This window comes from Monodon monoceros, unplaced genomic scaffold (genome assembly GCF_005190385.1).
Source record: "Monodon monoceros isolate NGI ecotype Baffin Bay Population unplaced genomic scaffold, NGI_Narwhal_1 Super_Scaffold_15, whole genome shotgun sequence".
Classification (NCBI taxonomy): domain Eukaryota; kingdom Metazoa; phylum Chordata; class Mammalia; order Artiodactyla; family Monodontidae; genus Monodon; species Monodon monoceros.
Genome location: NW_021703771.1, coordinates 86107 through 158195, shown reverse-complemented (window position 1 = coordinate 158195; position 72089 = coordinate 86107). Strand labels below are relative to the sequence as shown.

General features: G+C 36.9%; 1 protein-coding gene and 1 pseudogene across 1 annotated transcript; both read left to right on the top strand.

Moving 5' to 3' along the window:
- The first annotated feature begins 22145 nt into the window (after positions 1-22145).
- LOC114896201 lies at positions 22146-23556 on the top strand (annotated as a pseudogene).
- Positions 23557-35014: 11458 nt separating this feature from the next.
- Positions 35015-64192, top strand: LGSN (lengsin, lens protein with glutamine synthetase domain). Its single transcript, XM_029223307.1, has 5 exons — positions 35015-35071; positions 48806-48935; positions 51404-51601; positions 60467-60633; positions 62768-64192. Exons 1-5 carry the CDS (start codon positions 35042-35044, stop codon positions 63965-63967), a joined length of 1725 nt encoding a protein of 574 aa, XP_029079140.1. The 5' UTR covers positions 35015-35041; the 3' UTR covers positions 63968-64192.
- Positions 64193-72089: the final 7897 nt, after the last annotated feature.

The window sequence follows — 72089 nt, the reverse complement described above, 5'->3', positions numbered from 1 at the left end:
GCATTTATTGTTTGTAGATTTTTTTTATCATGGCCATTCTGACTGGTGTGAGGTGATATCTCATTTTGTTTTGATTTGCATTTCTCTAATGATTAGTGATGCTAAGCATCTTTTCATGTATTTGTTGGCAATCTATATTTCTGTTTTTGTGCCAGTACCATTTTATCTTGATTACTGTAGCTTTGTAGTAGAGTCTGAAGTCAGGGAACCTGATTCCTCCAGCTCCATTTTTCTTTCTCAAGATTGCTTTGGCTATTCGGGTGTTTTGTGTTTCCATAAAAATGGTGAAATTTTTCTTTCTAGTTCTGTGGAAGATGCTATTGGTAGGTTGATAAGGATTGCATTGAATCTGTAGATTGCTTTGGGTAGTATAGTCGTTTTCACAATGTTGATTCTTCCAATCTAAGAACATGGTATATCTCTCCATCTGTTTGTATCATCTTTAATTTCATTCATCACTGTCTTATAGTTTTCTGCATACAGGTTTGTTGTCTCCTTAGATAGGTTTATTCCTAGGTATTTTATTCTTTGTGTTGCAGTGGTAAATGGGAGTGTTTCCTTAATTTCTCTTTCAGATTGTTCATCATTAGTGTATAGGAATGCCAGAGATTTCTGTGCATTAATTTTGTATCCTGCTACTTTACCAAATTCATTTATTAGCTCTAGTAGTTTTCTGGTAGCATTTTTAGGATTCTCTATGTATAGTATCATGACATCTTCAAACAGTGGGAGTTTTATTTCTTCTTTTCTGATTTAGATTCCTTTTATTTCTTTTTCTTCTCTGATTGCTGTGATTAAAACTTCCAAAGCTATTTTGAATAATAGTGGTGAGAGTGGGCAACCTTGTCTTGTTGCTGATCTTAGTGGAAATGGTTTCATGTTTTCACCATTGAGAACAATGTTGGCTGTGGGTTTGTCATATATGGCCTTTATTATGTTAAGGTAAGTTCCCTCTATGCCTTCTTTCTGGAGGGTTTTTAGCATAAAAAGCTGTTGAATTTTGTTGAAAGCTTTTTCTGCATCTACTGAGATTATCATATGGTTTTTATCTTTCAATTTGTTAATATGGCATATCACCTTGATTGATTTGTGTATATTGAAGAATCCTTGCATTCCTGGGATAAACCCCACTTGATGATGGTGTATGACCCTTTTAATGTGCTGGTGGATTCTGTTTGCTAGTAGTTTGTTGGGAATTTTTGCATCTATGTACATCAGTGATATTGGCCTCTAGTTTTCTTTTTTTATGACATCTCTCTCAGGTTTTGTATCATGGTGATGGTGGCCTTGTAGAATTAGTTTGGGAGTGTTTCTTCCTCTACTATATTTTGGATGAGTTTGAGAAGGATAGGTGTTAGCTCTTCTCTAAATGTTTGATAGGATTTGACTGTGCAGCCATCTGGTACTTGGCTTTTGTTTGTTGTAAGATTTTTAATCACAGTTTCAATTTCAGTGCTTGTGATTGGTCTGTTTATATTTTCTATTTTTTTGTGGTTCAGTCTCAGAATGTTGTGCTTTTCTAAGAATTTGTCCATTTCTTCCAGGTTGTCCATTTTATTCGCATATAGTTGCTTCTAGTAATATCTAATGATTCTTTGTATTTCTGCAGGGTCAGTTGTTACTTCTCCTTTTTCATTTCTAATTCTGTTGATTTAAGTCTTTCCCCTTTTTTTCTTGATGAGTCTGGCTAATGGTTTAACAATTTTGTTTATCTTCTCAAAGAACCAGCTTTTAGTTTTGCTGAGCTTTACTATCATTGCCTTCATTTCTTTTCCTTTATTTCTGCTCTTATTTTTATGATTCTTTTCCTTCTGCAAACTTTGGGTTTTTGTTGTTGTTCTTCTTTCTCTAATTGCTTTAGGTGTAAGGTTAGGTTGTTTATTTGAGATGTTTCTTGTTTCTAGACGTAGGATTGTATTGCTATATACTTCCCTTTTAGAACTGCCTTTGCTGCTTTCCATAGGTTTTGAGCATCATGTTTTCATTGTCATTTGTTTCTTGGTATTTTTCAATTTCCTTTTTGATTTCTTCAATGGTCTCTTGGTTATTTATTAGTGTATTGTTTAGCCTCCATTTCTTTGTACATTTTACAGTTTTTTCCCTGTAATTGATATCTAGTCTCATAGTGTTGTGGTCAGAAATGATACTTGATACAATTTCAATTTTCTTAAATTTACCAAGGCTTCATTTGTGACCCAAGATATGATCTATCCTGGAGAGTGTTCCATGAGCACTTGAGAAGAAATTGTATTCTGTTGTTTTTGGATGGAATGTCCTATAAATATCAATTAAGTCCAGCTTGTTTAATGTATCATTTAAAACTTGTGTTTCCTTATCTATTTTCATTTTGGTTGATCTGTCCATTGGTGAAAGTCAGGTGTTAAAATCTTCTACTATTATTATGTTACTGTTGATTTCCCCTTTTATGGCTGTTAGCATTTGCATTATGTATTGAGGTTCTCCTATGTTGGGTGCATAAATATTTACATTTGCTATATCTTCTTTGATTCATCCCTTGATCATCATGTAGTGTCCCTCTTGGTTTCTTGTTTCTTATTTTAAAGTCTATTTTGTTTGATATGAGATTTGCTATTCCATCTTTTTTGATTTCCATTTGCATGGAATACATTTTTCTATTCCCTCACTTTTAGTCTTTATGTGTCTCTAGGTCTGAAGTCAGTCCATTGTAGACAGCATATATGTGTCTTGTTTGTGTATCCATTCAGCCAGTCTATGCCTTTTGGTTGGAACATTTAATCCATTTACATTTAAGGTAGTTATTGATATGTATGCTCCTATAATCATTCTTAATTGCTTTGGGTTTTTTATTGTAGGTTTTTTCTTTCTCTTCTTTTTCCCACCTATAGAAATTCCTTTAGCATTTGTTGGAAAGCTCGTTTTTTGCTGCTGAATTCTCTTAGGTTTTGCTTGTCTGTAAAGGTTTTAATTTCTCTGTCAAATCTGAATGAGATCCTTGCTGAGTAGAGTAATCTTGGTTGTAGGTTTTTCCCTTTCATCACTTTAAATATGTCCTGCCACTCCCTTCTGGCCTGCAGAGTTTCTGCTGAAAGATCATCTGTTAACCTTATGGGGATTCCCTTGTAGGTTATTTGTTGCTTTTCCTTGCCGCTTTTAATGTTTTGTTTTGTTTTGTTTTTGTATTTAATTTTTGGTGGTTTCCTTAACATGTTTCTTGGTATGTTTCTCCTTGGATTTATCATGTATGGGACTCTCTGTGCTTCTTGGACTTGACCAACTATTTCCTTTCCCATGCAAGGGAAGTTTTCAACTATAATGTCTTCAAATATTTTCTCAGTACCTTTCTTTTTCTCTTCTTCTTCTGGGACCCCTATAATGCTAATGTGGGTGTGTTTCATATCATCCCTGAGGTCTCTGAGACTGTCCTCAATTCTTTTCATTCTTTATTCTGCTCTGAGGTAGTTATTTCCACTATTTTATCTTCCAGGTCACTTGTCTGTTCTTCTGCCTCAGTTATTCTGCTACTGATTCCTTCTAGAGAATTTTAAATTTTATTTATTGTCTTGTTCATCATTGTGTGTTTGCTCTGTAGTTCTTCTAGGTCCTTGTTAATCATTTCTCGTATTTTCTCCATTCTGTTTCCAAGATTTTGGATCATCCTTACTATCATTACTTTGAATTCTTTTCCAGGTAGACTGCCTATTTCCTCTTCATTTGTTTGGTCTGATGAGCTTTTACCTTGCTCCTTCATCTGCTGCATATGTCTCTGTCTTCTCATTTTGTTTAACATACTGTGTTTGGGGTCTTCTTTTTGCAGGCTGCAGGTTCATAGTTCCCATTGTTTTTGTTGTCTGTCTCCAGTGAGTAAGTTTGGTTCAGTGGGTTGTGTAGGCTTCCTGGTTGGGGGGTTGGTGCCTGTGTTCTGGTGGATGAGTCTGGATCTGTCTATCTTGTGGGCAGGATCGCATCTAGTGGTGTGTTTTGGGGCGTCTGTGACCTTATGATTTTAGGCAGCCTCTCTGCTAATGGGTGGGGGTTTTTTTTCCTGTCTTGCTCATTGTTTGGCATGGGGTGTCCAGCACTGGAGCTTGCTGGTCATTGATTGGAGCTGGGTCTTAGCGTTGAGATGGAGATCTCTGGGAGAGCTCTCATCAATTGATATTACATGGTGCCAGGAAGTCTCTGGTGGTCAAATGTCCTGAACTCGGCTCTCCTACTTCAGAGGCTCATGCCTGACACTCGGCTGGAGGGCCAAGACGCTGTCAGCCAGGTATGTGGGGAGTTTCTTGCCTTTTGGGAAGTCTGAGGTCTTCTGCCAGTGTTCAGTAGGTGTTCTGTTGCAGTTGTTCTACATGTAGATATATTTTCGATATATTTGTGGGGAGGTAGGTGATTTCCATGTCTTACTCCTCTGCCAGCTTGAAGGTCCTCCTCTTTTCCTATTAATGTTATCAAAGAGTTTCACTTACCTGACATGCAGCAAACCTAATGTTGAGATGCTGGAGGTTTGCAGCAAAGAAAGAGTTTATTCACAAGGCAACTGAGCAGGGAGATGTGAGAACAAATCTCAAGTCTATCTCTGCCAAAGTGGGAAGTGGGGATATTTATGGTTGAAGAGCATAGGGTGGCCAGAGGTGTAAGGGAAGGTGACTGGAGGGAGGGAAATGTGCAACAATTGTCAGTCTGCACAGGACGGACAAGCTTCCTCATGGGACACACGTGCAAAGTCCAGGAGGGTTGGTATGAAACATGCAGGGGAATTTGGGTCCGTGATGTCCAAAGGTCACCTACTGGACAAGCACGTCCATTCTGAGCAGACTCCAATCAGCCATTTTGGTTCCATCCAGTCTCAGCCAGTTTTGTTACAAGCAGAGTGGTTTTTAACAAGCTCTTCCCTTATCTGCTGTTTTGTAAGATAATCTCAAGACTTTCTGTTATTTTCCGGTTTCTGTTAACCTTGTGGGGCATGGTTTCAGGATGTTTTTATTTTTAACTCTATGCGGCATGGTTTCATTAGGGCAGTGCACTTCTGGAATAATTCTGTAAACTCAATACACATGTTCCTTAACTTATGATGAGCTTATGTCCCAGTAAACCCATTGTAATTTGAAAAGTTAATACACCCCTTGTAAGATGAAAGGTAATGCACCTAACCTACTGAACGTCATAGCTTAGCCTCGCCTACCTTAAATGTGCTCAGAACACTTACATTAGCCTACAGTTGGCCATATCATGTAACACAAAGCCTGGTTTATAGTAAAGTGTTGAATATCTCAGGTAATTTATTGAATACTGTACTGAAAGTGAAAAACAGAATGGTTGTCTGGGTACAAAATTGTTGTAAGTTGTTACCCTCATGATTGTGTGGCTGACTGGGAGATGTGGCTCACTGCCATGGCCCAGCATCATGAGAGAGAGGATTGTACAGCATATCACTAGGCTGGGAAAAGATCAAAATTCAAAATTCCAAGCATGGTTTCTGCTGGTGTTGCTTTTGTACCATCATAAAATGGAAAAACCATAAACCAAACCACTGTGAGTCAGGGACCATCTGTGTACAGTTTCCTTGGTCATTTCTTAGAGGATATTTAATTCTTTTACTGCATTAGATCTTCACCTACCTCCACATTAGAATCACCTAGGAAGCTTAAGAAACTATTTGCCCCACTTTTTTTTTTTTTTTTTTTTTTGCCGTACGGGGGCCTCTCACTGTTGTGGCCTCTCCCGTTGTGGAGCACAGGCTCTGGACGCGCAGGCTCAGTGGCCATGGCTCACGGGCCCAGCCGCTCCGCGGCATGTGGGATCTTCCCGGACCGGGGCACAAACCCGTGTGCCCCCCGCATCGGCAGGCGGACTCTCAACCACTGCGCCACCTGGGAAGCGCCTGCCCCACCTTTCACTATTTAAAGCAGAATTCTGGAAGGGTGAGGACTAGGCAGCCATGCTTACAAGTCTTCCCAGGTGATTCTAATTTGAGTCTAGAAGCACTGCTCCACCTACAATTCTGAGTATCCTGACAGGGATTACGTTCTTGTACAATAGAAAAGTCTTGTACAAATGAAAAGTCTTTTCATTATCAGAGTAAATTTCAAGTCACCTAACATTGTTTCCATCTAATACTTAATATCTGCATATGAATGCAGCCAAGTTAATGCAGAATTATTTCTCCTGTATGTACTTATTAATCATAATGGACTTCTGCCTACATTTGAAAAGGCAGCACATATATGGGCAAGTCACATGACTTATTCCATCAAGATCATGCTGAGTGTTTGGTGCAATAACTGTAGGACTTCCTGGGCCAAGTTCTCCAGGTTTTATCTGTGTATGGGTTAGTTCATCATAAAATAGCACACATGAACTGGTCTTCCCTTCCTTAAGATAAAGATTTAAAGACATTCTCACTATTTATAAAGAGAAATATGAGGAACATCAATTTCAAGGAATGTCTCTAAATTTCCTACGACTTTCATTGAAGAGGCAGTGTCAATGTTCAGATGTGGCCCACCTGGGAAAAGTTGACGGCTTGCAGTCAACTCTCCTTTAGCACAAATAGAGGGGCTGCAGATTATGTTTAAATGATCATTCTTTAAACACATACTTATTTTGTGCCAGGCATGCTTCTCACTCCAGGGAACATAGCAGTAAAAAACAAAAGGATAAAAATATTTGTCTTCATGGAGTTTATGTTTCAATATGAGGAAACAGACAATGAACAAAATCTGTGAGTTAAAAAACTTGATGGTTATATATGTTTTGGAGAAAAATGTGCAGGGAAGGGGAATAAGGACAGTTGAAGTGGCAGAGGGTTAATTTTAAATGGGGAGACCAGGAAAGACTTACAGCGAGAAGGTGATATTTTAGGAAAGACTTGGAAGTGAAGCACCTAGCCAGGAAGGTATTATCTGGAGAGCAGCAACTGCAGAGCCTGGTGTTTTCCGATAAAAGCAGCAGGACTGTATTTCTGGAACAGAGGGAGCAAGGGTGAAAGAAGTTCCTGTGGATGGTGGGTTTGGGGGGATTGTGAACTTCTGTTGCTGATGGTGTTGCCAAACAAGTTAGTGCCATTTGAAGGAGAGTCTATAAAGTGTTCCCCATCCAATGAATACTTGGAACAGATAAAGTTTATGGGTCCTCATGAGATCTCATGATTCTTGATAGCTGCAAAGACACACTTTACTCTTACTGGGCAGGTGTCTTCAATTTCCAAACCAGTGGGGGAGAAACAGTGAAAAGTCAAATTCAGTTCCCCCTTATTGAAATATAAACTCCATGCAGGCAAAGAGTTTTACATTTTTTATTCCCTTTTTCCCCAGGAGCTAGAAGTGTACAAAAATGAATATTTGCTACAAAATGAATATTTGTTTAGAGAATCATCATTTAAGCTTACAATTAATCAGTATCCCCTCTATTCTTGTTAAGGATAAGTTAAAGGAAAATGAATCAATTTGTTTAGAGTTAAAAAGAATGATTTGGGGTTGTGATGTTAATACGCCTTTCTTTATAATCATGAAAATATTTTAAAGAGTGAAGACAATTGGTCGTATTACAATTTTGCCACTTAAAAGTCATGTATTTTCAGGAGCAGATATCTCTTCTCTCAGTTACCTGCATGCCCCAATTCCTCAGATTTTACTTTCTCTATTCAAATGTCATCTTCCTTGACCACCTTATCTCAGTGTTCCTTCCCTACCCTTGCCTGTTGCTCTCTATTTCCTTTACTCTGCTTCAGTTTTTCATAATATGGGATATGAGTTAAATTTTGTCCCCACCCCCTAAAATATATGTTGAAGCTCTAACCTTCAATACTTCAGACTGTGACCTTATTTGTAAATAGGTTCTTTGCAGATGTAGCTAAGTTAAGTTTATTGGGGTGGGTCCTAGTCCAGTATGACTGGTGTCCTTATAAAAAGGAGAAATTTGGACACAAACATAGACATATATAAAGGAGTCTGTGAAGAGACACAGGGACAATGCCATGTGAAGATGGAGGATTGGAGTGACACATCTATCAATACAAGCCAAGCATTCCTGGCAAACCCCCAGAAGCTAAGAAAAGGCAAGGGAGATTTCCTTTCAGGTTTCAGAGGAATCATGGCCCTGCAGATACCTCAAGTTTGGATTTCTAACCTCCACAACTATGACAATAAATTTCTGTTGTTTTATGTGACGCAGTTTGTGGCACTTTGTTGCGGCAGCTCTAGAAAACAAATACACCACTTGACGTATGATATACCATTTCTTTGTTGAGTTTCTGCCTGCTCCTACCAGGCTCTTTAAGTTCCATGAGGAAAAGGATGTAATGTATTTTGTTTGCCTTTGTACCCGAGTACTTAGAACAGTGCCTGACACTCAAAAATTTTTGCTGAAAGAATGTAGAGCTAAACTATTTTATTTTTCCCATTCTTTTTTTTTTGTTGTTGTTGGGGGATGGCTGTTATTTGTTCTTTCTAAAGATTGATCCACATCCAGGATTGGAGGGGTAGGAAAATTTTCAATAATTGTAAAAGCATATAGTGGAAATTTTCACTCTATATTTTATTATGGTTCCCTAAAAATATACTCTTTGGTAGGAACTAATTCTCTGTGTGGAGGGTCTTAAACATCTCTGAGCATGTCCAGGAAAGCACTGTGACCAGGATAGAGCCATTGCTTGCCCAGGAGATCCTATTGGGCACTTAGGATTAGGTTATCCTTCATGTGTGTCAGCCTCTTGCCTGCTGATTGTCAAAGGAAGTGGGAGCAGGTTCTGTCTGGATGGCTCCATCTCCTTCCCTTTTGCTCTTAGTGACCTCTGCTGTTGTAAAGCAACACTGCTGCTTGCCAGCAGAGCTGCTCTCTGATTTCTGACCAGGAAAACCATCAATAATAAATCTCATCATTCTGAAAAATAAAAATACCCCCAGGCATCAAAGTCCACAGTGACTTCCGTGGTTTTCTTAGGTTTGAAAGTGGTTTGTGAGAATGTCTTCAGACTTCAGCGTTGCTGACAGAGGCAGGTGGGGGCTGTATGACCTCAAAAGAGAAAAGGAAACTTGATAGATGCATCTTGCACCTTCCCTTGACCACCAGATGTGCCTCCTGCCACAGCTTGCTGCAACTCCAATTATTGAGGTCACGTCAGAGATTTATTTATTTGTTAGTTTTCATTAAAGAAGGTATCCGTGGTTCCATTAATCTTCATCCTTATCTAATTCAACCAAACCACCTCATCTGGCCGACTCATATGAGGAAAAACAATACTGTCCCTTTGTTTAGGTAGGCAATCTAATGTGACTCACAATAAAACATTTTTTAGGTTAATGATCTTAGTGAAGTCCTTCTAATAAGATAGAAGCACGATATTGTAAAATAGGAAGCATAAAAACAAAATGTGTATGTGCATAAATATCCTTTCTAATACATGAGTTTTGGAAAGTCCCAAATTTCATGAACCATTAGCCTGATTTATATTGATGTTATATAATCCTTTCAAAAACAAGATTGTGTAGATGTTGCCATCTACTGTTTGCCTAGATACATACTAGTACATATAATTCACTTTATATAACAATATTCTTCCCTCTAACTGCATTTCTTTTTCTGCAAAGATGATTTTAACCTCAATGCCTTCTTCTTTTGAAGTGATTTATTTACTTACTTACTTTTAAGTACTGTACCCAAAGGGTCATTACAAGAAATTCTTCCACTGACACATTGGAAAACTCCTGAGAAAGTGACCTAATATTCCTTAAATCTTCTCCAATATGTTGACATCATTTTGAAGTTGGAAAAGAGATGCAGTATCTATAATTGAAACTCCACTTTAATAATGCTTTAGTCTCTAATCTAATTCAAAGAGGTTAAGATTACTGGATTGCTGTTAGTTTTATTTTCAGATTCAAATTCAAGACATGTATAAAATAAATATCTGGTTGGTTTTTTTTTCCTGTAAATACATTTAGATGTCAGTGATTGTGTCAGATTCTTTTTATTAGGATAAAATACCAATTAGTTTACTTAACAATTGTTTTTTTGAATTGTTTACTTTGTAGTTTTTTGATGTGTATGTAACACTTTTTAAGTACGCTGTTGATTCAATCTGGAAATAAAGTTTAAAAATTCTGTGCACTTACAGTTCAGACTAATTTTAGTGCTCTGAGATAATACATGGTCTTCAAACATAACTATGACTAGACCCAGTAACAATCATAAGTAAAATCTGTGAACTGTTTTACAGTTTATAAATTTCTTCAAATATTTTAGTTAATTTGGTACTAGTAATAATACTGTGAAGTAATTAGTACAGTAATTGGTTTTTTATAGGTATATTCAGCTTTATGAAGAAAACATACTGAAATATTAGGGGAAAACAGAATTTTTTTTCTGACTCCACTAAATACTATAAAATCTGTTGATACTTTTACAGAAACTAATCCTTTTTTTCAGGAGAATATCCAAGGAAAAAAAAATTATCATTTTTTTCAATGACATAATGACTGGGAAAGAAAAGCCATGAACATATGTAAGCTAGTATTTAGATGTTGAATTTGCACGAGGACCCCAAGTGGGAATAGAAGCATTGTGTTTAATGCAGGCCAATGATCTTTTATATAGAATTGTTCCATGATACTCTTTTTTATTTTTTGTTAGGTTCAGATGTACAGTGTAGTGATTCAATAGTTTTATAAATTATACTCTATTTGAAGTTATATTAAAATAATGGCTATATTTCCCTGTGTTTCTTCTCTATTTTATAGTTTGTACCTCTTAATCCCATACCCTTATCTCGCTCCTCACACCTTACCTCTCCCCATTGGTAACCACTTCTTTGTTCTCTCTGTCTGTGACTTTGTTTCTGTTTTGTTATATATAATCTTTTGCTTCAGTTTTTTAGATTCTTCATATAACTGATAACATACAGTATTTGTCTTTCTGTCTGACTTATTTCACTAAGCATAATACTCTCTAGGTCCAATCACATTGCTGCAAATTTCATTCTTTTTTATGGCTTAGTAATATATATATATATACCACATCTTCTTTATTCATTTATCTATTTATGGACACTTGGGTTGCTTCCATATCTTGGTTATGGTAAATAGGCTGCTGTGAAAATTGGGGTGTTTGTCTCTTTTTGAATTAGTGTTTTCATTTTCTTTGGATATATACCAGCAGTGGAACTGGTATCATATGGTACTTCTATTTATAATTTTGAGGAATTTCCATACTGCTTTCCATAGTAGCTGCAACAATCCCACCTACAGTGTACAAGGGTTCCCTTTTCTTCACATCCTCACCAACATTTGTTATTTATGGACTTTTTGATGACAGCCATTTTGACAGGTGTGAGGTGATATCTCACTGTGGTATTGACTTGCTGTCTCTGATGATTCGCGATGTTGAGCACTTTTTCATGTGTGTGTTGGCCATCTGCATATCTTCCTTGGGAAAATGTCTATGCATGTCTTCTGTCCATTTATTAATTGGGTTGTTGGTTTTTGTGATTTTGGGTTGTATGAACAGTTTATATATTTGGATATTAATCCCTTATCAGACATATCATTTGCAAAGCCTTGGCTGTACAGGAGTCTTTCTGCTAGTCTCCAGTTAGTTTTCAGGGAGAATTATTCCATGTGTAGATGTATCTTTGATGTGTTCTTTGGAAGAGGTGAGTTCTGCATCTTCCTACTCTGCCATCTTGATCCAAGTTCATTACTATAGTAATTTTTTTTTTTCATATTACAGTAATAGTGAAAGAAATCAAGGTATTTGTTGACTATTACATGGCCAAAAGAACTATAAATCTAGTTTTCTTAACTCCAGAGCTTATTCACATTTATTGTTCCTTATGAGTTAGTTTAATTAATTTACATATAGGTAATCAATTTTTTCAACTTTTGCTTATTGAGTGAATAATTTAAAAATGTTTAAAAATAGTCAAGACACAAATTGGCCAATATGGCAGAGTAGAAAGACACTGAGCTCACCTTCTTTCACATGCACACCAAAATCACAACTATCTGCAGAACAACCATCAATGAAGAAGACCGAGACCTACAAATAAAGATCTTCTACAACTAAAGATATAAAAAAGGAACCACAATGAGATGGGTAGGAGGAGTAGACTCACAATACAGTCAATCCCATACCTCTGGGCGGGCAACCTACAAATTGGGGAATAATTACATTACAGAGGTTTTTCTAAAGGAGTGAGAGGCCTGAGCCCCATGTTGGGCTCCCCAGCCTGGGGCTTCTGCAATGGGAAGATGAGCTCTCAGAGTATTTGATTTTGAAGGAGAGTGGAGCTTACATTTAGGATTCCCAGAGGGCTGGGGTAAATAGAGATTTTACTCTTAAAGGGTGCACACAAAATATCACACACTCCAGGACTGAGGGCAGAAGCAGTCATTTGAGAGGAGCCTGTGTCAAACCTATTTGCTGAACTTAGAGAGGCAAAAAGCAACTGCAGCTCACCCTGGGGGCATAGACACTGGTAACAGCCATTTTTGGGAGCTCCTTTTACCACGTGGACACTAGAGTTGGCCAGTGCCATTGCAGCATCCTCCCTCTAGCTCATTAGGCCAAGACCTGGCCCCATCCAAGAGCCTGTAGGCACCAGTGCTAAGACTCTTCAGGCCAAACAGCTAACTTGGTGGGGACACATCATCCATCAACAGACAGGCTACCTTAAGACCCCCTGAGCCCACAGCCTCCTCTGGACATGACCCTGCCCACCAGAGGACCCAGGATGCAGCTGTACACAACACTGGGCAGACACGAGTTCCAGAATTCCTTGGTCCCTGGCCTTGCCTTCTAGGGAGCCTCCTCTAGCCTCTGGACAAGCCTCACCCACCAGAGGGCTGACACCAGACTCAAGAAAACCACAGTCCCACAGCCTGCAGATCCAGCCTACCCATCAGCAGGACAGACCCTTCCCTGGGATCACCTGGGCCCTGGTACTGCCCACTAGAAGGCCAACACAAGTTTTGGGACACCCTGGGCCCATACCCAACTGTGTCAGAAACCACCCCTTCCCCCAATTGATCTGACACCAACTCTGAGAAACCTGGGTCCTACAAGGAGGCTCCAGGACCCAGCTCTGCCTGTCAGTAGTGCAGCACTTGGCTTCACCTACCAGTGGGTAGGCAATAGCACTGGAGTCTTCTTGACCCCAACTCAACCCACTAGTGAACTAACATAAGCCCTGGAGACCCCTGGAGTTCTGAAGTCAGCCATTCATGATGCAGTACCACCAGCAGCAGCCTCTACACAAGGCATGACCTGGAAACAAACCAGACTGGGAGCAACAAAGTCCATGAGACCACCCACATAATCCATCCCCCACAACAGAAGGACCCATGCAGCCCTCATAACAGGAGCCCCTAGAGTAAATAGCTTGGGAGATGAGAGTGGGGTACACTGCTGGGATGCATGGGACATCTCCTGCAAAACGTCACTTCTCCAAGATTGGGAAACATAACCAATCTACTAGATACATCAAAATAAAAACAGCAACTTAGGCAAAATGAAGCAATAGAAGAACGTGTTCCAGACAAAGGAACAAGATAAAACCCCAGAAGAAGAACCAAGTGAAGTGTAGATAAGCAATTTACTCAAGAAGAAATTCAGGGTAGTGATTGTAAAGATGATCAAAGAACTCTGGAGAAGAATGTGTACACAGAATTAGAAGTTACACATTTTTAACAAAGAGTTACAATTATAAAGAAGAACCAGAGATGAATACAGTAACCAAAATGAAAAATACACTAGAAGGAATCAACAGTAGGTTAAATAATACATAAGAATGGATCAGAGAGCTAGAAGACAGAGTAGTGGAAATCACTACTGCTGAACAGAAAAAAGAAAAAAAAAGAAAATAATTGAGGACAGTTTAAGAGACATCTGGAACACTATCAAGTGCACTAATATTCATAATACGATGGATCCTGAAAGAAGAGAGAGAGAAAGGTGTTGAGAGCATATCTGAAGATATAATAGCTGAAAACTTTCCTAACCTGGGAAAGTAAACAGACATCCAAGAAGTCCAGGAAGTCCAGAGAGTCCCATACAGGACTAACCCAAAGATGAACACATCAAGACACATTGTAATTAAAATGGCAAAAATTTAAAGATAAAGAGAGAATAGTAAAAGCAACAAGGGAAAAACAACAGATTATATACAAGAGAACTGTCATAAGTCTATCAGCTGAATATTCAGCAGAAATTTGGCAGGCAAGAAGGCAGTGGCATGATATATTTAAAGTAATAAAAGGGAAAAACCTACAACCAAGATTACTCTACCCAGCATGGTTCTACTTCAGATTTGATGGAGAGATCAAAAGCTTAGCAGACAAGCAAAACCAAAAAAGTACCATAATACTGGCTTTACAAGAAATGTTAAAGGAACTTCTTTAAGCAAAAAAGAAAAGGTCACAACTAGAAAGATGAAAATTATAAAATGAAAAAGCTTATTGGTAAAGGCAAACATATAGTAAAGGTAGGAAATCATCCACACACAAAGCTACTAGGAAGGTTAAAAGACAAAGCAGTAAAATCATCTATATCCACAACAAGCAGTTAAGGGATATATAAAATAATTAGATGTAAAATATGATATCAAAAATAGTACTTGTGAGGGGAAGAGAGTACAAATGCAAGATGTTTAAAATGCATTTGAAACTAATATCAGTAACTTAAAACAATCATGTATACATATAGATTACTATGTAAAAACCTTATGGTACCCACAAAACAAAAGTCTATAATAGATGAACACACAAAAAAGAAAAAGGAATCTGAACATAACACCAAAGATGGTCATCAAATCACAAAAGAAGAGAACAAAAGAAGATGAAAGGAATAAAAGATACCTATGAAAACACCCCAAAACAATTAACACAAGATGGCAATAAGAACCTAAATATCAATAAATATATCCATAAATGTAAATGCAGTAAATGCTCCAATCAAAAGACATAGAGTGGCTGAATAGATATAAAACAAGACCCGTATATATGTTGCCTATAAGAGACTCACTTCAGATCTAAAAACACACAGACTGGAGATTCCCTGGTGGTGCAGTGGTTAAGAATCCATCTGTCAATGCAGGGACACAAGTTTGAGCCCTGGTCAGGGAAGATCCCACATGCCACAGAGCAAATAAGCCTGTGCGCCACAACTACTGAGCCTGCACTTTAGAGCCCATGAGCCACAATTACTGAGCCCCTGAGCCACAACTACTGGAGCCTGCATGCCTAGAGCCCATGCTCTGCAACAAGGGAAACCACCACAATGAGAAGCCCATGCACCACAACAAAGAGTAGTCCCCACTTGCTGCAACTAGAGAAAGCCTATGTGCAGCAACAAAGACCCAATGTAGCCAAAAATAAAATAAATAAATAAATTCTTAAAAAAATAAAGCACACAGACTGAAAGGAAGGGATGGAAAAAGGTATTCTATGCAAATGGAAATCAAAAGAAAGCCAGGATAGCAATACTTAGACGAAATGGACTTTAACGTCTGTTATAAGAGACAAAGAAGGATATTATACAATGATCAAGGGATCAATTCAAGAAGATATAACATCCAACGTAGGTGTAACTAAATTCCTAAAGCAAATATTAACAAGCATAATGGGAGATATTAACAGTGACACAATAATAGTAGGGGACTTCAACACTCCACTTACATCAATGGACAGATCATCCAGACAGAAAAATCAATAAGGCTGTAAATGACACTTTAGACCAGATAGACTTACTAGATATATGTATAAAATATTCCATCTGGAAGCAGCAGAATACATAGTCTTTTCAAGTGCACATGGAACATTTTCCAGGATATATCACATACTAGGCCACAAATAAACCTTGGTAAATTTAAGAAAATTGAAATCATATCAAACATCTTTTCCAAAACACAATGCTATGAGACTAGAAAACAACTATGAAACAAACACTTGGAGGCTAAACAATATGCTACTAAGGAATCAATGGATCACTGAAGAAATCAAAGAGGAAATAAAAAAACACCTGGATACAAATGAAAACAAAAACACAGCAATCCAAAATCTATGGGATGCAGCAAAAGCAGTTCTAAGAGGGAAGTTTATAGCAACACAAGTTTACCTCAGGAAACATGAAAAACTCAAATAAACAACCCAAACTTAGACCTAAAGGAACTAGAAAAAGAAGAATAAGCAAATCCTAAAATTAATAGAAGGAAAGAAATCATAAAGATCAGAGCAGAAATAGAGACTAAGAAAACAGTAGAAAAGATCAATGAAACTAAGAGCTGGTTCTTTGAAAAGACAAACAAAATTGATAAACCTTTAGCCGGATTCATCAAGAAAAAAAAAAAAAAGAGAGGACCCAAATCAATAAAATCACAAATGAAAAAGGAGAAGTTATGACTGACACCACAGAAATACAAAAGATCATAGGAGACTACTGCAAACAACTGTATGCCAATAAAATGGACAACCTAGAAGAAATGGACAAATTATGTATAATCTACCAAGACTGAAGCAGGAAGAAATAGAAAATATGAACTGACCAATTACCAGTAATAAAAATTGAATCAATAATTTAAGAACTGCCCCCCAAAAATGTTCAGGACCAGATAGCTTTACAATGAATTCTATTAAACATTTAGAGAAGATTTAACAACTATTCATCTCAAACTGTTCCAAAAAATTGCAGAAGAAGGAATGTCTCTGAACTTATTCTATGAGTTCAGCCTCACCCTGATATCAAAACCAGACTAAGATATCACACAGACACAAAAAATTATAGGCCAATATCACTGATGAACATAGATGCAAAAATCCTCAACATTATATTAGCAAATTTAAATCAACAATACATTAAAAGTATCATACACCATGATCTAGTGGGATTTATCCCAAGGATGTAAGTATTTTTCAATATCTGCCAGTCAGTCAATCACCACATTAACAAACTGAAGAATAAAAACCCTATGATCATCTCAGTAGATGCAGAAAAAGCTTTTGACAAAATTCAACACTCATTTATGATAAAAACTCTCCAGAAAGTGGGTATAGAGGAAACATACTTCAACATAATAAAGGCCCACAGCTAACAATCATACTCGTTATACTTATCAAGCAGAAATTTTTTTTTTCTAAGATCAGGAACAAGACAAGGATAGCCATACTCACCACATTAATTCAACACAGTATTGGAACTCCTAGCCACATTAATCAGACAAGAAAAAGGAATAAAAAGAATCCAAATTGGAAAAGAAGAAGTAAAACCATCACTGCAGATGATGTGAACGATACATAGAAAATCCTAAAGACACTACCAGAAAACTACTAGAGTTCAGCAATGAATTTGGTAAAGTTTCAGGTTATAAAATTAACATACAGAAATCTGTTGCATTTCTATGCACTAACAATAAACTATCAGAAAGAGAAATTAAGGAGACAATCTCATTTACCACTGCATCAAAAAGAATAAAATACTTATGTATAAACCTACCTAAGGAGGTAAAAATCTGTACTCAGAAAACTGTAAAACACTGATGAATGAAACAGAAGATGACACGAACAGATGGAAAGATATACCATGTTCATAAATTGGAAGATTTAATGTTGTTAAAATGACCATGGTACCCAAGACAATCTACAGATTCAATCCAATTCCTATCAAAATAACAATGGCATTTGTCACAGGACTAAAACAAATAGTTTTAAAATTTGTATGGAAACACAAAAGACCCTGAATAGCCAAAACAATCTTGAGAAAAAAGATCAAAGCTGGAGGTATCCTGCTCACTGATTTCAAACAATATCACAAAGCTACAATAATCAAAACATTATGGTACTGGCACAAAAAATAGACACATAGACCAATGGAACAGAATGATCAATTAATATATGACAAAGAAGGCAAGAATATACAATACAGAAAAGACAGTCTCTTCAATAAGTGGTGCTGGGAAAACTGGACAGCCACATGTAAAAGAATGACATCAGAACATTTCTCACACCATATACAAAAATAAATTCAAAATGGATTAAAGACCTAAATATAAGACCAGAAACCATAAAACTCCTAGAAGAAAACACAGAACACTTTTTCACATAAATGGTAGCAATATATTTTTTAGATCTGACTCCTAAAGAAAAGGAGATAAAAACAAAAATAAATTGATGTGACCTAATTAGACACAAAAGCTTTTGTACAGCACAGAAAACCATGGACAAAATGAAAAGACAAGCTACTGAATGGGAGAAAATATTTGCAAAAGTGGTTAATACCCAAAATATATAAATAGATCATACAACTCAACATCAAAAACACAAACAACCCAATTAAAAAATGGGCAGAGGACCTGAATATACATTTTTCCACAGAAGACATGCAGTTGGCCAACAGGCACATGAAAAGATGCTAAACATCAGTAATCATCAGAGAAATGTAAATTAAAACGAGAATGAGATTTCACCTCACACCTGTTAGCATGACTATTGTCAAAAAGACCACAAATAAAAATGTTGGTGAGGATGTGGAGAAATGGGAATAGTCATACACTGTTTCTGGGGATATAAATTGGTGTAGTCACTGTAGAAAATGGTATGGCGGTTTCTTAAAAAACTAAAACTAGAACTACTGTATGACCCAGCAATTCCAATCCTGGGCATGTATTTGAAAAAAAATGGAAACACTAATTTGAAAAGATACATACACTTCAATGTTCACAGCAGCATTCTTTATAATTTCCTGGGTAAGAAGCAACCTAAGTGTCCATCAACAGATGAATGGATAAGGAAGATGTGGTATATATATACAATGGAATATTACTCAGCCAAAAAAGAATGAAAGTTTGCCATTTGAGTCTACATGAATGGGCTTGGAGGGTATTAGGTTTAGTGAAATAAGTTTGTCAAAGACAGACAAATACTGTATGATATCACTTAAATGTGGAAACTAAAAAGTTAAGTAAGCTAGTGAATATAACAAAACAGAAACAGACTCACAGATACAGACAACAAACTAGTGGTTACCAGTGGGGAGAGGGAAAGGGTGTGGGGCAAGATAGAGGTAGTGGATAAGAGATACAAACTATTATATATAAAATAAATAAGCTACAAGGATATATTGTACAACACAGGGAACATAGCCAATACTTTATAATACTATAAATGGAGTATAACCTTTAAATATTGTGAATCACTATGTTGTACACCTGTAACATATATTTTTTTACATCAACTATACCTCAATAAAAAAAAGAATATAATCCATCTTAAGAAAAAAAAAAGCAACCAGATTACCATGCATAGAAAGATAGTTAAATGAATTTGATTTTTTCCATTATGGAGTATTATGTTGCTTGTATGATCAAATTTTTATAAAATTTACAGGAGCAATAACAACAAAAAAACAGATTTATTCTTCAGATTCACACGTGCTTGCTAAGTATCTTTTAAATATTTCCTTTTAAGCATTCTTTTCCTTTCAAGGTATTTTCTTTCTCTCTGAAAAATTGAGAAAAAAATCAAATTGGCAATTTCTGAAAAAGAAGAGACAAAAGTATGTGAAATACATTTTGGTTTCAGATTCTCTATAAATGCCATTCTGAAATTTTTCCTTTCCTTAAACTTTCAGCTATCACTCACTTTCTACAAATGAAAGAATTATATTTCCTCCTATGTAGACTTCCAACTGAAGATTTTACTATTTAGAAATGCTAAATATATGATATCAAACATCACTCCTAAAAACTCTAAAACACCTGTGCCCTCATAAAATCGATTGACAATTTGATTTTTGCTGTAAGTGGTCAAATAAATTTCCCACTCAGATGGGACAATTTTAGAGACAAAGAAATTATACGAATAGTGCTTCTTTAATCTGAATGGCTCCTGACAGTCTCACTAATGAAAAGAGAAAAGGGTTATTGAAGCTTCCTCACCTTATATTTATGCATCTATTTATGGTTTCTTAGGTGCTGAATTTTTTAAAAGTCTGGATTCCTTCCCATCTTGCCTTTGTGGTTGAGGGTATGGACTCTGGGCACAGGCTATTGGAGTTCATATCCTGGTTGTGCCACTTACTAGCTGTGTGAGGCTTCCACAAGACACTTAAGATTTCGGTGCCTCAGTTGCCCCCTCTGTAAAACGGTGATAGTAATGGTGTTACCTCATTGGTTTTGGTAATTAATGAGTTACTATCTGTAAAGCACTTAGAAGTTCACTCTAAGAACTATTTAAATCTATCTTATTTTATTCATTACAATAATGTAGCAGTGCTAAATATTTTTTAAATCCTTAAAGTTTTTGTTGTAATTACACACTTTTACAACTGGAGTGGAGGAAGCAGTGTGGATACTCCAGCTTCATCTAGGTCACAGTTCCAAAGTAAAGAGACTGATATACACTGTGCTGTGTAGGCACATGGGCCCTCATTGAAGAAGCTCGGTTAATGAGCAGAGGAAAGAAGTTTTTAAAAATTTTTATTTCTTTTTCTAAAACATGTTTGCTTAATTAAAGACATATTACTTTAAAATTTATGATACCATCAGAAATTTATTTATTGTGTTGTAACATAAAACACACCAATGGACAGGCGATATATACCATTTAGATTATTATCTGTCATCCTTTATAATAGCCAGTATACAATGGAAACTAAAGTCTTCAAATGATCTTGGGCCCTATTATTTGAGAATCTAAAGTCATTATGGTTTTTAAAAATATATTTGTATATAGATTACAATTATATCTCTTTTGCAGACAAAATTATTCATAAGTCATCTAGACTTAAGTAGAAGGTACAACTTATCTTTAATTCTGTCTACTATCTAGGAGGCAATGTGGTACGAATATCAAGTTAATTTTGTTAATCTTAAATGACTCCCCTAGAATGATTCTTAACAAACCCGAAACAAGACTAGATAATACAGATTACATTCTAAATCAGGAATGTGGTTAGAGAACACTAAAGTGTTTGGTGTGTAAATTGTGTGAAGGGCTCTAACTTTATCTGAAAAAAAATTATGAATATAAATAATTACTTATGGGTGGAGATGTCTGACAGTAGATGTTTTCAGTCCTTTATCTAATAGAAAGAAGGCACTGTGGCTATGGTGATTGACAGGAGTATAGAGGATATCACCAGAAACTAGGTCATCATAAAAATTTGATTTGGTACAGCATAAGAGAGAATTTGTTCTTTGGCAATACATACTTAATTCTCATAATAGAAATGTAACATTTTTTCCTAGATAATAAATTCCATTTTTCTCATATATCATTCATTCATTCAACAAATGTATACTGATCTCTTGTAATGAAATAGGCAGTGTTCCAGGTGCTCAAGTTACAAAATAGAATCCAACTTCTAGGATGTGAACCCTCTGCTATGTGAAACTCTAGGAATTCACAGCTTAGGTGGGAGATATAAAAACAGATAAAATACAGTAAAACTTGATGAGCACTATATAGTTATATGAAAGCCAGAGGATAGAGTGACTAACTGTACATAAATTAAATAAGATATCATCAAATAAAGAAAGATCAAATAAATACAATTGAAAGAACTGCTTTTTGAAGAAAGAATGCCAACAATTTATTCATTTCTCTATGCCCCCATTTTCATATTTTTAATTTTATGTTGGAGTATAGTTGATTTACAATGTTGTGCTAGTTTCAGGTGTACAGCAAAGTGATTCAGTTATACATATACCTATATTCATTCTTTTTCAGATTCTTTCCCCATGTAGATTATCACAGAATATTGAGTAGCATTCCCTGTGCTCTATAGTAGGTCTTTGTTGATTATCCATTTTATAGATAGTAGTGTGTAGATGTCAATCCCCAACTCCTAATGTATCCCTCCTCCACATGGGAGACAGGGTGTGGTGTGGACGCTGCTGAGTGGAAGAGAGCACAGCCCGGCCATCAGACCTACTTCCTCATCTTGCTGATTATCTATTTTTATGGGTTTACAACTTTTCTAAGAACTTTTGTATACAAAGGAACTTTTTTTTTTTTAAAGTAATTTCCCCTTTATATTTAATCCAAAGAAGGATCTCGGGCAATTTGGGGTTTTTGGTTTTGGCCTCGTTTCTAAGCCTTTTTTCCTCTTTGTTGACTTTGGTGTTTGGGCACCCCCACTGCTTCGGACTCCTGAGGACCTTCTGGGCACCCACATTAATGAGGCAGCCACCTGGCGAGTCTGATTTGGCTGTCAGCGACGCACTGCTCCCATCCTTCTCTACTGTCGCGTCCGGCCCCCAGGGAAGGGGGAAGACACTGCGTCCAGCAGGTGTCCTAAATAACCGTGGGTGGGGGAGCTCTCCCACGTGAAGTGACTTCCCCCCCCGGGGCTTCCCGTCTGCCCCTACGACCTGGCGGCCGCGACCGTGGCCACCGACCTGCAGAGTGGCAGAGTCAGCGCGGCTTGCGACAGAGCAACCCGGCTCTCCTACCCTGGAGGGAGACGGAGGAATTCAGTGATCTCCTGGACCTGGACTTTAATCTCTCCAACTCGCTGTCCCATCATGAGCCAGTGGTTTCCACCGTGTCGTCGGCATCAGCCTCATCCTCATCCTCCCCTTCGAGCAGCGGTCCTGCCTGTGCACCCTCCACCTGCAGCTTCAGCTGTCCAGACCAGGCTGGGGGCAACCCAGGCTTGGAGCCAGGCAGCAAGGGCGGTGGCCTGCTCCATGGCCGGGAATCTGCACCCCCTGCAACAGCTCCCTTCAACCTGGCAGACATCAACCACGTGAACCCCTCTGGCTGCTGCGTGGCTGAGCTCCTGTGGCCCGAATTGGACCCAGTGTACACTCCATGGTAGCAGCCGCAGCCGCCAGGTTGCTTGATGAGCACCTTGATGGGCAAGTTTGTGTTGAAGGCGTTGCTGAGTGCCCCTGATCATCGGTGTTAGCAAAGGCAGCCTGGATGGCAGCCACTTGGTGGTGGCGGCACCCTACAGTGCCCAAGATCAAGCGTGAGGCTGTCTCCTCATGCATCCTGTCGGCCTGACCCGAGAGGCCCACTTGGTCACTAGACCCCCTCTCATCAATGGCCACCGGCTGCTGGTGCATGACTTTCCCCTGGGGTCACAGCTCCCCAGCAGGAGTACCCCAACCCTGGGTGCCGAGGAACTGCTGAGCAGCAGTCATCCTGCCCTGCCGCTACCCCAGGCTTCCATCCCCACCCAACTACCCTCCCTTCCTGCCCTACCAGATGCAGCCACAGGTCCCACCGCTCCATTACCAAGAGCCCATGCCACCCAGTTCCTGCATGTGGGAGGAACCTGAGCCAAAGAGGGAAGAACGTCGTGGCCTCAGAAAAGGATGGCCACTCACACCTGGGATTATGCAGGCTGCGGCAAAACCTACAGGAAGAGTTCTCTTCTCAAGGCACACACCTGTGAGCCCACCCAGGTGAGAAACCTTACCACAGTGACTGGGACGGCCGTGAGTAGAAATCTGCCCTCTGAGATGAACTGACCAGGCACAACCGCCAACACACCGGGCACCGCCCCTTCCGGTGCCAGAAGTGCGACCCAGCATTTGTGAGTTTGGACCACTTTGCCTTACACGTGAAGAGGCACTTTTAAATCTCAAAACAGTGGGTATGACCCACCTTGCCAGAAGATAATTCAGTATTTTTTACCTTTCACACTGTCTTTCTGGTGAGGGAAGGAACCCAGCTGGAAAGCACTACAATCATGGTCAAGTTCCCAACGAGTGAATTTGTGAATGGATAATCAGGAGACCTGAGGAAACCAAACGACAAAGAACAGATGGGGTCTGTGACTGGATCTTCTATCATTCCAATTCTAAATCCAACTTGAATATATATTCCTGGACTTCGAAAACACCAAGGGGGCGACTGGAAGTGGTGGATATCAAGGTATAAATTAGATCAGTGAGTGTGGGGGAGGGAAGACCAGAAAGCCTTGAATTGTTTCAATGCAATATAAGCATAAAGATCACCTTGTATTCTCTTCTAAAAGCCGTTACTATGATCTTAGAAGAAGAAGAAGAAAATCAGGTACAGAAAATGAGTTTTAATAGCCTAAACAATGGTGCTTGGTGAGTCTTGGTTCTAAAGGTGCCAAATGAGGCCAAAATTTTCAAACTGCTGCATACTTTGATGAGAAAATCTATTTTTGTCTTCGAGTCTACATTTATAACCTAAGCCAGGTAAATGCGCCTGGTTTACTTTAACCTTTTTAGGCAGAGAGTCTTTTATGCACTGTGGTTTCAGTTGGGCAATAATTTGTACAATGGTTTATCTCCAAATACGCCTTAAGCAGAATTTTTTTATATATAGTTCCTTGTCTTAATAAACATGTAATATAAATTTTAAAAAAATGATCTCACTGCAATTTATGTCAAAATGTTCTGCCTATATTTTCCTCTAAGAGTTTTATAGTATCTGGTCTTACATTTAGGTCTTTAATCCATTTTGAGTTTATTTTTATGTATGGAGTTAGAGAATGTTCTAATTTCATTCTTTTACATGTAGCTGTCCAGTTTTTCCAGCACCACTTATTGAAGAGACTGTCTTTTCTCCATTGTATATTCTTTTCTCCTTTGTTGTAGATTAATTGACCATAGGTGAGTGGGTTTATTTCTGGGCTTTCTACCCCCTTCCATTAATCGATATTTCTGTCCCTGTGCCAGTACCATACTGTTTTGATTACTGTAGCTTTATAGTAGAGTCTGAAGTCAGGGAGCCTGATGCTTCCAGCTCCATTTTTCTTTCTCAGGATTGCTTTGTCTATTCAGGGTCTTTTTTGTTTCCATACAAATTGTAAAATTTTTTGTTCTAGTTCTGTGAAAAATTCTGTTGGTAATTTGATAGGGATTGCATTGAATCTGTAGATTGCCTTGGGTAGTATAGTCATTTTGATGATATTGATTCTTCCAATCCAAGAACATGGTATATCTTTCCATCTGTTTGTGTCATCTTTGATTTTTTTCATCAGTGTCTTATAGTTTTCAGAGTACAGGTCTTTTGCTTCCTTAGGTAGGTTTATTCATAGGTATTTTATTCTTTTTGTTGCAATGGTAAATGGTATTTGTTTCCTTAATTTCTCTTTCTGATCTTTCGTTGTTAATGTATAGAAATGCAAGAGATTCCTCTGTGTTAATTTTGTATCCTGCAACTTTACTGAATTCATTGATGAGCTCTAGTAGTTTTCTGGTAGCATCTTTAGAATTCTCTATGTATCATGTCATCTGTAAACAGTGACAGTTTTACTTCTTTTCCAATTTGGAACCTTTTTATTTCTTTCTCTTCTCTGATTGACATGGTTAGGACTTCCCAAACTATGTTGAATAAAATGGTAAGTGTGGACATCCTTGTCTTTTTCCTGATCTTAGAGGAAAGAGTTCAGCTTTTCACCACTGAGTATGATGTTAACTGTGGGTTTGTCATATATTGCCTTTATTATGTTGAGGTAGGGAACTTACATATGCCCACTTTATGGAGAGTTTTTATCAAAAATGCATGTTGAATTTTGGCAAAAGCTTTTTCTGAATCTATTGAGATGGTCATATGGTTTTTATTCTTCAATTTGTTAATGTGATGTATTACACTGATTGATTTGTGGATATTGAAAAATCCTTGCATCCCTGGGATAAATCCTACTTGATCATGGTGTATGATCCTTTTACTATATTGTTGGATTGGTTTGCTAGTATTTTGTTGAGGATTTTTGCATCTACGTTCATCAGTGATATTGCCCCGTAAATTTCCTTTTTTTTTTCTGGCATTTTTGTCTGGTTTTGGTATCAGGGTGATGGTGGACTCATAGAAAGAGTTTGAAAATGTTCCTTTTTCTGCAATTTTTTGAAATAGTTTCAGAAGTATAGGTGTTAACTCTTCTCTAAATGTTTGATAGAATTTGCCTGTGAAGCCATTTGTTCCTGGACTTTTGTTTGTTGGGCGTTTTAAAATCACAGTTTCAATCTCAGTACTTGTGATTGGTTTGTTCATATTTTCTATTTCTTCCTGATTCAATCTTGGAAGATTGTACCTTTGTAAGAATTTGTCCATTTCTTCTAGGTTGTCCATTTTATTGGCATATAGTTGCTTGTAGTAGCCTCTTATGACCCTTTATATTTCTGGGGTGTCTTGTAACTTCTCCTTTTTCATTTCTAATTTTATTGATTTGAGCACTATTCCTTTTTTTCTTGATGAGGCTGGCTAAAGGTTTATCAATTTTGTGTATCTTTTCAAAGAACCAGGTTTTAGTTTCATTGATCTTTTCTATTGTTTTCTTCGTCTCTATTTCATTTATTTCTGTTCTCATCATTATGATTTATTTCCTTCTACTAACTCTGGGTTTTGTTTGTTCTTCTTTCTCTAGTTGCTTTAGGTGTATGGCTAGGTTGTTTATTTGAGATTTTTCTTATTTCCTGAGGTAATATTGTATTGCTATAAACTTTCCTCTTAGAACTGTTTTTGCTTTGTCCTAAAGGTTTTGGATCATCATGTGTTTTTTTTCATTTGTTTCTAGGTATTTTTTATTTCTTCTTTGATTGCTTCAGTGATCTATTGGTTGCTTAGTAACATGTTGTTTAGCCTACACATGTTTGTGTTTTTTACAGTTTTTTTTTCTTGTATGAGATTTCTAATCTCAGAGCATTTTTGGTCAGGAAAGATGGTTGATATGACTTCAATTTTCTTAAATTTACTTATGCTAGCTTTGTGGCTTAGGATGTGGTCTATCCTGGAGAACGTTCCATATTCACTTGAAAAGAATGTATATTCTGCTGCTTTCAGATGGAATGCTCTATAAATATCAATTAATTCCAACTGATCTAATGTGTCATTTTTTAAATTTTTTTTTTTTGCGGTACGCGGGCCTCTCACTGTTGTGGCCTCTCCCGTTGTGGAGCACAGGCTCCAGATGCGCAGGCTCAGCGGCCATGGCTCATGGGCCCAGCCGCTCTGTGGCATGTGGGATCTCCCCAGACTGGTGCACGAACCCGTGTCCCCTGCATCGGCAGGTGGACTCTCAACCACTCTGCCACCAGGAAAGCCCTAATGTGTCATTTAAGACCTGTGTTTCCTTATTGATTTTCTGTCTGGATTGTCTGTCCATTGATGAAAGTGGGGTGGTAAACTCTCCCACTATTTTTGTGTCACTGTCAGTTTCCCCTTTTATGGCTGTTAGCATTTGCCTTATATTTTGAGGTGCTCTTATGTTGCGTGCATATATATTTACAATTGTTATATCTTCTTCTTGGATTGATCCCTTGATCTTTATGTGGTGTCCTTCTTTGCCTCTTATAACAGTCTTTATTTTAAAGCTTATTTTTTTCTGATATGAGTGCTGCTACTCCAGCTTTCTTTCGATTTCCATTTTCCTAAAATACCTTTTTCCATCCCCTCACTTTCAGTCTGTATGTGTCCCTAGAGATGAAGTTGTTCTCTTCTAGACAGCATATAGATGGGTCTTATTTTTGTATCCATTCAGCCAGTCTATGTCTTTTGGTTGGAGCATTTAATCCATTTACATTTAAGGTAATTATCAATATGTATGTTCTTATTACCATTTTGTTAATTGTTTTGGATTTGTTTTTGTAGGTTTTTCCCCTTTCTCTTTTAGTCTATTGTCTTGTGATTTGATGTCTGTCTTTAGTGTTGTGTTTGGGTTGCTTTTTCTTTTTTGTGTGTGTATCTATTGTAGATTTTTGGTTTAAGGTTACCATGAAGTTTTGATAGAGCAGTCTATATACATACAACATTGTTTTAAGTTGCTGGTCTCTTAATTTCATGTGCATTTCCAACATCCTGCATTTGCACTCTCCTCTTCTCACAATTGCTGGTTTTGATATCGTATTTATGTGTGGATGATTTCTTACCTTTACTGTATGTTTGCCTTTACTGGTGAGCTTTACCATTTATAATTTTCTTGTTTCTAGTTGTGGGCTTTTCTTTTCTGCCTAGAGAAGTTCCTTTAGCATTTGCTGTAAAGCTGCTTTGGTGGTGCTGAATTTGCTTAGCTTTTGCTTGTCTGTAAAATTTTGATTTCTCTGTCAAATCTGAATGAGAGCCTTGCTGTGGAGTACTCTTTGTTGTAGGTTTTTCCCTTTCATCACGTTAAATATATTGTGCCACTCCCTTTGGCCTGCAGAGTTTCTGCTGAGAAATCAGCTGATAGCCTTATGGGGAATCCCTTGTATGTTATTTGTTGCTTTTCTCTTGCTGCTTTTAATATTTTCTGTTTTTTGTCAATTTGATTAATATATGTCTTGGTGTGTTCCTCCTTGGGTTTGTCCTGTATGGGACTGTCTATGCTTCCTGGACTTGAGTGAGTGTTTCCTTTCCCATGTTAGGGAAATTTTCATTTATTATCTCTTCAGATATTTTCTCAGGACCTTTCACTCTCTCTTTTCCTTGTGGGGCCCCTATAATGTGAATGTTGGTGTGTTTAATGTTGTCCTAGAAATCTCTTAGACTGTCCTCATTTCTTTTTTCTTTATTCTGTTCCACAGCAGTGATTTCCACCAATATGTCTTCTAGCTCACTTATTCGTTGTTCTGCCTCAGTTATTCTGCTATTGATTCCTTCTAGCATATTTTTTCATTTCAGTTATTGTATTGTTCATCTCTGTTTGTTTGTTCTTTAAATCTACTAGCTCTTTGTTAAACATTTCTTATATCTTCTCCATCTGTGCCTCCATTCTTTTTCTGAGATCTTGGATCATCTTTACTATCATTATTCTGAATTCTTTTTCAGGCAGATTGCTTACCTCCACTTCACATCGGTGTTCTTCTGGGGTTTTATCTTGTTCCTTCACCTGGAACATATTTCTCTGCTGTCTCATTTTGTCTAGTTTTCTGTGTCATGGTCTCTATTCTGCAGGATGCTGAATTGTAGTTCTTCTTGCTTCTGGTGTCTTCCCCTTCATGGGTGAAGTTGGTCCAGGGGCTTGTGCAGGCTTCCTGGTAGGAGGGACTGGTGCTCACTGGTGAGTGGAGCTGGGTCTTGTCCCTCTGGTGGGCAGGGCTGTGTCAAGGGGTGTGTCTAGAGGTGGCTGTGGGCTCAGGAGGACTTTATGCAGCCTGCCTGATGGGTGGTGCTCTGTTCCCACCATGTTGCTTGTTTGGCCTGAGGTGCCCCAGCCCTGGACCTTGCAGGCTGTTGAGTGGGACCAGGTCTTGGTGCCAAAATGGTGACCTACAGAAGTGATCATGCCTAGGAATATTCGCTAGGGGCTTCAACCTCCAGTGTCCTTGCCTCCCACAGTGGGCCATAGCTGACTCCCTCCTCCCCTGGAGACACTCCAAAACCTACAGTTAGGTTTGGCCCAGGGTCCTATGGTGTCCCTGCTTTGCCCTGGGTCCCAGTCCATGTGAAAATTGTGTGAACCCTCCAATAGTTGAGTCTCTGTTTCCCCCTGTCCTGTGGAGCTCCTGAACTGAAGCCCTGCTGGCCTTCAATGTCAAATGCTCTGAGGAATCCTCCTCCTGATGCCAGACCCCAGGCTTGGGAGCCTGATGTTGGGCTCAGAATTCTCACTTCTGTGGGAGAACCTTTGCAATATAATTATTTTCCACTTTGTGGGTCACCCACCTGGCAGGCATGGAATTTGATTATATTGCAAAAGTGCCCCTGCCTTCTGTCTCATTGTGGCTTCTTCTTTTTCTATGGATGTAGAATATCTTTTTTGGTAGGTTCCAGTCATTTTTTGTTGATGGCTGTTCAGCAGTTCGTTGCGATTTTGCTTTCATGAGAGGAAGCGAGCTCAAGTTGTTCTACTCTGACAACTTGTCTCCAATCATTAAAGTTATAAATGCCCATGGTTTAAAGAGTTAAACAGTTCTTTGTTCTACCTCTTTTTCTCCTCCAAAGACATCCATTCTAAATTTCTTTAGCTATATCTTTTGTTTGTACTCAATATGTCTAAAAATTGTACTTAAATTACTATTTATTCCTCTGTAATTGTTTGGCATTAACTACTGACTTCTCACATTGGATAAATGAGGATTTAGCTCTTTTTCCTCCCTCCTCCCTGAATGCACATGCACACTTTCAATTTTCCTAATCATCTTAATAAAGTATTGCGATTTTAGTAGAACAAATATTTAGTCTTTACATTGTGAATGTAATTCACAATTGTAAAGCTATCCACAATTGAGCCATGTAGTATTATTATATGATAATTTTTCCTTGCTCATATAATTTTTTCTTTTCCATGGAGTTGATAGGCATAGAGTAGTATAATTAAACAGTTAGTTTAGAAATCCTACTAGAAGATTAAAGGAAGAAAGGGAATTTTAAGGGAGTTTGGAAGACTGTTGTAAGCCAGTGACCACTTAAGAAAATAATCCAGTAGCCTAGCAAAAATTTATTTTACCTTGAAGGAAGACCAGGTGCATTTAAGCACCAGGCACACTCAAGCCACAAACCCTGATAATTAAAACACATGACAATAGATATGGGGTCTGAATCTTGTTACATGAAGTCAGGGAGTTAATGGTCCTCGAAGAGTAGAATCTCTGCATGTAACCAAGACAGGAATACAGGTGAAAGGGGAAAGAAACTAGGTGAAAGGGGACATTATACAAAAACCTGGGATGGGGCTTCCCTGGTGGCGCAGTGGTTGGGAGTCCGCCTGCCGATGCAGGGGACACGGGTACGTGCCCCGGTCCGGGAAGATCCCACATGCCGTGGAGCGGCTGGGGCCGTGAGCCATGGCCGCTGAGCCTGCGCGTCTGGAGCCTGTGCTCCGCAACGGGAGGCCACAACAGTGAGAGGCCCGCATACCGCAAAAAAAAAAAAAAAAAAAAAAAAAAAAACCTGGGATGAATCACCATATTTTAGTATACGTTACCACCATTTTGTTAATATACCTATGATTTAAATAGCACCATGATAGTCCCCTGTTATACGATATAGGGTCAAAGGAGGAACTAATGACATAAGCCTTGATGTCTACCCAAAAATGAGGAAAAAGGGAGTCTTATCTCCTCCCAATTTTCTTTGATTTTAAAAATGTAACGCTCTTTGTTCTTAGGGCTGTGTTCCCTTGCCTACCTGCTTGTATCTCTCACAAGCATCCCTCGCTAATAAACTCATTTTTTGCCTGTCACTTTACCTCTTGCTGAATTCTCTCTGTACCGAGACAAAAGAACCTGACCTTCAGTAAGTCCTGTGGCCAGGTGTACAGTTTCAATCAAAAGACTGTGGGTTTGAGTTCCCTTCTACGTCAGAGACTGTGGGTTCAAGTCCCAATCTGAAGTGCAGCTGGCTTCAAGTCCTATCCAAGGTGTGTGGTTTCAGAGTTAATAATTGTCTTTTTTTCCTAGTTGCTTAATATCCCATATATATATATTAGAAATTCAACCTCAATTATTTCCCAACATTCATGTACAAGAGGTATTTTATTAACTTATTCTTCTTGTAAATTATTTCTTGGGCTTTTGTCCTGAACATATCTGATAGTACTTTACTGCTTATAAAAGTAAAGTACTATCATATATGTCATTCAGCTGTCATTCTGAGATTTCACCTTATCAGTTTCCTGGGGATTCCCTTTACTCTCCACCATTTGGATCTCCTGTTACTTGGTTTTATGGTTTTCCTCTGTATTGGTTTCCTATTTCGGAGAAACACATCTTTCATCAGTTTTTTGAGAAAAGTATATGAGTGGTATGTGAAACATGTCTTCATTTTGCTCTTCACTTGATTGTTAGTTTTGACTCAGTATAGAATTATGGGTTAGACAATTTCCCACATGATTCTGAAATTCTTTCTCCATTGTTTTCTAAGTTCCAGTGATGTTATTAAGAAGTCTGAGTTCATTCTGATTCCTCAACCATGGTATGTGCTAGCATTCTGAAATTTTATGACGGTGAGTCTTGTATCAATTGTAATCTACTTAGCTAGGTATACAGAGTACCATTTCATTCTGGAAACTCATGCCCTTCAATTCTGGGAAATAAATATTTTTGAAGGTTTATTTCCCTCTACTTTCTCTCATCTTTTTCAGAATCTTTTATTATTCATATGTTGAACCTCCTGGATTAGTCATCTTTTTCTTTTTTAATCCCTTCTATCTTATTTTCCATTTCTTTGTTTTATTTCTCTTATTTTTGGAAAGTTCTATGTGGTACACTGCATTGTTTCCTGGTTTTCCTCACTAATTATGTGGGAATAGCTCTCTGAGTTTTGTTAAATGTTTGGTACAATTTTTCTTACTGCTTTATTCCACCCAGATCTTTTTTCTTTTGTCCCCATTTCCATTTTCTTTTCTTGCTTTTTGCTTATGGTATTTTGTTAACTTTTTTTTTTGAAAGAGGCAAAAGTAAGTGCATGTATTAAATGTGGCATTTCTCCCCAAAAGACCTCATCAACATTTTTAAGAAAAGCTTATAAAGGTAAAAGATGTATTTTATCCTAAACAATCAGGTAAGAAAATTGGTTGGTTAATCAAGAAAGTCAGCAGAAATAAGGAATCATAAAAAAGAGTAAATATTTTAAACATATTATTTTAAATTGAGTTGTATAATTATACATTTGTTAACCAGCATATTGAATTTAGAACAATGTCTTTTTTTGAGTATACATCCATTGGTTTGACTCTCATATTGTCTTTCTTGCAAAAAACCATTATCATAGTGCATCATATAAGAATAATATAAGATTTTTTGTTTCTTGGATGCTAGGTCTTAAAAACCATTGTAAGACAATCTGAAAGAGAATTCTAAATTTAACAAATTGTTTTAACTTTTTTTTACATTTATATTACCCAAACGGAATTCAACAATTTGTATTTGATATATACTGCTATGAACTGATCTCTCATAAATTGGATTAGTGCCCTTATGAAAGAGAGCTCCAGAGAGCTCCCTCACCCTTTCTGCAAAGTTAGGACACAGTGAGAAGACAGCCGTCTATGAATCAGGAAGCTGCCCTCCCCAGATGTTGAACCTGTTCTTGATCTTGAACTTTCCAGGCTCCAGAACTGTGAGAAATAAATTTCTATTGTTTATACGTTACCCATTATATGGTATTTTGTTATAGAAGCCCAAACTATGGCATGTATTATATTTTCAAGTCTTTCTAAAACATTCAGCTTAGATTTGAAGAAATGTTAAATATCTTTCTTCATATTAGTTTACATAATATTTAATTAAATTGCATGTATGCAATAACCAGCACAACTATGATAAACAATTGTGAAAATAACCACAGTCAGTATACAACTAGACTGGTGGGAGAAGAAGCTGGGCGGGGGGGGGGGGAACTGTTAAAACAGTTAATCTTGAGGTTTAGTGCAGGAAGAGTACAATTATAATGAGGAGGGGCTAAAGATAATTTGATTAGTAGGTTAGATGATGACGTACAGGCCCAATGAGTACAACAGAGTTGGAAGGATGCTCAGTGAGTAGGTTGTCACTAGAAATGAGAATCTCTGAATTAAGATCTCTTTGACTTAATAATGTGCAGTTTATGCCTCTATTGGGCAGATAAGACAGCTCTTCATGACATGGAAAATCTTTTAAATGAAGAATAACTAAGTTCTAACAACTTAGTAAGATCTAATAGTTTATCTGATTTATTTGTCAGAAATGTACCAACTCCGTGTTTTATGACACAACAATTTTTCCATTTTACTTCAAATATTAGAATTAGGATGAGTTATTAATTTGGAGGGTTAGGAAAAAGTTGTGGCTGTGGATGCAAACTGTATTTAGATTGTTGTGTTTTATGTAAATAATATTGATTATCTGGCAACTTCAGGTATAAGTTTTTACTTCATCTTGATTCTACAAAATAGATAGATGCATTATTAAATTTTATAAAGAGAATCAGCATTTAGATTTGGATGAAAAACAACCAAGTGAACAGGTAAATAGGTTAATTTTAAGCTTTTTAAGTTTTAAAAGAGAAATGAAAACCCTTTCAAATACTCATTTTTGTAATTAAGAACAGAGATAAAAATTTCTCAGCAATATAGCAACTGTTGTACACAGTATGTTTGAATTTTATATTGCAGTTTGAGTAGAAAGAAACAAAGAGGGTAAACGGAGAAGATATTGACATTGATAAGGTAGGAAAGAGAGACAACTGGAACGATGATCAAAGAAATAAAGGAAAAGGTAGAGTTGATTACAACAAACATAAAATAATGACTATGCAATTGCAGAGATAGAACAAGAGAGTCAGGCCCAGCTGACCAGTTGGAGTTGGGCCTGGACTTTTTTGGGCCTAGACGCCCTGGAAAGGAGTGATCAGCTGTGGAGACTATACATCACACAAGGAGGAGGGTACAGAGGGTTTGACTGGATTCAGAAAAAGCCTCCTACCATCCCCCATCAACTAGACTTGAAGTTGTGGTTGAAGGCAGCAAACTCCCTTTGAGAAAGCATTTCCTATTTACTCTGACTGAGTTAGGATTGTTTCTGGGACCATGTAGAGCAGCTTGTAGATGATTTCTGTGCTCATTGTGGACAGCTGTAATGGCTGGGGTTCTTCAGAGACTGACATTTGGAGAATTGAAAAGGCTAAAGAAAGATGACAGTAGTTATACAACACAGAACCAGAATTAATTTAGAGACTAGAAGTGATGCTAGAAAGGAAAATAAAAATAGAAATTACAAATAAGTAGATCTTTGCCATCGGTAAAAATCTGGGTCACTTACAGGTGTATTTTTCCAAATATGTTTTTGTCTGTGGACTTCGATAGCGTAGTTGTCTAATAAATATTTCATTATCTCAGTCTAACAATAGATTTCATTCCAGAACACAATTGTTATATAACAAAACCAGTATGTTGCAGAAAATGTTGATCAACACAGTTTTAAGCTTTGTATATCCTTTGTTTGTAGGGAGTCAGGCACAAATGAACATTTGTCATTAGACTTTTCTAGTGCATTTCTAGTGTATTGTGCCTGGGGCATGACACATCAGAGTCTGGTGCTTATCTTTTGTTACCTGTCAGGCCCCTCTGGAAAGAGCCTCTATGCAATTTATCCTCTGCAGTGCTTGCTTTGGGTATACGTATAAATACATGTTGAAGGCATTTGTTGGGGAGACTGTGGTTTCCTAAGCCAACTTAAGTAAAACTGTGTGAGATGAATGATGAAGGGGACCTTCTGAAGGAGGTATGAAGTTAATAATTAACATGTTATTTATCAAAATACTGACAGCAAAGCTTTTTATTATTCTATGTCAACTGTTTGAGTGTCAGAATGAATAAGGACAACGTGATTACACTTGTTTTATGTCTGCACTGGGGAAGTTTATGGAGAAACTCTCTACTACACATTGAGTTTATAAATGTAATAAAAACTAAATTCAGAATTTGCATTAGGAAAGCATATTTGGTTTGATGAATCATTTAAAATAACTTCATTAGGCACTGAGTTTGAAGCATAAGTAAGATGTAAAAATTTTTATGCCTATTTTGGTTGTTATTGAGAGAACAATCTTTGTTTTCCCAAAGTTTTTGTTTCATCCAAACAAAAATGCTTTGAGGTTAAATGACTAAAGGTAAGAAGTCATTTTCAAATTATATTTGAAATGCACGTCATTTTAAATAGTGACAGCCACTCATCTCTTTTAGAATATATTTAAACAACTCAGTTGTCAACGTGTAGCATTTCTCATTACTTCTTAATGTGTATATACCCAACTTTGACTCCTGTTATTCTCACAGACCATTCTGAAAGTCTAGAATGTAGACTGGGAGGTATGTTGTGGTCAAGTCTGGGAGTATGTGGGTTTTCATTAGTTGAAGTTAAGAAAATACAGTGTAAGAAGCATGCCTACTCTGTGTGAGGCACAGTGTTAGACCAATGCACTGTGTTTGAAACAGTGGCAAATAGAGAATAGACTCCTCCATCTAGTGGGGAAGACAGCTAAAAACCTAAGGAAGCAGGACTTGCCTGGTGGCGCAGTGGTTGAGACTCCGCCTGCCGATGCGGGGGACATCGGTTCGAGCCCTGGTCCAGGAGGATCCCACGTGCCGTGGAGCAACTAGACCTGTGTGCCACAACTACTGAGCCTGCATACCACAGCTACTGAGGCCCATGTGCCTGGAGCCCATGCTCCACAGCGAGAGAGACCACCGCAGTGAGAAGCCCGCGCACCACAGTGAAGAGTAGACCCCGCTTGCCACCACTAGAGAAAGCCTGAACGCAGCAATGAAGACACAACGCAGCCAAAATAAATAAATAAATTTATTAAAAAAGGAAAACAAACACCTGAGGAAAAATGGGGTAACTGCTGTGTATAATGAGCATAAGCAGTGTGCTTTGGGATGGAGACAAGTGCTTTCCACAAGGAAACCGGGTTACACTGTGTGAAGAAGGGACCACTGCGAAGTGGTCGTGGCTTATCAAGTAGTGTCCTGTCATTGTCAGAGGCATCGAATGATAGACATGTGTAAGAGAACAAATTAGTCTGAAAGTAAACTTGTAGCTGCAAATGATGGCTTAGAGAAAGTAGTTAGTATACACATAATAGCTTTTTGAAATTTTGATTTCTAACTATTTAATTTCTTCTTGGATTAGGTTTTACTACTCCAGAGCCTATGGCAGAACTGTGTTTTCTCCCCCACCTTCCACAATTTTAAAGATTCCAGGTGACCTAGATTTTGTGAAAATATATGAGTCACACTCTCCCCAAGACCAGCCTAGACCAAATGTTTATAGTTCACTCTTAGGAGAATACAAAAACCAACAATATGATTTTAAAGTATACAATTTTTACAACAAAAGACATATTCTGTCTTTTGGGAAAAAGTTCCCTGCTAACTGGGATGGACATTATATTTAATAGATGTAGTAAAGGTGAGCCTTGGCATCCAGTTTACCCAACTCTTCATTGAATAACCTCCTCTGTGTTTTCCTGCCTAGGGTCATATTTCTGAGAGAGAATGAATATGAGAGGAGCGAGGGAGATGGTGTATGATATCCTTTTCCTGTTAACTGATGCCTAGAAAAGGACAGTGATTGTGTGCTGTACCAGACACTCTGGTAAAGTAAGCAGCAGCAGCATGAGGTTAACAAAGGCCCGATGGATTCAGGAGGGTGGATGAGATGTAGGAGGAAAATCCCCAGGATGATCATGTACCCAATCTGAACAAATTCTTTGTCAGAATCTTCAGTAAAAATGAACTGTTATTAACCTTAGATATGGTATGTCCCTAAAGAATAGTTTATTGACATTCCCTATTCCAATGTCATGAAGTCGTGTGTTCAGCCAAATTCTTATCAACGGTGAAAAGAAAATAGATCAAAAACACATTCTTATTCCTCAAAATACACCCTATGGGTGTATGACATTGTGAAACTGAGGGAAATAGCAGCACATCAAGTTATCAAAATTAAAATCTATCTATCAAAAACCTTGAGTGCGGCACTGAGTTGCGTGATATGCCAAGAGACCTGGGTAAGATCTACCCTCTGCCCTGTAGATGCTTATGGCTCAATACAGAAAACATCCACCCAGGTGGACACAAAAGGCTGAGCCTTCCACATTGAAATGTGGAAGCGAAATGGGTGCCAGCTGGGGTGAGACCAGAGGCTTCTCATCCTCTGCAGCCTCTGTATGTGTTGGCAGCAAGCATGGCACTGGGGGAGGCTGTAACTGACTGAGGCCACACTCAAGGCTACAGATTTACCTACCCCAACTTACCCTACTTTTCCTGCTCTATGCTACCGTGTGTGCAAGTTTATAAAGACTTCTTGATTCTATTTTTATATTTGAAATGTGTTTTGTATTTTAGGATTCAACGTCTTGTTTTCAGATTTCAAGGTTTTTAGCTCATTTTATACTTATTTTCATTTGCCTCAAATGTACCTCCTTCCAGTTCATTAAGCGCCTCTCTCAATGTTAAAAATTAGGTTTGTGTTTCACATGCAGTGACTAAGAGTACATTCCCTGAAGCCAAAATGTCTGTGTTTTAATCTCAGCTCTGTTACTTACTATCGGTGTCACATAGGGCAAATTATTGGACTTCTCTGGGCTTCATTTGGACATTAATATTACCAAACGGAAGAGGTATTGTGGAGGGATTAAATGTCTTAATACCTGCAAAGTGCTTAGAATAGTGCTTACAACACAGTGAGCACTCATGAAACAGGAATTAGTTATCATGCATACTCTAGTATATTTTAGACTGACTAGTAATATCTTCCCTAAGTTTTCATTTTTACGGCCTTAAAGAGTTTTACACTTTTTATTTACATGGTAGAACTTCATTTGCTTTTCTATGTCATAATGAAATAATTATATGTGGTATACATTTATATAAACACACATCTATTCACTTCTAGCCCATTAAGTCTTTCCTAAGGTATACTGATGAGAACTATATTTAGTATTCTAGTTACAGGCACACCATATTTTTAAAAAGATAGAATGCCTTCTCCTGTCATATCTAAAATATTTTTGATGAGACCCAGTATTTTTATCTACTGCAGCCTATCAGTTGATATTTTCACCAACAGTTCTATAATGTTCTGGGATCTTATTTCAACTATATTACAAGAATCCATTATCATAAATATTATATGTATTATATTATATGCTAAATGTACATTAAAAATTTTCTACAAGTCTTTTCTTAGTGTTGAAGTATACTTGTTGCTTTTCTGCCCATGCACAAAGCCTTCAAAAATTACTTTGATCCTATCTACACAGATAAATATATTTTTAGGTGAAAATCTTAATTTCTCTGGAAAATGTGGAGATTTCTTTTTTGGTTCACTTATGAAAAAGCAAAGTAAGACTGGTATACTAGCACCAAACCCAGGGAATTGACCAAACGTTTTGCTACCTTTATTATTTCAGCTTCCTTTGTTATTTAGTTTCATGTTATGAAAATAACATGGTGTTAGACCTTTATAAGAGCATTTTTCCCTTATCTGAAACTATTGATTAGGCATTTTTTTTCTTGTATAGAATGTACTGTTGCATATTTTACTTTGCCCCTGAAGTTGCGATTTTCTCTGGGCTTGGTGCTGATGTTGCTTATTTGCCATCTTGCTGGGAATGGAAGCAAGATCCAGAACTCTCCACTTGAGGAACAGCCATATCATTTACACTGTGACAATTGCTTCACACAGAGGCTTTTTATAATGATAGTTTCTCTATAATTCTTGGGCGGATGTGGATATATATTATGTTCCATCTAATCTGCCAACTAGTATATAGATTATCTTATTGCAAAGGTGGTGAGCATCTATGGTGGTAGAACTGGAAATGATCTGGGTCATCTCTGACATTTGACTCTCTAACCTCTCCACAAATGAACTTGAGGATAAGAAGCTTGACACTTTTCCAAATAGCCCATCCCATGTTAGCCCGTTATATTAAGTAAAATTTGGATTCTCTGTAACTTCCAAAAAATTTATTTGTATTTTTCGTCGATGCATAGTTTCACTTCAAAGGATGGAGATGGCGCTCTTCGGTTGGAATGTGAAGTTTAAAAAAAAAAGACTCAGATTTCTTATTGCTTTTCATGTATTCAGATGAAGGCTCCTAAAATGCAACACAGTTTAAGGATGAAAATTCTTTAAAATATAAAGATGAAGGTCTAGTTTTTATAATAAGTAGATATGTAGGTAATGTCTTTGTAAGAATATCTTATTTTCTATAAGTTGGGTCCTTGTGCATAATGATCTCAGGGACTCTCTAATTTAGTGAAAGACTAAAGTGACTTTGCAGAAACAGCTTGGTGGAAGGAGTGAATTACTCACTAAGCCATAAAGCGGTGTGGAAGTTTTTCTTTTTCTATTTAATTATTTATTGCCATGTGGGATCTTAGTTCCCCTACCAGGGATCGAAACTGTGTCCTCTGCAGTGGAAGCTCAGATTCTTAACTACTGGACATCCAGGGAAATCCCTGAAATTTTTAAATAAACTCCAAATGATGCTCATTTATCTGTGAAGCCAGACAACTTAAAAGGAGAATAATTTGACTAACATTTTAAATAAGACGTGGAACAGATCAGAGTATACAAACATAGTTAACTACCAGTGAATATTTTCACTGAAAGTGAATATTTTGGTTCTCTTTAATGTTTCTGAGTTTTCTTTATTTTCTTTCATATAGTTCTTTAATGTTTAGAACATTCTTTTGAAATATTAGCATGTTTCAGCTATGCTATAAGGAAGCATTGGAAATAAGATTCTATATTTTAAAGGGAGTAATCATAACCCTGGAGATAAGGTGTCGTTTTGAAGGTAAATATGGTGAATAAAACCCTGAAGGAAATTATGAAATGGTGAAATTAATGGGGAGAGGGGACAGAGTTGTGGAGCAGCTTGTCACCAGCAGAAGCTTCTCTTTCTCTAAGCCCTTCTCGAGAAAACTTTGAAGGATTCCACATAATATTTTATCTAGGAAAGCTGTTTTGATTATGTCAACCTATTGGATTACTATCAAGTCCTGTTGGACATTTAAAGAAATCTCATTTGGTATTATTTATGAAGGAGAAATCTGAATCAAATGTCCCTTCTGGCCTTGTGTTTCAACATGGTAGACCTTGGTTGCCATTCATTCATTCATTTATTAGAAAATACTTAATCAATTTCCATTTTATTCTAGTCAATATATTAAGCTCAAGGGTATATCTAAAATGGCCCCTTCTAGGACTCTCCAATCCCTTGACTAGGTTCTCTTTGTCAGTCTTTCCTGATTTCGCTTCCTATGCCATCTGTCTTGGATTTCATGTCTCATTATTTTAGCCTCTTACTTGCCAATATCTTCAACTTATTTTTGTCATTGTCTTCCTGAGTTTGTGTCATCACAAAACCTCAACCATGTGTTTTTCACAACACCAACAGAGCATTGCTGGAGAAAAATAATTTACCTGTGAAGATTGGTGCCACTAAAACTTTAAAGTCTTCAGTTCTTTTAGACACTAGACATTTTTGTTTCCTGAGTTGGATTTTTCTTGTTCCCTGCTATGTCTATGTCAAACCACTTCCGTTCTTCTTAAACCTTTAGTTTTCCATATACTTACTGTCTGAGCACACCCAGAATGAATAAGAAAGATCAAAGTTTAAAATTAGTTTTAAATTCCGATTCTGCCACTCATTAGGTACAATTAATCTTACTGAGGTACAGTTATGTCATCTGAAAAGCACTCATTAAAAGTTGAGGATTCCCTTCTTTCTCTCCTACTCCTAATTCTCCTCTTCCTCCAGATTTTTCCTCTTCTCCCCTCCTCTAACCTTCTATCTTCTATATTCTTTACTTCCTCTTATGGAAGGAGACATATTAAAGTTATTTCTTCATTTCAACTCTAGTTTCCATACTTTTTGCCCTTTCAGGGATCTCGCTTTATCCTTTTTCTCCTTTCTTCAACATCTCCTTCTTTATAGACTCCTTTCATTAAGTATTTAAATACAATACCTGTAAGTCTTTTCTTCCTAAAAGCAACATAAGCTTTTCTTGGACCCCTAGGCACTCTCCCATTGGCCATCCTCTCTGTCTTCTTCTCTTGTATTTTTGAGTAGTATTTCCTGCCTGTCTCCACTCGATGGTAGTGGACATCTCTGGTGCACTTATTGTGTGTGGACCCAGGACTGAACACTTCTCAGTCTTCCTCAGTTTACTGCAGTCTGGCTGCTGCTTACATTCTTCCACTGAAACTGCTCTTACCAAGGCCTCCAGTGACCTTGTTGCAAAAAACAATGGGCAAGTTTTAATGCTAACTTTATTTATCATTTCAGTAGCATGGCCTATTGGTGCTCCCTTCTTTGAAATACAGCTTTTATCTTTTTATGTCAATGAAGCCATCCTGTCCCAGTTTTTTCTTTCACATTCTCATCCTTTGTTCTCTGACTACTGTCTGAGATTCAATTTCTATGTTTAATCATTAAATATTGTTGTTCTCATTTTTATCTTAGTCCTTATTTTTTTTCAGTCTCTGCTCTTTTTTTCCTTAATAATTCCAACCACTGTCAGGCCTTTGCTTTTTTCCTTTTGTTTCATCTTTTGGGTTCTGACCCATATGGCTAATATTTGCTGGGTACCTCCAGATGACACACTTATCTTAGATTCTATATACCCGAAATAGAACCCAGAAACTCTCCTCTCAGGTCTCCTCCTCATTTGGGTTTCCTGGTCAGAAACCTTACTGCTATCTTTAATCCTTCTGTCTACTTTATTTCCTATATCCAGTCAAACACCAACCTGCCAAATCTACCTCCCCAATATATCTGTAGTATGCTCATTTATTGCCTCATCTCTACAGCCATTATCCTAGTTCAGATCACTGTAATCTATACCCTAGATTGCCCTAGTGGATATTGGGAGGTCTAAGTAGTTCCTTGGTTTATGGCTGCAGAAGTTCTTAATTCTAGAAGGGGCACCTAAATACATACTTGGCACTTAAGGAATCATGATACTTGGGCTAAACTAATCATTGCCTTAAGGTTTGGAGAGATTGGTAAGGCTGGGTTATGCAGGGCCTCAGAGAATACTAATTTGAATTTTTCCTGAAGGAGATGGGAAACTGTGGAAGTATCCTAAGCAGAGAAATAACAAGACCAAAATTGTGATTTAGAGAAGTGATATGGGCAGAAGTCTGGAGGATGGGTAGGAGAATGGTAACACTGAGGGTAAGGAGAAAGTCGGTAATGACTGTGGTAATCTAAGAAAAATGTGGGAAATGGAAGCACGTACTTTTAAATGGGGAATTATTGAACAGAATTACCACACTGTATTCAACTCTTCCTACTTTATGCTGCTTTCAAGTTTTCACTATTATAACAAAGATGGCACTGGACATGCATATAACTTTACATATTTTGAATTATTTTTTAGACCAAGTTGCCGGAAGTAGGAAAAGTGTTTAATAGGTATGGATATTTTTAGATAAGCTGATGTGAGTTTAGAATGTGTTCTTTGAAGTATCTTTCTACAAATATTTTGAACACATTTCTTCCCCTTCTCTTTGAAGAATACATTTTAAGGAAACTGAAATTCTTTTCTCTTTGATATATTCTTTTAAATTTGATAATCACTGATCCTTTTTAACATTATTTCTAACACAGGTTAAAACTTGATGTGGCTTTTTTCCCCCTGTGCTGCACAGTAGTTCCTTGTTTGTTATACATTTTAAATATAACAGTGTGTACATGTCAACCCCAAACTCTGATTTTATTAATGAGGGGAGGTACATGAAAAAGCAAGCAAGCAAATACAAAAACAAAAATTAACAAACAAATAAAAAACTTGATGTAGGGATGTGGGATTTTTTTTTCTTGCTGGCTGTTTCATGCATCTCCCCTCATCAACAAAATCAGAGTGTATGGTAAATGCATTAATAATTATACCACAGACTATAGCCAGTATACTGGGGTTAAAACAAGGATTTTTAAAGTATTGACATTGAAAAGGTAACTGTTAGAGAAAATTAAAAGTAAATGAACAGAATCAGTGATATCTAGAATCTAAATAACACTGGTTACTTTATTGGAAAGAAACTTATTAGGTCAAATTATGCCTAAATTTAATGCTTGGCAGTATCCCTTTAGGTTAAATCTTTTAGTTAACTTGATCAGCCACTGAGTGGAAATGCAAAATGACAAACATATTAAGCCATATAAACAATTTTCAAAGTAAATGCTGTGATGAAAAAAACATGAATTATGAAAATATCTTGAAATATGAAATATTCTTTAAAGACCATTCCTGTGTATGAACTGAAGTCATCTGATAGAATGAAAGTAGAAAAGTATCTGAAGTGTGAAAAGCTTCTCTGGTGGAAATGTCAAAAGAAATCAGAGTCAACCCGTTGTAGTAGAATTTTGAGACTGTCCAAATTAAGCATAAATTAGATTTGTATGTTCGCACATATCCGTGTTTATGCTCATGGTTTTTCCAGCTTTGTTTATTGACTTCTTTCTATCTTTAGTTCAAGTGTCCCCTCTTCTGTTTAAGCTTGGCCTAGTTTCCCTGAAGACTCTCTGAAGACCGTATTTATAAAACAATATGCCTGTTTAATAGCAGTGCTGTAGATTACAAGCATGAGTATGTTGGCTCCCAACTGAGAACCATCAGACTACTTGACATACCCTCACCTCTCTGAGAGGTTCCACTAGTTTACTGTGTTCAGAGTCTAGAGATGCTTAGAAAAGAGAGGGATTAGAGCCTGACTGAATAGGAGTCATCTCTCATGAGTTAAGGGCCCATGAGGTAGCCTAGAAAGAGGTATCTTTGAAGCAGACATCCTCAGTAATGCATGGTGCCTGGGTAAAGATAATCACGACTAACATCTATTTAGTACTTACCACGCATCAGGCACTGCTTGTCCGACTTAACGGTGCAACCAGGAAATTTGTCGGCTGCACCTGTAATGTCAATTACTTGATCAACATTTCTGAACTGGTTGGTAAACAGCTGCTGACGAGTCCCTTGAAGGTACCCCAACCCTCTGAACTCCTCTAGCTCTCCTACTGTTTCCCTGGTGCCTTTAGACCTCTCCATAATCCATCTACTAAAGAGTTAACATCTGGTCCTGCAGGGACCCTCTAGAATCCTGTCCTGGCTTCCCAGCACCCCAGCAATGATTCTGGGGCATTCTGACTGACTGTATTCATTAATAATGCATTAAGCACTTGTGCTCTGGAGCCAATTTCCTGGGCTCGAGTCCTAGCTCTACCACTTACAAGATGTGTGGGCTAATTAGCTTCTCTTTGACTCAGTTTTACTCATCTCTAAAATGGAGATGACAATGTATCTCTCTCAAGTGGTTGTTCTGAGACGAAGCGCAGAGCATTTAGAAGAGAGCTGACACATAGTAGGTAAAATAAAAGTATTTGTTATTTTTATTATCTGTACTAATGGTTAAATATCTTGGCCACCTCTACTAACCAGCACTGATGGGGAAAAGATAGGTGGTCTCTGCCGCTCTCATTGTGCCCAGGGCCTCTAGCACTGCTGAATATTCTGAACAACATTCCAGTCTTTTTGACATCTGGCTATGTGGGAACTGAGTATCTTTCTTCTCTTCTTTACTACCTACTTTATACTTCAAATTGATTGTCAACATTTTAAAAATCATAGAATTTCAAATGAAAATCCAGATTTCTGGCATTCCTTGGAAATTTGGAAAACTGGCATCACGAGGGCCACATTTTGTCACGGCAACTGTTGGCTACAGCCACACATTGGTTCCTTCCTTGGATGGCTCAGCATTGAGTTTGCTGCCTCTGAACTAGGGTATCCTAACTATATCTCTTTCTTTGTAACATGGGAGCCTTCAACTTCAATAACAACACTTTATCTCCTATACTAGATTGTAAGATTCTTTATGAAATGGACCATGTTTTATTTATTTTTATGTCTTTGATTTTACCTTACCCATAGTCCTCATTGTTTGGACTGACGAAGTTTAAGCTAATAGTGACTTAAGATGGTTTTAACCCTTATTCAGGAAAGAGTTATTAAAACACAATATAATTGTAGAAGAATATGTAACTGAGGGAGTTGAGTGAACAAATTTTTACAAGTCATACAGATAATCTTATAAAATAGAAGTGGAATTTCATCTAGTTCAGCTGTCTGCTATGGTGATGTGGGAAGCTCCCCAGATAATTCCTATTCTTCCTTGGCAGTCATATGACCTTGAACAAATCATTTCCTGGTGAACCTGTTTCTGCCTTGGGAAAACGTAGGTGATAATAAATGTTCCCTGAAAGTTGTGAGTATTAAATAAGATATAACATATTGTTTGGTTATAAAAATACTTGTAAAATGTTAATATACTTTTGGGAATTGTACTTATAGCAGTGTTTACAGATGAAAATACCAAGGATCCAGAGGACTTGCTGCTTAGTGGAAAAGTCAGAATTAGGACTCAAATCACATGAATCTTGACTAGTAGATTTTTTTTTTACTGAAACATCATTCACATTGTAACTAAATGTAGTTAAGAGATTAAGGAGAATAAAAATACTTATTGGAGGTGAGGTAAATCAGGGATCCACTAAATTTGTTTGAGCTATTATAGAAATGATCATTTTAGTATATAAAGGAAACTCAGAGGACTGAACTAAATGTATTCTTCATTTGAAAAAAAATTGAGCATCTATTTTGGAGTCAGAGGCACATACTATGACTTAGTTCTAGGGTTTTTATTGGTGAAATTCTCAGTTTAGGAACTTGATAAATTGTCCTTGTTTTTCTCTTAATAAACTTTCCCTTTTGGTCTGGTTTATATGAAGGCAGGTGAAAATTACTAAAATAAACATTCTCTGGGTTTGAGTTTCTGAAATTTAGGAAGCAGAATGGCATTTTGGAAACCAGAGGACCTGTTTGCATCAATACTCTGTACTTTCCATTCACTTTTGTGGCCTTGGGCAAGTTATTCAGGGTCTCACTTTTCTCATTTGTAGGATGGAGATTCTACCATCTTGAGGGTTATGCTGAAGAAATGTGCCTGACAGAGTGCTCAATTGTAGCACATTGTTATTTGGTTGCAGTTAGAGTTTGAAGCTGGAAGAAATCTTAAAATTTGTTTCATTTGATTCCATCAATCTGTATATGAGAGGATCCCTATGAATCAAACTAACACAAATATTAGTCTGCTCAGTTTCCTTTGAAATTTGTGTAACTGGCCTAATAAGTCATTTTCTAAAGAAGACTTCTTAAAAATAGCCAGAGACATGAATATGTAAAAACATTTACCAAAATTACAACTATATAATGTATATTTCTGGCAATGCAATCTTAGAAATTGTGAATATATACAATAAGGCTAGTATGTCACTATCAGAATCCTATCCAAAGTGCATAGGGATAATTTACACAAATATTTGAATAAAATTATAAACTACTAGAAAAAATAAATTACTATAAATATCACATGATCCAAATATAAGATTATCTGTAGTGAAAGACCACAATTTTCTAAAAAGTGAAACTTAAAATCACACAAGATGTTAAGAAAAAAAAACAGTATGGCCAACTTAAAAATTGCTTCAAAATTTAAAAGGCTAGATCTCATGTTAAGTGTTCTTACCATAATAAAATTTAAAAAATTTAAAGTATAATGTTGGTATTTAGTATACATTAAGTGCTTAATAAATATTAGTTCCTTGAAAAAAAATCACACAAAGACTTTATCCTATGAAATATATCTTTTTAAAAAACATGGTAACAATAAGAACAATGTATCATAACTACATGTAGACACAAAACAGTTAAATTCATGTTTCTTCCTTTAGTCTTCAGAGATTGAATTGATTTAATTGACAAATGGTACAGCTGTTCCCCAGCAACCACTCTGGACATGTATTTATAACTTGCCTTCAGGGATGGAAACTTCAGAAATAGCTCTTCAAAAAGAAAATAGCTCGAAACATTTTAGAATATAGTTTTTGACCTTGACCCTCTCACCTCAAACCACAATGAGGAGTTTGTAAAAAAACATTAAAAATACCAGTGACAGCATAATTCCCTCCAGGTTCATCCAACTTGTTGCAAATGGTAAAGCTTCATTTTTTATGGCTGAATAATATTCCATTATATATATATGCCATATTATCCTTAGTGAAATAAGTCAGACAGAGAAAGACAAGTACTGTATATTTTCACTTATATGTGGAATTTAAAAAAATGAACAAATATAACAAAACAGAAACAGACTTACAGATACAGAGAACAAACTACCAAAGGGGAGAGGTGTGGGGAGGGATGGGCAAAATAGGAGTAGATGATTAAGAGATACAAACTACTAGGTAGATAATAAATAAGTTACAAAGATGTAATGTGCAGCACAAGGAATATAGTCAATATTTTATAATAACTTTGTATGGAGTATACTCTATAAAAATATTTAATATTGTACACCTGAAACTAGTATAATACTGTAAGGCAATTACACTTCATTAAAAAAAATCAGAAAAGTTGACTTGGTAGAAGTAATGACACCTACACAAAACTTAAAATAGAATCTGTAGTCAGTACATTATGATGTGCATAAAGTATCAAGCCATTTGAGTAGAAAATAATTGATTCTTTTAAAAATTATTTCAGTGAAGTAAAAATAAAAGAGTATAAATGAAAAAAATCAATGTCAGCTTTTTACTTTAAAAAATTCTTATTTATTTCAGTTGTGACTCAGAACTGCAGGGGTTATTCTGTCCACTGATGGGGAAGAGACACCATAGCTCTCCATCCCCAGCCCCTGCCTCGCTGTCCACCTCCCCGTGGGGAATTGCCCTTGACAGCTCTGTCAAGGGATCCTGTCAAAGATTATAACTAGAGTGTTGAAGTTAGGTTATTTTGTTTTAATATGTTTTTCTTTAGGTTTTCCTAAGCTATAAAACACTTTGAACATGACATTGTTTCACATACATAAAATACAGTCACAAAATAGAATTTTATGAAAGCATGTGCTTTTTTGAAGTAAATATTGACGCAATTAGGATGAGGGTAAGAAGAGGAGAATCTAATTCCTTAGGTATAATACTTATGTCTCTGGTCAGAAACATTAGAGATCCTAAAAAAGAGAGAGAGAAATTATAAAAGAGGGCTTTTTAAAGCTAAAATGGGTTTGGTAAAATTACTTAAGAATAAATAATGCAAAATATCCCAGAGTAAAAAATATAGAAAATCCTGACTAGTTGGGCAAGATTTTAATTTATTTGGTGATATTTTTTGTACCACATATAAAAGGAGATACAGAAAATCCATCCTGTCAGCAGAATGTTAAGCCTCTTAATTTTGAATTATTCAAGTGGATGTGGAAACAAAATTTACCTTGTTTTTAAAGTCTTCTAGAGTCATTTTTATATCATCATTCTTTCTTGACCTCCAAATTTCATTGTGTGCATGATCTGTTATTTGACTTTTTGTTTATTAATTTTTACAGGACATCAGAGATGAAGGTAATGAGACTAAAGCCAGCAGGATGAGTAAATTAAGAAATACAAGAAAGGAAGTCACTAAACTACATAGTTTTTCAACTGAAATAGGAGAAGTGGATATAGCCAACTCAAAAGGTATCTTGCTACTATGATCCCTCAAGAATATGTAGTCAAAGATAATCTCTATTTGGTCTCTTCTTCATAAAACATTTTTCTTCTCTTCTATGGGAGAAGCAAAGAAAGAAAGAAAATTTATTCCTACATAGGCAACATAAAAGATTGAAAATATAGGCTTGCAGTATAAATATATAAAAATAATAAAAATATTTAGAATTTTAAGGGAGTAGAACTAGGAAAATAGTAGTGTGAACAAAAGAGAGTACAGAACAGAAGGAACATATGAGTAAGAAGAGAAGCATATTTCTGCTCTGAGAATGAGTACAAAGATCATTACTGAGAGAGGCCACAATGAAGATGTGGATCAAGTTTTCATGACACATGTTGGAATTCCAACTAGACTCCAGTGGATTTGAAACAGTGCTTAAACTAGGAGTTGATGTGGACAACAGTCTCAATTCTAGGAAGAGTGGTGTTCCAAGGCAGGGGCAGTACAAATGGCCAGTGCATGGCAACAATAAAATGCAGTTAGACTTTTGTAAACTTTATTATTGTTTTAAAATTCTCTACAGAAAATGCAACCCCATATATCTTAAAACCAGGGTGAACTACTCCCACTGCCCCTTATTTGGTATGTCATTGCCTAGGAATAAATTATTTTATCAAGTATTCCTCTTTACATCATATTGAAAGACAGTTGAAAACAGTTCCAACATCTTTAAACATTTTTCTTTCTTTATTTAACTTGATGTATAGTTGATTTATAATATTGTGTTAGTTTCAGGTGTACAGCAAAGTGATTCAGTTATATACATTTTTTCAGATTATTTTCCATTATAGGTTATTACAAGATATTGAATATTGTTCCCTGTGTTATACAGTAAATCCCTGTTGTTTATGTATTTTATGTATAGTGATGTGTATCTGTCAATCTCATACTCCTAATTTTCTTCCCTCCCCACTCTCCCTTTCCCCTTTGGTAACCATAAGTTTGTTTCTATGAAAACCGTTAAATCTACTACAGAACCAGTAAGTCCGTTTCTGTTTTGTATATAAATTTGTCTTACTTTTTTAGATTCCACATATAAGTGATTATCATATATTTCTCTTTCTGACTTACTTCACCCAGTATGATAATCTCTAGGTCCATCCATGTTGCTGCAAATAGCAATATTTCATTTTTGGGGCTGAGTAATATTCCATTATATATATATATATATATATATATACATACACCACACATACCACACCTTCTTAAACCAATCATCAGTTTATGGACAATTGGGTTGTTCCCATGTCTTGGCTATTGTAAATAGTGCTGCTATGAACATTGGGGTACATGTATCTTTTTGAATTAGAGTTTTCATCTCTTCTGGATATATGCCCAGGAGTGGGATTGCTGGAACATATGGTAGCTCTATTTTTAGTTTTTTAAGGAACCTACGTACTGCTTTCCATAGTAGCTACACCCATTTACATTTCCACCAAAGGTTTAGGAGGGTTCCCTTTTTTAATCTAGCATTTATTTGCAGACTTTATGGTGATATCCATTCTGACTGGCGTGAGGTGATACCTCATTGTGGTTTTGATTTGCATTATTCTAATAATTAGTGATATTGAGCATCCTTTCATGTGCCTGTTGGCCATCTGTATGTCTTCTTTGGAGAAATGTCTATTTCATTTTGATAAAATGGCCATACTACCCAAAGCAATCTGCAGATTTAATGTGATCTCTATCAAATTATCTATGGCGTTTTTCACAAAACTAGAACAAATAACTCTAATATCTATATGGAACCATGAAAGACCCAGAATTGCCAAAGCAATACTGAGGAAAAAGAACAAATCTGGATGTATAACCATCCCAGATTTCAGACAATACTACAAAGCTACAGTAATCAAAACAGCATAGTATTGGCACAAAAGCGTCATATAGATCAATGGAACAGAATAGAGAGCCCAGAAATAAATCCACATACTTAAGGTCAATTAATATTTGACAAAGAAGGCAAGAATATACAATAGAGAAGAAACAGTCTCTTCAGCAAGTGGTGTTGGGAAAGTTGGACAGCTGCATGTAAATCAATGAACTTAAAACATTCTCTCACACCATATACAAAAATAAACTCAAAATGGTTTAAAGACCTAAATATAAGACATGACACCATGAAACTCCTAGAAGACATGAATTGTAGCCATATTTTCTTACATCAGTCAATATTTTCTTTAGGCCAAGGCAAAAGAAATAAAAGCAAAAATAAATAAATGGTACCTAATCAAATTTAAAAGCTTTTGCACAGCAAAGGAAACCATAAACAAAATGAAAAGACAACATATGGAATGGGAGAAAATATTTGCAAACAATGAGACCAACAAGAGGTTAATATAAAAAATACACAAACAGTTCATAAAACTCCATATCAAGAAAACAAACAACCTAATCAAAAATGGGCAGAAAACCTTAACATTTTTCTTTATTTCTACAGAAAGGATTAGAAACCAAATGGTGTGTCACAAATTGGGGGATACCAATAAACCAGTCATGGGACCTGGCTCTGCTGAGTCTCATTTTCCAGAAGATGACAAGGATTCCAAAGATCAGACAATAGTGATAAAGCCATTGCCCATCAAAACATCAGTTAACGCTCCTGGTGATGAATTTCACCCAAACTCCAACTATACTGGTAAGGACTCTGGGACAAACTGGCATATGGGTATAGTTGCTAATCCCAAATTTGTATTTGAATTAGTGATATTGTGTTGTTGGTTGAAGATGCTAGCCTGAAAGTCAGAACACTTAAAATAATTTATACACCTATCATTTATAAAATGCTTTACAGTTTTCTTTCCCCACTAGGATGCTTATATGGAAAATGGAGGGGTTGCCACGCATGGTCTCTCAAGTCTTTTCTAAAAGTAAAATTGTTATTATTATTATTATTTTTTAGATTCTATTCCCATATAGGTCATTACAGAGTGTTGACTATTCACTGTGTTATACGGAAGATTCATATTAGTTACCTATTTTATATATATAGTGTGTACATGTTAATCCTAATTTATCTCTCTCCCCTTTCCCCCTTGGTAAATGTAAGTTTGTTTTCTTCATCTATAACTCAATTTCTGTTTTGTTAATTGGTTCACTTGTACCTTTTTTTTTAAGATTCCACATATAGGATGATATTTGTCTTTCTCTGCCCTTTGTACTTCCCTCACTATGACAATCTCTAGGTCTATCCATGTTGCTGCAAATGGCATTATTTTGTTCTTTTTAATGGCTGAGTAACATTCCATTGCACATATGTACCACATCTTCTTTAACCATTCCTCTGTTGATGGACATTTAGGTTGCTTCCTTGTCCTGGCTATTGTAAATAGTGTTGCAATGAACGTTGGGGTGCATGTATCCTTTTGAATTATGGTCTTCTCTGGATATACGCTCAGGAGTGGGATTTCTGGATCATATGGTAGCTCTATTTTTATTTTATTTTTTATATCTTTATTGAAGTATAGTTGCTTTACAATGTTGTGTTAGTTTCTGTTGTACAACAAAGTGAATCAGCTACAAGTATACATATATCCCCATATCCCCTCTATCTTGAGCCTCCATCCCACCCTCCCTAGCCCACCCCTCTAGGTCACCACAAAGCATCGAGCTGATTTCCCTAGGCTATGCAGCAGTTTCCCACTAGCCATCGATTTTACATTTGGTAGTGTATATATGTCAGTGCTACACTTTCACTTCATCCCAGCTTCCCCCTTCCCACCCCCCATGTTCTCAAGTCCATTCTTTATGTCTGTGTCTTTATTTCTGCCCTGCCACTAGGTACACCAGTACCAGTTTTTTTTTATATTCCATATATGTGCATTAGCATATGGTATTTGTCTTTCTCTTTCAGACTTACTTCACTCTGTATGACAGACTAGGTCCATCCACCTCATTAGAACTAACTCAATTTCTTTCCTTTTTATGGCTGAGTAGTATTCCATTGTATATATGTGCCACATTTTCTTTATCCATTCACCCGTTGATGGACATTTAGGTTGTTTCCATGTCCTAGCAATTGTAAATAGTGCTGCAATGAACATTCTGGCACATATCTCTTTTTGAATTATGGTTTTCTCAGGGTATATGCCCAGTAGTGGGATTGCTGGGTCATATGGTGGTTTTACTTTTAGTATTTAAAGGAATCTCCATACTGTTCTCAATAGTGGCTGTATCAATTTACATTCCCACCAACAGTGCAGGAGGGTTCCCTTTTCTCCACACCCTCTCCGGCATTTATTGTTGTAGACTTTTTTGATGATAGTCATTTTAACTGGTGTGAGGTGATACCTCATTGTAGTTTTGAGTTGTATTTCTCTAATAATTAGTGATGTTAAGCATCTTTCATTTGCCTCTTGGCCATCTGTATTTCTTCTTTGGAGAAATGTCTATTTAGATTGTCCACTTATTTTTAATTGGAATATTTGGTTTTTTGATATTGAGCTGCATGAGCTGTTTGTATATTTTGGAGATTAGTCCCTTGCTGGTTGCTTCGTTTGCAAATACTTTCTCCCAATCTGTGCTTTGTCTTTTCATTTTGCTTATGGTTTCTTTTTTTATGCAAAAGATTTTAAGTTTAATTAGGTCCTATTTGTTTATTTCTGTTTTTATTTTCTTCACTCTCAGAGGTGGATCAAAAAAGATCTTGCTGCAATTTATGTCAGAGAGTGTTCTGCCTATGTTTTCCTCTAAGAGTTTTTCAACATAGTTTTGGAAGTCTTAGCCATGGCAATCAGAGAAGAAAAAGAAGTAAAAGGAATCCAAACTGGAAATGAAGAAGTAAAATTGTCACTGTTTGCAGTTGACATGATACTATATATAGAAAATCCTAAAAATGCTACCAGAAAACCACTAACGCTCATCAATTAATTCAGTAAAGTTGCAGGATACAAAATTAATATGCCCAAATCTCTTTCATTCCTATACACTAACAATGAAAGATCAGGAGAAATTAAGGAAACAATCCCACTTACATCAAAAATAATAAAATACTTAGGAGTAAACCTACCTAAGGAGACAAAAGATCTGTAGTCAGAAAACTATAAGATACTGATGAAAGAAATTGAAGATGACACAAACAGATGAAGAGATATACCATGTTCTTGTATTGGAAGAACGAATATTGGCAAAATGATTATAGTACCCAAAGTAATCTATATATTCAAAGTAATCCCTATCAAATTACCAGTAACATTTCTCACAGAATTAGACAAAATATTTTAAAATTGTACAGAGACACAAAAGACCCTGAATAGCCAAGGCTATTCTGAGAAAGAAAAATGGAGCTGGAAGAATCAGGCTCCCTGACTTCAGACTACACTACAAAGCTACAGTAATCAAACAGTATGATACTGGCACAAAAACAGAAATATAGATCAATGGAAGAGGATAGAAACCCCAGAGATAAAGCCACACACCTATGGTCACCTAATCTATGACAAAGGAGGCAAGAATATACAATGGAGAAAAGACAGTCTCTTCAATAAGTGTTGCTGGGAAAACTGGATAGCTACATGGAAAAGACTGAAATTAGCACATTCTCCAACACCATACATAAAAATAAATTCAAAATGAATTAAAGACCTAAATGTAACACCAGATACTAAAAATTCTGTTATTCTAAATTTATGGGTTATCAATAGTGATATAGCTATTTTGACCTATGAGTGTATTGGTCAAAAATCTGTGGGATCCAAGTGATAGAAAATAATTTTAAACTTATTTATTCCACATAGGAATCCATGATGAAAAGATTGAACAAATAAGGTTTGGAAAGGTAGAAATATAGCAGGGTGTAAGGTTAGAGATATAGTGTCTACCAGGCTACTCTCACTTCTGAAACCAATTTCAAGATTGGGAGTTTTGATAATTAGCTATAAGAACTCACAGAACTCACTGAAGGCTATTATCCTCAAGGTTATGGTTTATTACAATGAAAAAATACAGATTAAATTCAATTAAGGAAAGGATTCATGATGAAGAGTCCAAGGAAGTTCTAAGCATGGAACTCCCACTTGTCCTCTGCCACTGAAGTCATGAACAACACTATTTTCTTGGCAATGGTGTGTGACAATGTAAATGGAGTATTGCCAAGTAGGGAAGCTCACCTTAGTCTTGGTGTGCAGGTCTTTATTGGAGCTCCACAGTCAACTGGTCACATGGCTGACCTCAGTCTCCAGCTCCACTGGGGTCAAGCTGATGCCACATGACTCAATAATAAATGACATTGCTGGACTTTCTAGTGTGGCCAGAGACACAAGGAAAACAAAGGCACTCTTGTCAGGCAGGACATTCTAAGGGCTTAGAGATTACCAGTCAGGGCCAAGGGTAAAGGCCAGAGCTCTCTTTGGGCAAGGTTAAATTCTTTACCACACACAGGGCCTAAGAAGGACATAGAGCCTGGGAGTGAACACTATCAGGACTCCATATATATTAATTTTCTGTTGCCACCATAACAAATTTAGCATTTTAAAAGAACACAATTCATTATCTCACAGTTCTGTACATCGGAAGTCTAGGTTTGCACAGCTGATTTCTGTGCTTCAAGTACGTCAAGGCCAAAATCAAGGTGTTGGCCATCTTAGTTCTTAGCCAGAGATTCTAGGAAACAATACACTTCCAAGATCATTCACATTGTTGGGAGAATCCAGTTCCTTGCAGTCATAGGACTGAGGTTCCTGCTTCCTTGCTGGCTGCCAGCTGGAGTGGCCCTTAGCTCCTGGAAGCCTTTGGTTCTATATCTCTGAGCCAGTAGTGCCTCAGATATTTCTCATGTTTGGAATTTCTCTGAATTCCTCATCTTCCACACCTCTTTTATGCCTACAGCTGGAGAAAGTTCTCTGCTTTTCAGGGCTCACCTGAATAATACAAGACAATGTCCCTGTTTTAAGGTCCATAACCTTAATTACATCTGCAAAGTCCTGTTTGCCCTGCAGTTTAACATATTCTACATGTTCCAGGGTTTAGGGTGTCAACATCCTCGGGGGCAATTCATACCATCTCTCATGCCTGCATTTCTCCGTGGCTTCATGAATGTCTCTTTCTGTGTTTGGCTTCATGAATTTCTCCATGAAGTGAAGAACATGAGCACTGACAGCCTCCAAGCATCAGGGACTATCAATACAAATGCCACAGGGGCCAGGCAGATAATGAGTGAGGCATGCTGGTGAGAAAGTAGTGAGTGCCATTCACTCAGAGACCACATGGCTTGCAAAGTTGTGAATATTTACTATCTGGCCATTTACAGAAAACATTTGCCAACCCATGAATTAGAGGATGCATACATACCCCATTTGAAGGCCACCTCAGAGTTCCAGCCAATGGTTGCTGCAGAGAAATGTCCACCCAGTGTTGCCCAATCTTTCTCTTTTCTCAAGAGAAGGTTGAACTCAAGATTTTTGCATGAAATTTTCTGATATTTAACTGTCAACTAATTTTAAAAAATTTCCAAACAGTGGGAAAGCTAATGAGGAAATATCTGCTGATTACACTGGCTCTTTCACAGTTTGTGACCTTTGTTTTATATAGTTTCAGGCATAAAAAAATGGAATTTACCATTATTTAGTCTCAAGTCAAAATATCTGAGAAAAGAACTGTGTCGTGAGCTCTCTTCTCACCAATCAACTATGACTAGGGGTGTGGGTATAATTATTGATTGATTCAACTTGATTAATTCACAGTCTTCTTCTTTGGCCCAGGGCTAGATTTTTTACAGGCCCCAAGTACCAGGAAGTTTACAACTCCAAACAAACCACCAATAAATAATTTCAAAATAAATATAAAAATAAATCTCCAAAATAAGTGTAAGGATTTTCAATGTGGTATTTTCTTCTCTGTAATAGCTACTTTGAATTTATTAAAAATATATTTTTTCAAAGAATAGCTCCCCCTACCCTCACTTTTTATTGTTTTTGTTTTTGTCCCAGCTTTTATACCAGGTTATTCTGCCATCCTTGTTTTCGAATACTGCTGGGCTAATGTGATGTGGCCAAAAGTGGGGTCACATCTGCATTAACAGTGTGGCTCTCAGAGCAGCCAGGCTGATGAAGGAAAGGAATATGGCAGCCGTCCCTAAGCTGAATGTATTAGAGAATGTACTCTCAAATGCACTTTTCCTCTTTTGAAATGAGTTTTTTGAAAGCCCAAACACCTATTTAATTTGCCTTTTATAAGTGACCATGGCTTGTTCTCTATAACTAAAACATGTCCTCATTGTCACGGAACATGGACATTTCTCCAAGGCTTTCTAGCTACTATAGAGCTTTGAGGTTTGCTTGGTTTTTCATGTTTTCTTATTTTTCCCCTTAAAAATTCACAGCCATGAAACTTCCTCTATAAAAGCACATTGATTTAATTTATTAACTCTCTGAGGAAATGGGAAAGGAGAGCACCTCTCAGGAGCCACAGTATAAGTAAAACAAATGAGCCCTTGAACTGGCAAATATCTGTCTTCTCTTCTATCATACACATGTATGCTCTATCATACACATCTAGGAAGGGCTGACCAAAAGGTTTAATTGTAACTAAGAAGTGCAATTTATTTGAAGAAAAGAAAGTCAGACAATTCAGATTAGTTGATGCCATGAAAATGAAATTTGATTGAATAGGGCTCTCATATTTGATGAAAGAATTAAACTTTTAAATGAAAATTTGATACTTAGGATACATATCAAAATATGTGATGCCAATTTTTACTTTTTAATTAGACAAGGTCAAATCACACGATGTATTAATTACTTAACTAAATAATTAAATCACATTAATTATTAAATTATTAAAGGAATAGCCAGTGAGTGCCTATGATATGCCTGTACTGCTTGGAGGTACTGGGGATACAATAGCAAGTAAGTAAATACATAATAAGTAAGCTCTCCTGGAGCTAACATGCAAGTGGTGAAGACAGTAAACATGTATTACACAACAACATGGCAGGTGGTGATTAGGACCCTGAAGAAAATGGAGACTGGTCAGTATATTATTATGGGTTGAATTGTGTCTCCCCAGAATTCATATGTTGAAGTTCTAACCCCTAGTACCTCACAATGTGACTGTATTTGAAGACAGAGTTTTAGAAGAGGTAATTAATGTTGAATTAGTTCTGTAGAATGGGCCCTAATCCAATATGACTGGTGTCCCTATAAGAAGAGATTAGGAAACACACACACAGAGGGAAGACCATGTGAAGAAGATGGCCATCTACAAGCCAAGGAGAGATGTCTTCAGAAGAAAACAACCAATCTTGCTGACACCTTGGTCTTGGACTTCTACTCTCCAGAACTGTAAGGAAATAAATTTCTGTTAAAGCCTCCTGGTCTATGGTATTTGTTATGGCAGCCCTAGCAAACTAATATATGCACTCACTGTCCAGCCATAGTGCAACTTGGTGATGTTAGAGAGAATCAGTGGTTGGACCTGTCCACATTGTGATCAAATCTCACAGAATTAATACTTCAGATGGTTATGTTATTTTTCCCCAGCACTTTCACCATGATAAATTATCCCACCTTTGCATTTGGTGGCAGGTTTATTGTCTATAGCTTCCTTACTCAATAACATAAAGCTCTCTAAGGGTGCCCAACCTTTTTCTGGCTGCCCCTATAATATATGTGCAGTATAAATAGTATGTGGTAACAAAAAAAAATCTATATTGAGTGGATAAACCTTTTTCTTATTTTAAAATAACACTCATTTATTGTAGTAACTGTAGAAGATACAGATAAGGCAAAGAACTAATGATTTCCTGTGATTGTATTATTGGTGAACCAGTAAAATGACTATTCCTTTAATAGGAGATGTCTTCTGATTTTTTTATGTTATTAATATATTTATGGTTTACATGTAATTGCTTATTAGGTTTAGAATACTGATTATCTGAAATTTTCCATATTTTAAAATGCCTATAAATTTTATTTTCTTTAAGGAGACTTATTCATCTTGGGCAGAACACCCAATACTTCAGAATAAGTTTGGGAACACAGCAACTGATAATTTGGCATAAAGCACTGTAACTGCTACAGCTTAATTGTTTCTGTTAAATGGAAGGTAGTTATAAAGCCTATGGAGCATCAGAGCAGCCAAATTTAACAGTGACGGGACAGCATCCCTAATATATTTGCATAGGTAGAACCAGTCATTGCACAGGTAGAACCAAATGTGCTTCATGTACTTAAAATCTACTTAATCTGTGTTTTTAAACTGTCAATCTTTATGTTTTAAAAGCCTAATTATATCTCAAAAAATGATACTCAAGCATCACTTTAAAATTACAGCTGTTCAACATCAGTGATGCGACAGATTGATGGGTATTCAGATTCAGACATGATCATGGTACCATTTACCAGGGTTAGAGTAATTGTGCTCACTTGATGCATTTAAGAAACATTGATATGGTGCTTACTGTCTGCCAAGAACTGTTAAATAACTTGTTTAATCATCATAACAAGCCTATGAAATAGGTAATATTGTGTCAGTGAGAAAGCTGAGGCACATAAGAAAGCTGAGATAAGGAAAGTTGCCAGGGCAAAGGCAGGATTTGTAGGGAGGCAGATGAGCTTCAGTGTTTGTGCTGAATGACTGCAATCTGCTGCGTCTCCTAAAAGTCAGACAGTAGCCAACATCTATGATGTGTACTGTGTGCCTGATCCTTCTATACGCTTTAGATTCATTCAGTCACTTTACGGTATTGAGCCACCCACCGAGAATCAAAAGGTCTGGGTTCCAGTTTCAATTTTGGTGATGGACTGAGAGCGTGATTCAGGGAACCTGGTTGTACTTCTCTGGGACTTAAGCTACTGAGTTGGTTGAATTAGATGTTATCTCCAGTCTCTTCTAACTCTAGAGTTTTAGAATTTGTAGACTATCTTAAAAGTCTTGAAAAAAACTTCTTTTTAAATTTTCTAGTTTTTTAAAATGGAGTACTCAGTCTAGATTTTTCATCTCCTACACTCTCATTCTTGGAAAACACTTTTATATGCTCATTTATACAAGTTTTAAATTTGACAGAGATGTAGATGTCTTAGATTCAGATGCCGTTATAAAGATATAAAGCTCTTTTGGCAAAGAAAATGAAACAAAAAAGCAAACCCACAGAAAATAAAACAAACAAATAATTTTACCTTTAATCATACAGGAACTTTTTATTTGGGTAAAACCAGTTAGTTCAAGAAGCTTAAAGTCTTTTCGATGATACTCATCTATATACAGCCTTATATGGTGCCAAAACAGTGATGTAAATATATTCTAATTTCCATAAGCAAAGACATTTTCAGTAAGTGCTTACATATAATATTACTATTTACTTAAGCAAATAGAGTTAACCTTCACCTTGTCCCAGGTGATAATCTCTTAGACTGTTTAGAGACAATGTTCTCAGGAATAAGCCAAAGACATGGAAACATATGATGCTTTTGTTAATGATCATAATGACTAATTCACTACTCTCTAGCCTCATTCTACTTCGCAGTTCATCATGATCTAATGATTTAGACCATTTTTTATTTTACAGATAACACCGGGAACAGCACTCAAATTCCTACTGCACCTCAACTCTCCTCTAGAATGAAACACATTAAACAAGAGATGGCCAAAAATCACCTTCAGTTTGTGCGATTTGAAGCAACAGACCTCCATGGTGTGTCCCGGTCTAAGAGTATCCCTGCACACTTTTTCCAAGTGAGTTTTGCAAGTAGAGTTATGATCGAATATAATTTCATTCAATTCATTTGCAAGCAAATGGTCCTTATTGCTCTTTCTTATTTTATTGTAACCTATACAGCAATTCTAGTTGAAAACCAATCATTCATTTTGTTTCTTCCCTTGCCACTCCCCAGACACATTATTGTTCCCCTAAGAGCTGAATGTATACTTTCAGCTCCCAAACAGCAATTCATTTACCCAATATAAATATAAAACTAATTAAGATTGGTAATTTTCATCCTTCTGCCTTGAATAATTTCACTACTTTTTTCTCTTATTGCAATTATGAAGATTATAATTTGTTTGATATGAGAAAATTACAACAGAAGACCTAGGAGTAAAAACAAAGAGAAAAATAAGATTAAATAGAATTTTCTAGATAAAAAGTATATCCCTTTTAGCTTCTAATTCTGATAAGAATATATCCTATTTTTGTTGGATGACAATAAATATTATTAAGTTCTCAAAAATAGTGATATCAAGAAATATGATATTTTTAGATAGGTTTTGAGATTTTCTGAGTATTTTTCAGTTTATGTCATGTATTTACTTTAATAACTGACTTACTGTGTTACTGAAACATCATTTATTAGGAAGGGACATCAGTATTATATACAAAAGTATGAAAATTAAGCATCCTCTAAGATTATTGTTTAAATATATCTTACTTATTACTTCAATATCAAATTGTAATTTTTCTCATTTGCTTTATATTGGGAAAAATTGGGCATCTTCAAAACATTTTTTAAAGAATTCCAAAAGATTCAAATCTGTTTCTTCAAAAATTCTTTAGATCTGCCTGCACACACACACACACACACACACACACACACACACACAAAGTTTATGTATATAGGTCCTTGAGTAGGTTGAAAATTAAGCAGGCGCTGAATAAACAGTGCTTGACTTACTCAACTTTACTACTGGCAAAAGTGGATTTGGATCATCCAGGTCAAATGGCACTTGGAAATGTGCAGAGATGGTGGAAAGTGAAGGAGGAAGTGGCTCACCAACACCTGCAGAAGAGTTGCTTCTGCGAGCATCAGCCACCCTGTTTGAGATTTGGAAGTAATATAACAACCAGTTTGGCTTGCAGAATGTGAGTAGGTTTTGTTAACCTCACGGTGTTCACTGACATCATAGGAACCAAACTTTACAGTCAGCTTTTTCTCCACCCATTAATGGAAACGTCAACACATGAAACCTTATTGATATTCCTACTACACAATTTCTACATTTTCATGTGTCTGTTCAACTTTATAACTTCATTATTTCCATGTTGTATGGCACATAGAAAAGTTAAATAAAAGTTAAATCCATTGAACCCAAGAGGTATTTGACTAGAAAGTGCCTTAGCAATCATCTACTCTAACACTTCTGTTTCACAGATATGGAGGCTGAGGCGCATAACATAGTTCTGTGACCTGCTTAACTTCACACAAGGAATTAATGACAGAGTTAGGACTGCTGACTTGAAGGCTGCAACATTTTGGAAACTATAACATAGGTCCACATTCACGGGCAAGGTTTCTGGAACTCTGTGCCTGTGAGGTAGTTTGTTCGTTAGTGTGTTGTAAAGGTGAGTGAAGAGAGGAGTGCAGCTGTCAGCAGTCCCAGCTCTTCTGTCCTGTGTGTCCCGGGCGTGACAACAGTCAGCTCTCTGAGAAAGACTGAGGATTCTTTACTGTAGACTTTGGAGAGTCAATTACCTGTGGGGATTACAATAGAATAAGCCTTATCTGAAGTATTAGCCACTACGCCACATGATAAAAAGTGCTTTAAAAATATTTTTGGTTATGAGCAGTTCAAATAATTCTGTTAGGTTTTACCTTTGTCATTTGCTATAGACATTTTCTTTATCATTATAGCTTTTCTTTATGAGTGCTGTTTTCATGAACATGAGCATATAAAGTCTCCAAGGCTAAAGCTATTAAGGCTTGTTTACAAATTACCTTTGGGGGTTCTATTTTAAACTATTTAAAATTTATCTGATACTAAGCTAGCTTTAACCAACAGATGTTAAACATTTTTTTCTCATTCTCCCAGCCCCCACGTTTTTGTTTGTTTTCAAGTTTCAAAACTTGATTGCTCTATCCTTTAACTTCTTTAGGAAAAAGTGATCCATGGCGTTTACATGCCCCGAGGTTATCTTGAATTGATACCAAATCCTAAGGACAATGAAGTGGATCACATAAGAGCAACATGTTTTAATAGTGACATAGTCCTGATGCCAGAGCTATCGACCTTCAGAGTTTTGCCGTGGGCCGAGAGGACAGCAAGGGTGATCTGTGACACGTTCACTGTGACTGGTGAGCCTCTGTTGACTTCCCCAAGGCACATCGCAAAGAGGCAGCTGAGCCGGCTGCAGGACTCTGGCTTCTCCCTATTCTCTGCCTTCATCTATGATTTTTGCACTTTTGGTGTACCTGAAATTATCAATTCAAAGACCATATCTCTTCCTGCTTCAGCATTGCTAAATGATCACGACCAGCCTTTCATCCAGGAACTCGTGGATGGGTTGTATCACACTGGGGCCAATGTTGAGAGCTTTTCCTCCTCTACCAGGCCTGGCCAGATGGAAATCTGCTTTCTGCCCGAATTTGGCATCAGTTCAGCTGATAATGCATTTACCTTTAGAACAGCTGTCAAAGAAGTGGCAAGGAAATATAATTACATCACCAGCTTTTTCATTGAGACTGGATTCTGCAATTCAGGAATTTTGTCTCATAGTCTCTGGGATGTCGATGGAAAGAAAAACATGTTCTGTAGCAGTTCTGGAATGGAGCAGCTCACGACCACTGGGAAAAAATGGTTGGCAGGTCTCTTGAAGCACTCTGCTGCTCTCAGCTGCTTGATGGCTCCTGCTGCTAGCTGCCGGAAGCGCTATTTCAAGGAGAGTAAAGACCTGAAGGAGAGTGTGCCGACAACGTGGGCATACAACGATAACAGCTGTGCTTTTAATATCAAGTGCCATGGTGAGAAAGGCACCAGAATAGAAAATAAACTGGGCTCAGCCACGGCAAACCCTTACCTGGTGCTGGCTGCCACTGTGGCTGCAGGCTTGGATGGACTTCAAAGAAACGATGGTGTTTTGGCTGCTCCAGAGGATGGCACAGACCTTCATCAGCCCAAATTTTCTGAGATCCCTTTGAAACTAGAAGATGCCCTCATGGCACTGGAGGAAGATCAATGTCTGAGACAGGCTCTAGGGGAAACTTTTATTCGATATTTTGTTGCCATGAAGAAATATGAGTTGGAAAGTGAAGAAACAGATGCTGAGAGAAATAAATTCTTAGAGTATTTTATTTAGTGTGAAACCCTTGACTGTTCCTTTAGCGATGTGAGTTTTACTTAAGTAATTGATCTGCCAGAAAGAAAAGATTGGCTTTTTGCAACAACAACAAGGCTACAAATGCTTTCTCTCTTTTTTGTCCCCATGGAGTATTTGACAGATGAAGTGGGGTTGCTGAGAGGATTCTGATTCAGAAACAAACAATAAAGTTGTGGTGCAGCTGTGATGTGAAAACCCAGCAAACCTTGTCACTCGGTGGTCATTGCCTCTGCATATGTTGACCTAGATACGAATATTCAGTTTTGTGGGAGCAACAAATATATTCACACAACTAAAAAGACTTAAGAATTAGAATGCAAAATTTAAATAACTATAAAAAATGAAATAATTTCAAATATACACATAGGTTGTGACTGCCAGGAAAACAAATATATTTGCTAATATAATCTCACTCATCAAGGCATTCTGAAGGTCTATTTTTCAAGCATCATTGTGATGCCTCTAAATGACTTAATTAAGTTTTACAAAAATATGTCATGATGACAAGTTAGAAGAAGTTTTCACATATGTCCCTTCTCTTTCTACCCTTTGTCACCAGCTCCTAAAAGGCCAAGGAATTTCAAGGCTGTAATGTCCACAAGAAACAAATCCACAAGAAATAGATTTTGAGCTGGGAACAATGAGGTCAAATATTTAAAAGTAGTGAAAATGTTTCTTTAAACAGTATCTCATATAAAAGCCATATTCATAAAATACGGATGGAATGGGGATGGGCTGTGGTGGGTGGGCTCTGCCTGGTTTGTACCACTCTTTGAAACTGGAGATTTCAAAGATACCTCTGGTGCTTTGTGGAGCATGAAAACAACTGCCTTGATAACCAGGGCAATGCTTTCAGCTAAAATTGTCTTTAAATTACTGAGTCTCCTGCCCACAGAAGTTGGTATCTCCCCAGAGAATCTTAAATGTTCTAGACCTTTGTGTGAATGAGATACTATTGTAACTATCACCAAAGTTTAGCTTCTTTTGGGAGGAAATTCAAAATCCACTTACTAGCAAATAAAAACCCTATTCCACTGCTTAGAATCAAATAGGAGATTTTATGTTCAATTAAAAACAACTGTGGTCTCAGTTGAGAGAGCAAACATGCAGGCACAGGGTTAGAATATGGCTCAGATCCTCCTAATTCAAATCCATGGTACTCAGCAGCTTTAATACTGAAAGTCAGACTCTTCTTCTAATTGCTCACCCTCTTTCCTTTGAGCATGGAAACTCTAGGAAACTTCCTTCAAGGACAGATTCTCCATTCCCTGTCCTTTCCCCATCCTTCTGCCCTCACCTTCCTGCCGACTAACCTGCAGGTGATGTGGCTAGAGTGATGCACTGAGGAATGGAGCTGCACGGGATAGTAACGGGGTGGAAGGTTTGTCCTGTGGGCAGAGCACGCTTTGCCCACATTCAGATTTTTACTTCTATCTCCTTTAAGGCACCATGAGTTTCGGTCTTTGTTACTTGGACAAAAATCACCTTTCTTGCTTGTGTGTGAGTGTGATTGTATGTGTGTGTGTGTGTGTGTGTGTGTGTGTCTGAGTGTGTGTGTGGAAAATGTGAGGGATTTGGGGATGAAAGAATAAAGGTAAAAGAACCAGTGAAAGATCAGTTCCTTAACCTTTCTATTCTAGGAGAATCTGAATTAGAGGGATTCACACATGCAAAAAAGTTACATTGTCACCCACCCTAACAGAGCTGTATAAACCTGTACAGCAAAGAGTGTTTCCCACCCTTCAGTTCTACAAGGATCGAGTCTTTAGCCACTGCAGTCACTGACCAACAGTGTACCCCAGAAGGAATTCAGGATGAAAAACAGGATGAAATGTGCTTTGGAAAAACAGGCCTTTAGACAGTGAGATGCATATCTGAGGAAGAATTTTAATGAACCCAGATTCTTGTATCTTCCCATGCATAGAAAAGCACTAAAATCATTAACTGAACTACCTGTTCATTGTGACTAGAGATAATCTTTTACTGAGATGTATGCTTGGTTGACTGACCTTATTCCTTAGCCCAAAGTCATGTATATCCTGGCTCTTTCCCTACTTCTTTGGAGCAGTTCCTCAGAGCTGTCTGAGAGGCTGTCTCCCAGGCTACAGTCCACAGTAAGACCCTGAATAAAACTTAAACTCACAGATCTTACATTGTGCCTTTTTCTTTCAGACCCCTTATGCAGCTCATGTGCCTTCATGAAACATGTCTAGTGCTTTGGCTTAGTTTTACCACAATGTGTAAAAGATGGCATAAAAACTCTGTTAATCAAGGTGCTTGTAGCCTTTTTTTCTCCTGGAATACGATATTAGCAAAATAACTTTAAAAACCCACGATATTCAGGATGGCAGTGTGAGGGAATTATGTAACTGGGAACGCTATCATCGGTGTTCAGTATACAGTAGTGAGTTGACAGAAAATATTCAGCCATGCGTTACCAATCAGTTTATAATATAAACTGGTGTGGCAATCTTCACAGAGATTTCCTTTAGGGTGTTCTGATGTATATATTCTTGCTTTTTAAGGCAAACCAAAAATAAACATTGGCTAAGAGTGTTCAGAGCTAAAGAAAAATTGGAGTAGACATACAAATTCTGTTGTATGTTTCTTTCCTATTTATCCATTTACAGGCTTTTTATTTTTGAAGGGACTTTCTCTGATGCTTCTACTGTCTTAGTCTAGGTTAAGAGGGCCAAAGTCATTCAACAGCATTTATTGGACATCTGTTGTGTGCTAAGCCTTTTGCTGGGACTCACAGTTCTAGGGGAGACCAAGACAAATATGAGCAGACAATGAAAGGGTTTGGGATCTGTGTATTTTAAACAGAACAGCAAGAATTTTTTGTAGCCCTAATGCTGAAAAAACTAGTTAGAAGCCTGCACTTTAGCTGGAAAAGGATACTTTATGAATCTCTTCATGAAATTACTCCTTTATTTTCAATTACTATAATTGTTCTAATCAAAGATTAGGGGAAATGTGATTACTGAATTTAAGGCTGGCTGTTAAGTGAGTACACATAAGAAGTATAAACTAAAGACTATAATAAGGCAAGGAAGGAAATATCAGTATCATAGTAGGAAGCTTCTGTTTTCAAGGACATTTTATGATCTAAAATTTCATTTTACAGTGATTGTCTGAATAACAACGAAGCTTGAAATACTTATTTGAAGGCAATGAGAGATTTAAAGACTTTAATATGAATAAAAATTGAAAGCACATAGTAAAGTCTGAACTTATCAGTGACACATAACAGTTTACTGACATATCTTCAGTCAACTGTTTGAAAAAATAGGTTACCAATATATTTGTAATATGGATATTATGGGGCAATACCTTTAATCTTGGGTTTCCTATTACAGGTGTTAAAACTTGTATCTCTAAACGTTACATATGTGCACTGTGCCTTGTATCTTCCCTGTTAAAGCTCTTCTCATATTGCCTATAATTAGTAGTTTACATGACAGATTTTCTAATTAGAATATGAGTTCCAAGAAGGAAGGGCACAGATCTTGTTCATATTTATATTTTTTATTCCTTGCAGATATTCTGAAATTCAATAACTGTTTAACCAGTCAATCGATTGATCAAACAGCTTATATGCTATAGGCATAATACAGTTCTATAGTATAGTATAATACTCTCACACACATGCACATACCCAGAGAGAGTGAGAAATAAAGATGGGGAAAACTGAAAGAATCAGTGATTTGTGGTTTGTTATTGGCCCTAAAATTTCTGCAATTAGGTGAACTTCTTTAGATTCCTCTGTTTTCAGAAACTCATGTGTAAACACTATTTGATCAGCTTGATGGGGATCATAAAAAACAGAGATCAGGGTGGAATAGTCATGCTTATTTGCCGAGCAGAACCCTTCAATGGCTTTCTTTATTTTTTCTTTTTTAACATCTTTATTGGAGTATAATTGCTTTACAATGGTGTGTTAGTTTTGGATGTATAACAAAGTGAATCAGCTATACATATATATATGTTCCTATATCTCTTCCCTCTTGAGTCTCCCTCCCTCCCACTCTCCCTATCCCACCTGGCTGCTTCCCACTAGCTATCTATTTTACGTTTGGTAGTGTATATATGTCCATGCCATTCTCTCACTTTGTCACAGCTCACCCTTCCCCCTCCCCATATTCTCAAGTCCATTCTCTAGTAGGTCTGTGTCTTTATTCCTGTCTTACCCCTAGGTTCTTCATGACCTTTTTCTCTTTTTTTGTTTAGATTCCATATATATGTGTTAGCATATGGTATTTGTTTTTCTCTTTCTGACTTACTTCACTCTGTATGACAGACTCTAGGTCCATCCACCTCCCTACAAATAACTCAATTTCGTTTCTTTTTATGTTTGTGGAATTTCCCTCCTTTTGTCTCCTGTCTTGCAAGGCAGAAGTCAGAACCTCACCTTTCCAGTTTCTGTCACAGCTATGGTACAAAGACTGTCAATCAGATGCAATCATTCAACCTTTGTGGACTCCATTCTGGGTAAGTCTGAGGGAGGCCACAGTGGCGAGAGTCCCAGGGGCAGCATCCTTGGACTCTTGTCACTCTGGCCTCCCTCAGGCTTACCCAAGGATAATGTTTCCATAATGTTACAGAAACATTAACTGCATTATGTGATGTGTGAAATTAATCCGGGTTTTTTTTTAACATCTTTATTGGAGTATAATTCCTTTACAATCATGTGTTAGTTTCTGCTTTATAACAAAGTGAATCAGCTATACATATACATATATCCCCATATCTCCTCCCTCTTGCGTCTCCATCTCCCTCCCACCCTCCCTATCCCACCCCTCTAGGTGGTCACAAAGCACCGAGCTGGATTACTCTGCCAGTGGTAGTTGCTTAGCGTCTCTCAGAGCAGTCAGACTTATCTTCCAAACCTGATTTTCTGACCTTCCCAAATTCTGTGAATTATCTAATACCTTTTAATACATTCCTTGTCTGCTTAAGCTAGCTAGAATTTGCAAAAAGTATCCTGACTGAAAACAGTCTATAAAAGGACACAGAAAGAGCAAGACACTTTGATAAGGGGGAAGGGGGAAAGCAGGGAGTGCTCTTTAATCAGAAAAGTAGGAACAAGTTAATGTTTATATTAGATTTAGATTTGTACCAGTTTATTAAGCTACATCACACTGGTGCTTTCTCATTCGCTGCCTTATTTGATGCTCCCTACAATTTCATGAAAATAGTATGCTCATTATTTTAATAGGAAGAGATGTAGGACTCAGAGAAGTTAAGTGTGGAGACAATTGGCAGGTGAATCCAGGCCCCACACTTTGAGTCTTATGGTCTCCGTGCTACACACCGAAACACCATTCACTGTAGAGTTCCAGCAGAGTCACTAAAAAGAATGTTATGTTTCAATTTTAAGGCTTCTGGGCACCAACAGGTAGGTTCTTTAGCTAGATAACTAAATAATTGGACCTTTTCTTCTTTGTTAATATGTACTTCAATTTAAAGTAGTTTCACTAAGTTTTATTCAATGTGTTTGACTACAAACAAATCTCAGCAAACCAGATGTGGGATTGTTCAGGTAATAGCTATCTGCCAGCTACTCCACACAGGCCAGAAAATCTCATCAAAAAGGAAGATCATGCTATAACAGCATTTATATTACATTCAGAACTTTTCTCAGAGAAGAATAGTAATTTAAGTCATAAAATTTTTTATCATTTTTTGAATATAAAAATACCTGGTTGAAATCCCTAAGTCTCTGGGATTTAAACTGAAATTATTTTGTTCCACCTTCAGAAATCTTCCTTGACAAGAAATCTGCATTCACTGAGAGCATAAAATATTTGATACTTCTCTAAGTCTGCTTAAGGAATAACACATAAGAACGTACATTGATGTTTTTTTAAAAAACAGGCAGCTTACCTGAAGGGAAAAGGTATAAATTAAAGTGAATTGACTAGAACCTAGCACACAATGAGAGTTTTTTTCTTTTCTTTCCTTTTTAGAGTTTTTCCTTTTAAGGTCAATATGATCAGTTGATTCATCACCAATCATCAGGATCACTTCACACCTGTCAGAATGGCTATTATCAAAAAGGCAACAAATGTTGGAAAGTATATGGAGAAAAGGAAACCCTCATGCATTGTTGGCGGTAATGTAAATCGGTGCAGCTACTGTGGAAAACAATATGGAGATTCCTCACTAAATTAAGAATAGAACTACCTTATGATCCAGCAATTCCACTCTTGGGTATTTTTCCAAAGAAAATGAAAACATGAATTTGGAAAGATATATGCACCCCTATGTTCATTGCAGCATTATTTGTAAATAGCTTGGCTATTTGTAAATAGCCAAGATAAGGAAGCAACCTAAGTGCTCATGAATAGATGAATAGATGTAGAAGATGTGGTATATATATACAATGGGATGTTACTCAGCCATAACAAAGAATGAAATCTTGCCATTTGTGACAACATAGATGGACCTAGAGGGTATAATTCTAAGTGAAATAAATCGGACAAAGACAAATCCTGTATGATTTAACTTATATGTGAAATTTAAAAATGCAAAACAAATGAACAAACAAAACTAAACAGAATCAGAGGTATAGATACAGTGAACAAATAGATGGTTGCCAAAAGGGAGAAGTGGGGGCTTGAGAGAAATAGGTGAGGGAGATTAAGAGGTACAAATTTCCAGTTGCAAAATAAATAATTCATGAGTATGAAGTGTACAGTGTAGGAGATATAGTCAATAGCTATGTAATACCTTAGTATGGTGACATATCATAACTAGAGTTATCATGATGATCATTTTGAAATGTACAGAAATATCGGATCATTATGTTGTGTACCAGGAACTAGTGTCATGCTATAGGTCAATTATACTTGAAAAATAAACAATGTATTAAAATACTAATAACATATGCATTTACAATCACAGGGCTTACATGTGAATATATTTAAGTCAACAGGTATTAAGTACAGGCTCAATATCAGTGGGGAGAGGAGAGAGGAACATTGAAAATATTTAATATTACTGACATCTATGGGTATATTCAAGAGCCATTAGAAATATGAAACTATGGAAACACTACATGCATTATGGGATGCCTGAAATTAATCCAGGTTTTAAAAATTCTGGATTACTCTGCAATGCATTTGGAATAAGTAGTCTGAAAAGGACTAAGAAAGATTTACTATTTAACAAACCATGAAAGGATAAAAAAAATCTAGCTATAATTTGTTACTTATTTAGAGGTTGGTGTAAATGAATCAGATTATAAAAACCTCTAAAACATCTACAAATTAAATAAATTTTACAAAGTGCTAAATTCCTTTCTTTTTTTCTTAACATCTTTATTGGAGTATAATTGCTTTACAATGGTGTGTTAGTTTCTGCTGTATAACAAAGTGAATCAGTTATACATATGTCCCCATATCTCTTCCCTCTTGTGTCTCCCTCCCTATCCCACCCCTCTAGATGGTCAAAAAGCACCGAGCTGATCTCCCTGTACTATGCAGCTGCCTCCCACTAGCTATCTATTTTACATTTGGTAGTGTATATATGTCCATGCCACTCTCCCACTTTGTCACAGCTTACCCTTCCCCCTCCCCGTATCCTCAAGTCCATTCTCTAGTAGGTCTGCGTCTTTATTCTCATCTTGCCCCTAGGTTCTTCATGACCTTTTTCTCTTTTTTTGTTTAGATTCCATATATATGTGTTAGCATATGGTATTTGTTTTTCTCTTTCTGACTTACTTCACTCTGTATGACACACTCTAGGTCCATCCACCTCACTACAAATAACTCAATTTCGTTTCCTTTTATGGCTGAGTAATACTCCATTGTATATATGTGCCACATCTTCTTTATCCATTCATTTGTCAATGAACACTTAGGTTGCTTTCATGTCCTGGCTATTGTAAATAGAGCTGCAATGAACATTTTGGTACATGACTCTTTTTGAATTATGGTTTTCTCAGGGTATATGCCCAGTAGTGGGATTGCTGGGTCGTATGCTAGTTCTATTTTTGGTTTTTTAAGGAACCTCCATACTGTTCTCAATAGTGGCTGTATCAATTTACATTCCCACCAAAAGTGCAAGAGGGTTCCCTTTTCTCCACACCTTCTCCAGC

Coding starts and splice junctions, on each gene's coding strand:
- LGSN (XM_029223307.1), top strand. CDS start 35,042: ATGAATGATGAAGGGGACCTTCTGAAGGAG. Junction 48,936..51,403: donor GGATATAGCCAACTCAAAAG/GTATCTTGCTAC, acceptor TTATTTCTACAG/AAAGGATTAGAAACCAAATG. Junction 51,602..60,466: donor CCCAAACTCCAACTATACTG/GTAAGGACTCTG, acceptor TTTATTTTACAG/ATAACACCGGGAACAGCACT.